This window comes from Oryctolagus cuniculus, chromosome 8 (genome assembly GCF_051225735.1).
Source record: "Oryctolagus cuniculus isolate XC-2025 breed Fujian yellow rabbit chromosome 8, ASM5122573v1, whole genome shotgun sequence".
NCBI lineage: Eukaryota > Metazoa > Chordata > Mammalia > Lagomorpha > Leporidae > Oryctolagus > Oryctolagus cuniculus.
In genome coordinates, this window is record NC_142874.1 from 98257677 (window position 1) to 98329765 (window position 72089).

Consider the following 72089-nt stretch of genomic DNA (forward strand, 5'->3'; position numbering starts at 1 on the left):
TCCCAATGGAGCTCAGACTTAAACCTCTGCCTTAGACTAGTACAACACCAAAGCCAATCATCCAGGGCAGATGAAACCCCACAAATGAGTGGGGATTGGAAATCATCCTGTTGTTTTTGACCTGGCCAGGGACTTGGTACACACAACGTTACAGTATTGTATACTACTACAGAGGCATGATTTCCTTCAGCTCTGAATCTGTGCACTGGTTATCCATGGATTCTGAGGCCCACACTTCAAACCCACGCTACTCAGCTTGAACCCCAGAAAAACTAATACTAGTGCTCTATTTTTCAGCCCAGAATTTATTCTCTATGAATTGCAGTTGGTTGTTTAGGATGTGTCTACACACAGAATATGTCAGTGAGCACCACAAAGAGTACCTGCCTGATTTAATTTTTTCATATGAGACACTCTGCTTTGTTCAATTGGACTCTATTGAAGCCAGTGCTAACACGAATTCCAAGACACTACACCCATTAACACAAAGAATTTTAAGGAAAGTAAGTTAATGACAAATCAGGGAAAGTGTTTAGCAACATGTTTATTCATGAATCATTTATTTCATTTGCTCACTCCATTAAGCAGACATACGTGAAAATGAATGTAAAATATTAATACATATAAAAATAACATCAAATGGAGTTATTGTTTGGTAATATTTATAAAACATAAACATGGGTACAGGCACACATACAACAGTAAGAAAAAAACCTTGATCACTGTAATCTGGAAACTGCATCTTTTTTAGCCACAGCTAACTTGCCTTTAGAAAAACTTCATTGCCCATCATAAAGCCTTCACCATTGTAGGTACTCTGTAAACACTTGCTGGAAGGATAAACGTGTCTATCCATGCCAATGTTATTGGTAAACAGAAATTAGAACAAGAGGTAAAGGAGGACAAAGTCACAATAAATGAAGAACGACTGTTAATTTCTAACAATAAAGTATGTCTGATTGCTTTTGTCTGGCTTAGTTTGAATGTAGTATTTTAATATTTTAGTTAGGATAATGTTTAGTTGACTGAAACATATAATGTATAGTAGAGTTTAGTCAGAGTGTAGTTATTAAGTGTGGAGAATATATAAATTGGCCTGTGAGTGTGTGCATGTGTGTTTTCTGTACATGATGCATGTTTCTGAACCCAGGAAAACAAACTGCTTCCACATTACTTGCCAACTCTACCTTAATGGGGGGTTCCCACAGGGAGCACTGCACTGAAAACGATTATGATGCTGAGTTTGCACTCAGTATCTGCTATAGTGTGAAGCTGGTGAATGAACTGTATCATGTGGGCAATGCAGTCTTTTTTACATCTACTGTTAACTCTCTATTACTTGGGGGAAGGGAGAAATATCAGGTAGACAAATAGATCCATAGATGATAGATAGGTAGATAGATAGATGGATGGAAGATAAACAGACAGACAGACAGGCATGCATACAAGGCAAACATTTATTTAATTCCATTTATTTCATGAGACCAAACAGCCATTTTATGTATTTACCACTGTAGTGTTTTCTTCCAGAAATGCAAATATTTCTCTGTCTGTGCTGTTGGATCATTGCTACCACTCATCATAGTGCATCTTGAGGCTGCTATTGAATGAACAATTTTGTTTCTATTCCCAGTATAACATCTATAGGAAAACAACTAAGGCAGATATATTGAGATATGCAGGCAAACAGTCCTTTTGTTTTTAAAGCCAGAAAACTATCTGAGGCATGATTATGAAGCACCTGCCAAGGTATTGTTGGGTGTTTCTTTCCCTCTTAAGATGTAGTTCTGATGATCCAAATCATATTAAAAAGAAAGAAAGATGGTTGTGATTAGCTAGAGTCTCTGATTGGAAGGCAGATTTCTGGATGAGATTTTGTGTTCACTACATCTTTTTTATGTAAATGAGAAAACTACCAAACATACACAAATCCTGGAAGTAAAAGGACACATTCAGTTTATCAATCTAGATTTCATCTTCCTACCAATAAATTTGCTTCTACAAAATATCCAGTCAATATGCCAGAGGCTTCCACTGTATTCCTGTCTTCATGTTACACCTTTTCCTGTGTAAATTATCCTATTTTCCTATGCTAATTACACGAATATTTTACTTTATCATAACATTGTGGAAGATATTTTCTTCACTAAAAATATACCTGATTACTGAACACAGCTTTGCCATGTCATCTCTTTTATTACCAAATGTTTATTTGAGCACCTCATAGCCTGTAGATTACTTATATTGCATCATAAACATGAGTTGTGATTGCTAATGCTGCCTTTATGTGCTCCATGATCTTATTTTATACCCAATTGTTGTCGTATTTGGACTTCTCTCTCTACTTGTCAACCTTCTCCCATATTTTCAACTGTGCTTGGTTTGGTTTCCTTTTCAGTGTATGGTGTCTCCTCTGGATTGACTATTTTGCGGTCAGTTCTCTAGGTTCATTCTCCTCCTTTCTTCATCCTATCCTGTGTCTCAGTATTTGACATTTCTTTATTGCATCAGTTAGGAACCCTGTCTTTAATAATAATTGGAAAATTCCAATTAGAGATTCACGTGAAGAGGGAACACCCATTGAATTATATCTATACCTCCTTTTCATTAACCTCGGTTGCCAGGGTGGTTCCTTTAATGTCAACCACAGCCAAAATTGGTTAGCACCTTGCAGGAAATGCAAGTCTTGTCATATTCAGTACTAGGTGGGGCAGAGGTTACTAGCTGTTACCAACTCACAAGTTGCTTCATCGTCTGTCTTGGTCCTACATAAAGATGTTTCCACAGTTGTAAAATAAAGTTCATTATTAAATTGTTTCAATTAACTTTTTATTTAGTATGCCATGAACTTCTTCTGGAACTGTACTAGATAACACCGCTCTCTCACTCCAACCAACACTAGCAAAGATTGAGTGAGAAAATGGAAAGTCTCAGTAAAGAAATAAAAAGATACAAATGAAAATTTTAGAAGGGAAAGATATAGTAAATGGGAAAACAAGGTAAATGGTATACAGGATCACTATGTATTCTTTCTAAAAACTACATGTGGATCTGTAACTTGCTCCAAATAAAAAGCATAATTAAAAATCTTTTTTGGAAATACAAAAACATGATTATACTTAAAAAATCAGCATTCAGGTTTAAAAAATTTCAAAAATAGTAAGTTTTTGCATGCCTTTAAAGTGAAACCAATAGTAGTAACACTATTTTTTGTTTATTGAGAGGCAGAGTTTCAGGCAGAGAGAAAGACAGAGAGGTCTTCCATCTGCTGAGTCACTCCCCAGATGGCTGCAACTATCAGAGCTGAGACAATCCGAAGCCAAAAACCAGGAGCTTCTTGCAGGTCTCTCACATGGGTACAGGGGCCCAAGCACTAGGGCCATCTTCTGCTGCTTTCCTAGTCCATTAGCAGAAAGCTAAATCAGAAGTGGAGCAGCCAGGTGTCAAACTGGCTCACATATGGGATGCTAGTGCCACAGGTAGAGGCTTAACCTACTACGCTACAGTGCCAGCCCCAATACCATCTTCAAAAATCCATAACAGTTGGGTATATTTTATAGCCTACAGTCTGTCTCTCATTATTTAGGAAACAGTACTTTGGTAAATATACTTTCTTAGAAAATAAGTGCTTCTTTCTAGCTTTCAGTTATGAAGTGATTAGTAGACATATTTTATGTATCAGGTAACTGTGAACAGAATATTTAGGTCCTTATAGGAGCCTAGAACCCATTTTGAATGTTATAATTGTCTTTGGGTTAAGATTGAGAGTAGGATTAAGTTTGGGTTAGCAATGATCTTTTCCTTCGCTTTGCTATTCTTTGCCATACTATATATTTTGTGAAAATTTCCATTAATGATTTGAGTTTACTTAAATTTCTTATATAGATTTTTATCCAGTTCCAGATTAAATATTCTCATATATTTTTCAATGTTTTTAAAGTTTATGGTTAAAACTATTTCATAAATGGAATTATTTAATTATTGTACTTTGAAAGCTTAGTTTGCACATCTGAAATGTATTCTGTTTTATATACAAAGTGAAAGTTTCTTTTCTTTTCAGGAAAATATTTGGCTCCCAGAACCACTTTTGAACACTCGTGTCTTCTATATGTTTACTAGCTTACCATAATAATTATCATTGTTATTGTTGTTATTTTCACATAATAAGTTTGATGAATTTCTTATCTTTCTATTCTTTCCAGCAAACTCTTAAACTTTAATATACAGTAACATTGAAGGATTAGTTATGAACAAAGTTGCTTGGTACACAAAGTATGGGCAATTTTCTCTGTTTTCTTAATATTTATTTAACAATTTCATACTCTTATTCTTCCGTATGAACTTTAAAATCATTTGCTATTTTACAAATAATATATTTAATTCTTGTTGCAATCAAATCAAATGTAATCATCATTGTTTTAAATTAACATTTTAGGTTAAATGTATACATTTATATGGTCTTGTATTGATTTTTATGATATTGTACCTTTCCTTTATTGTGTCTATTCATAGTGTGTTTTGTGTATCATTTATGAGTGTATGTATGTGAGTGTAATTTTTAAAATAAAATATGTGGTAATAGGATCATGCCTGCACTGTAAAAGAAGGTAGAGAATGTTTTTTATCATGTGCTGTTATGATATTTTCTGAAGTGAATCATTTACCTATCTCTTGAATTTTAAGTTCACAAGGCACCTGGGACTGGTCCCTTTGAAAAACTTGCCTTCTAAAGTTTTGGATTGTGAAATTCTTATTTTTTAAAAAATTAAATTATTATAACATACATTTAGCTAAATAAATTGCCAAAGGTGGTAGGCATTTGAAAGAATTACTACTTGAAATAACTTAAATCTGGGCAGGTGTTTAGCACAACATTTAAGATGCTGTCTGCCTATCATATTGGAGCATCTGGGTTCCAGCCTCATTTCTGTTCTATGTTCCATCTTCCTACCAGTGTGCACCCTGGCAGGCAACTGTAGTGACTCAAGTCACTGAGTACCTGCCACCAACACAGGATATCTGGGATGAGTCTCTACACTGGCCCTGTCCTGGTTGATGAGGGCATTTGGGGAGTGAACAAGCAGGTGGACAATCTGTGTCTCTGTTCTGTTTCTCCACCTTACAAATAGATAAAATAATAATAATTTTAAAAACTGTCATGTCTGTTACTCTATCCACTTTTTGTTTAATCTTGAGGTGGTATATATCCAATTTTTTTCTGCTTTCCTTAATAAGCCTTGACCTTTTAAACAAAGTTTGCCTTTCTTGGAGTTTCATATTAATCTGTTTTCTACTTAAAAATAATCTAAGCTCCTATTATCCATTTAAACTCCTGGTGTTTTAGCTTATTTTGTTGATTTTAGTCTAATACCATGAACAACATATTAATGCATTTTTATTATTTCCAAAGAATGAAATAATTTAAGCAAATAAAATTCATCATTCATAAGAAGTTTGGTAAAATATATTATATTAAAATTCTCTTTAATTTAGAAATTTTTTTCCATTTTATATTTCTGTTTCTTTAATTTTAAGCTTATTTTTGTTGACTTTCTAGATTTATTGCATTAAAATCTGAGAACATGGCTGCTAAAGAACTGTTCTTAATATTTACTGAGGCTGTGTTTGCTTCCCAAGTATGAGATTTATTTCTGTAACGTTTTCATGGTCAGAAGAATGTTTTTCTGTTGGTTGATTTGCATATTGCTTTACCTTGGAGATTGCATTAGTACTTTCTCTCTACTCTTGAAGTGATAGTGATTTTAAGGATAGGGAGGCAACTCCACAAGGAGAGACAAGACAGTCTCCATCAGATGCGTCATGAGGTGATGTGCTGTTGCTGCTGCTCACTGTAGTCTAAAAGCTAGTCAATGATTCATGCTGTAAAATGTGATTTTACCTGCTTCTCCTTCTGTTTGAATTCATGCTTCTTTTTATTGCAGTTAGCTATGATGTTATTCAAATGCAAAACATTATTGTATTTCTTTCTTTTCTATTTCAGTTACAACCTTATTAACAAAACTGATTTCTACGCACTTTATTGTCAGTCCCCATGAGATATAACCAGCAGCTTTCATGCTTTTAGAAATGGGAAGGAAGAACAATTAATTTACCAAGAGCTCACTTCTTAAAGGCATAATGTTAAGAACATCTATAAATCAAAATTCATAGAACACATTAACATTTTTAAGCAAAAAATGTCCCAAAGGCCACTTAAAGGAGAATGAATATGTACTTTCTTTCTAAATGCCTCCAATCATTTCAAATATTTTCCTATTCAATATTTAAGTAGGAGAAAACTATGCATTACATGTCTTCTATAGATCTCTCTTAAATATAAGAGTGGGAATAAGAGAGAGAGGAGCTGTACAATTTGGGACATGCTCAAGCTGACTTGCCCCACATCGTGGAGTTAGAAATGTACCAGGGGATTCCAATTCAAGCCCATCAAGATGGCATGTACCAATGCAATCTCACTAGTCCAAGTGATCAATTTCAGTTCACAATTGATCACACTGATAGGTCTAAGAGTCAAAGGGATCACATAAACAAGACTAGTGTCTGCTAATAATAACTGATAGAATAAAAAAGAGAGAGAACAACCCAATATGGGAAGCGGGATACACAGCAGACTCATAGAATGGCAGATGTCCTAAACAGCACTCTGGCCTCAGAATCAGCCCTTAAGGCATTCAGATCTGGCTGAAGAGCTCATGAGAGTATTTTAGGCATGAAAAGCCAAGACACTCTGGCAAAAAGAGGACCTAAATGAAAGATCTCTGCAAGTGATATCCCAGTAGAAAGAATGGGCCATCAAAGAAGGAGGTACCTTTCTCTGAAGGGAGGAGTGAACCTCCACTTTGACTATGACCTTGTCTAAATATGATCGAAGTCAGCAAACTCAAAAGGCTTCCATAGCCTTGGCAACTCATGAAAAGAGCCTAGGGAGATTACTGACACCATAAACAAGAGTGTCAATTTGTTAAGTCAACAACAGGAGTCACTGTGCACTTATTCCTCATGTAGGATCTCTGTCCTTATTGTGTTGTTCAATGTGAATTAATGCTATAATTAGTACTCAAACAGTACTTTTCACTTTATGTTCTGTGTGGGTGCAAACTGTTGAAAACTTTACTTTATATATACTAAGCTGATCTTCTGTATATAAAGAGAATTGAAAATGAATCTTGATGTGAATGGAATGGGAGAGGTAGCGGGAGTTGGGAGGGTTGCGGGTGGGAGGGAAGTTATGGGGGGGAAGCAATTGTAATCCATAAACTGTACTTTGGAAATTTATATTCATTAAATAATAGTCAATAAAAAAAGAAAAACCATTTTAAACAATTTACATGAAAAAAAAATTTCAACTCACAATCCACCTTAAGTACCATTATAGTAAAACATCTGTCTTCATATAACATATGTGCCCTGTATAAGGTGTTAGGAGAAATGTGCTAATTTCATAAAAGTTTTAGTTGATATAAAAGTATTGATCTTGCAAAATCTAAGGGATAGGAAATGTATTGCAAAGTAGGCATGATTTCTAAAAATTATATGTTGAAAAGTCAAGAATAATATGGTACTTGGAATGCTTTTTCATCTAATTTCATTCATATCAATAAGGAATGATAATCAAGTAACAATGTCCTCAATATCAAGAACACAGATAGATACATACCTACAAACACATACACACACACACATATAATAATATGTACACAAATGTAAACTTGTGCATATAAGTGCATGGACACATACACCTCTTGGGAATAGAGGCTGAGAATTTGCCTTTATAATAACTCTAGTTGTTTCAATGTGAGAGTTTTCCTGAACCATTATGACTTCTCAGAAGCATAAACATTGATGTAATAAGAATCACATCTGAAATATTCCTTGTGCTATTGTTATTCTGCTATTAGACAATTTTTCTGCTTATTCCTCTAAGATTTCACACATTTTAAATGAAGAAATATATAAAACACATTGCTTCATAACCTTACTCCCATGTGTTTTCAAAGAGATTTTGCCTAAATTCTAGATTATCTGAGACTTATTTTTCCTTATCTGTAAAACTGAAATAATAAATGTGTTTCTTTTATTTATAATTACAAGCAGATGAAATGAACTAAAATTATTAATGTTAATTTTGGCTATAAAATTATACAAAAATATTATCTTTTTAAAAGCCATATTAATATATTTGGACAATTCCTTACAATTGATAATCAAAAATTATAAATTTATATTGTGCATCTTGATTCAAATAAGATGAAAATATATTTATCAACACACTAGAAGAAAGTCTTCCTATAAAGCTCTCTGCCATAAAAAGAGACCAGGTTTTGTGGGAAGTGTATTGAACTGGGAGTTAGGGTACAAGTTTCAATTCCTACTTGGAGTTAGATTAAGTAGATATATTACCCTTTGGCTGCTTTGAGTTAAATTTATTTCTATATGAATAGCTACTTCTGTATAACTATATTTATATTCATATACATTATTACACTATGACATAGAAAGATAAAATCTTCTTTTAAAATGATTATCCAGTGATTTAATCACATTGATCACTATCCTACACTAAAAAAATAGCTACTTTTAAAGTTTAATTCAACTCCTCATTGTAAAAGTAATGAATTTTCAGGGTCCATTTTTACAATGATTGCATATGTCATGTAATTATTCCAAAAACCAAATTCATGTTAAACTTTGTTAATAATAACTCTGGTAGGTTACACACTAATTTCTAGTGTCTTCAGTCTTGAGATGGAATCTATTTGCCCTACAGTTGAATCTGGGCAGGGCATATTTTCCTGTTTTAATCAATAGAATGAAATAGAAATGACAATGAGCAACATCCTAGCCTATGTGTTGTGAAAACTTTCTTGACATTACACTACTAAACCCAGAAAAACTTACTGGATAATTAGAGAAGATGGTGAAGTTTTCAGGGACCTCCCCACCTACTACTTTCTGTTACCTATTCAAGAGAGGCAGAGCTGCCCTATGAACTGAAGCTATTCACAGACACAAGTTAAGCACACACTTCCCAGCTGAACCCAATCCAAAGTGCTGAATACAGAACTTTGAGTTAAATAAATGAGTATTAAGCCACAAGATGTTGATGGGGGTAGGCTTATGAAAATAAATAAGTAAATAGCAAATATAAAAACCCATAGTAGGTAATAACAAGTGACAAGATGATTGCATAATTTATATAGAAAGAAAAAGGGCTCTTTCTCTCTTGATCCTTCTCTCTCTTGATGCCTCTTTCTCTCCTTTCTTCACCTTCTCCCTCTAGCCTGTCAGATTTCCCCATCAATAAACCCTTTCCCTTATTCCAGTGTTTGGTGTGTTTTGTGGTGGCCTACACCGGTGCCATGACTTGGATCCAGGCTTTCCTGTCAACATTGCTTTTCTCTCAGGGATTTGAGGGGTGTGCGTCTACTCTGATGGATGTTCTCCTCCATTAAACCTAACATAATGGTGAACAATCTCCAATGGACTTCTCGTCCCTGGCACATTGGACCCCAGCCCACAGTCACCCTTGAGACCTGTCTGGCAGCTGCCTGAACTTTTTGTTTCAGAGGCAGTCCCAAATAGCTGACTGTTGACTAGGGCATCATTGGCCTAAGGTATTTTTTGGGTAAAAATAAAACTAGACTGAAATTCAACTAAAATTTTAAAAGATGTCTTTGGTAAGTAACAATCTCATGCATGAGAATTTGGTTCAACTGTAACTGGACATTAGGCTTAAAGGAATATCTCTTTTGAATCTAGAAAGATCACTGCCCTTAAAAATATTGCTTTGCAACTTACTAAACTTGTTTTGCAATTTATTTTAACAGGTTTCTGATGATATAGCAATAGGTAATCAGTACTCGATGAAATATCAATGGGTAATCAGTACTAGTTATAGCCCCTAAGGTAGATTTTGCAGTCTCTGGTTTAATATCACTGATTTTTAGCTGGAGTTTTATAAAAGGAGTAGAATTCTATCTTAATGCAATTTTGACCTTAATTGAGCTAGAGATGTGGTATAATTCCAACATCTTCACTAATCCAGGTGTAATTGCTAAATGTAAATGGGGTAAAGTCAAATGAGATAAATTTGTCAAAATGTAAACTTTGGTACTCTTACCACCTTATATTTTATGGAAAACTATTTGGGTTTGCTAACATGTTTTCATAAATTGTCCACATGAAAGTAATTCAACACCTCTTGAAGTAACTAAGCTTGAAATTCTATGTGTTATCTTATTTAGAAAATGTCTTAATTTGGAAATTTCTAAAGGGTTTTTCAAGTGTACATCAATGAAATCAGCAGATGAAAAACAAAAATTATTTGTCTATTTGACATAGAACTAGAATCTGTTCACTAAAGCAATGAGTTTTGCAATACATATATGTCAGTAAATATTTTGCAATCATCTTAGAAATCTGTTTAAAAATGTACCTTCTCCTTTTAATAGTTTTTGTTTAATTGGTGACCCTCTGTCAGTTTTCTAGCCTGCTATAGTGAACTATTTTCTATTTCTTAGTTCTGACTCTGTTAAAATTGTTCCAAGTTGTGTGCTAACTAATTTAAGGTTTCACTTGTGATTCTTGGGATGACCAAAGAGACATAGAGTATGTGTCCTGTTGAAGTAATCTATTGTGTTCTCTTAATGTCTCTGTTAAGTTCTGATTGTTTAAAACAGATTAATTTTTTTATTAAGAGTTATGGTTTGTTTGAATATATACTCATTCTAAAGCATCTAAGTAATCACCTTATAACAATGATCAAATCAGGTCTACATTGTGTCATGATGTTAAGGGATCTCATTTCAACTAGATATTGTGAGCTTTCTTGGCTTCCTTGACAGGCATTCAAAAAAATCAAAGTTCCAAATTCTTTAAACATTGATACTTCCAATTGGTCCCCTGGAAATATCAAAGGACATGTTTCTCATCTTGTAGAGACACCAACTAATAAAGCTATTTGGATTATATTAAAGGTACTGTCCGAAGGACTTTTTCAGTGACTTCTATGGTATTCAATATGTTAGGATGGGGCCAGCGCCGCGGCTCACTAGGCTAATCCTCCGCCTAGCGGCGCCGGCACACCGGGTTCTAGTCCCGGTTGGGGCGCCGGATTCTGTCCCGGTTGCCCCTCTTCCAGGCCAGCTCTCTGCTGTGGCCAGGGAGTGCAGTGGAGGATGGCCCAAGTGCTTGGGCCCTGCACCCCATGGGAGACCAGGAAAAGCACCTGGCTCCTGGCTCCTGCCATCGGATCAGCGCGGTGCGCCGGCCGCAATGCGACAGCCGCGGCGGCCATTGGAGGGTGAACCAACGGCAAAGGAAGACCTTGCTCTCTGTCTCTCTCTCTCACTGTCCACTCTGCCTGTCAAAAAAAAAAAAAAAATGTTAGGATGGCTGTGCGAGCAGATCAAGCCAATAATGGAATACAGGTTCTAATTTAGAAAAGTAAATTAATTGAGGTTGTTAAGAGTGGAAAGTAATTCAAATCAACTGATAATATAAAGCTTAAAGATTTTAAGAATCTATTACTGAAACTGCTTTATTCTATATTGAATGTTATGCATATATATACAATATATGTATATATATATATGTCTACATATATATATGTATGTCTACATGGGAAAATTTATTAGGAATTCCCTTTTAATTGACTTGATGATAAAGATCGCTCAAAATCTAAACTGCTAAATTAATCAAAGATACATTTTTGGTTCATGAGACCTGAATCTCTGTATCAGATGTTTTAAATTTGTTGGTAGAAAGAAACTAAAAGTGTTTAAATCATTGCCATATTTGTACTTAATTTTGCTGATCAAACAAATTACACTGTTTTAGATATTTAAGAGATGTTTCCAAATATACGTGTTGTCTTAAAATTTATGGAACGCATAAGAACTTCTGGTAAATGATTTCATAAGTTATTTAACAGTTAAAATTGCTTGCTAAGTTTTAATTTAGTATTGTTATTGTCAGTAAGTGAACTGGAAGTCTGTTCCCTCATTTCTCTATTCTCTTCAAGGTGGGAAGCTAATTCTATTCTGAAGGACTCTCCATGTTGTACAGGATGCCAGGTTGAACTTTAGATCTTATAAAAGGGATGGCTAACATATTTCTGTAGTAATAGTATAGCGAAATGAGAACTTAAATTATAATTTCACAGGCAAAATCTCCCTTTTCAAACCAAACAAAAGGAAAGTTTTACTAATGACTTTAAATTTTGTATATAAGATGGCCATCATGTTTGATGCTGAAGTGAGAACATAACCGTCCTCATGGGCATTGTCTGCCCTACCTCACAGAAAAACTATTATCAGAACATGCCTGTGACTATAGACTTCTAGTTTAGGCCACCAAAGGTTAGAGATGAGACTTAAGCACCCCCTTGACTTGCATCCTCTGAAAGTTTCCTCTGGTCTACTTTAACAAAAACTAAGGGAAAGAGAAAGTTAGGCATCAGAAGCAATGTAAAGATAGGTGGCAGTCCAATATATGCCTGCTTTGCACAATGATCATCATCAAGGAGACCCAATAGGCCAGTCCACTGCAGTGGATTCAATGTGGAAAGCCAGGGCTTCAGCAGAAATTAGCTTACGAAGAGCCCTGACAGTTCTGCCAAGAATTGGATCACTAGAAATGGAACTGCCCTGGAGTCAAAAGATGTCCATGTCAGAGTCACAGATCTTGTTGGCTCTAAGCTGAAAATCCCTTCACCCATCCCAGCTTCCAAAGTAACCACCACTGCTGAGTGGATGGCCATGGAGGGTCCGCAACACTGCAGGCAGAAATGTAAATTTCCTGTTAGAGATGCCACCTGCCTTTACCTGGCCAGCTCTCCTCGCAGGCCAGCTAGGTAATGGAAGTCAACAGGGTGCCTTCCCCAAGGAGGTTCATACCTCCCGTATGATGTACTCAATGTGAAGAGATAGGTCTGGGTCTCATAACCGGCAAGGCCTTAAAGACCATCTGATTATTACCAAGCCCCTTCTGTCAGTTTTTATTTGGCTCTAAATTGGACAACTTATTCATGGCTTGTATAGCAGCTTTCTTAGGTTCTCCAAGAATGACTCTATCCTTTGTTCTAGATCCTGTGTAGTCCACTTGGACCTCATTCCTTTGTAGTCACAGCCTCTACTCTTACACCAGTGGCTCTACTTCTGATCATGTGTATTGATAGTCCTCTTCCCCACTTAACTTTGTATGATTGTTCAGAATTTTTCTACAGACAAGCCCCTCTACTATCAAGAGAAACGGCAACCCTTCTCTCAGTCTTGGTTGGGATCAGCTTTGCAGCCTCCCTCCCCTTATTAGTGATCTCGGGAATAGCTTTGGGTCACAATGTTATCTCAGCCAACTGACTCCAAAACAACTCTGACAGTTACAAGAGGAGGTCACTAGGTCCAGCAAGACATCAGGTGATGCCATCTGAGGTCTTTAAAGCCATATCACCTCACTAATAAGTGTGGTACCACAGAAGAGACTGACCTTAACAGTGTCATTGTGCTAACCAATCAAGCCAGTGTTTACTGGAGGTGATAATGAAACAAACCGAATGTCTTCACCAACTAGGCAGTCAGCCAAATGCTGCTATAGGGATATACTTGGCTCCCCACCCAGGAGATTGTGGCTTAAGACATTGCCCCATGCCAGCAGAGTAACTCATCACTCCATCTCAGCAGGAAGTAGCTCTAAAAGAGATCATTGTTCTTCCACCCCTCCTGGACTTTTGGGACCAATGTAATCCCATACAACTCTTGCTTAATAAAAACAAAAGAGGATTATCAATTCCCAACTTGACTCTCACTGGGATTAAACATGACAATAGGTCTGATCTGATTTCATCATCATTTAAAAAAATCATCTATTATTTTTCACTTTATGTTTCTGTGTGGGAGCAAACTGTTGAAATCCTTACTTAATGTATACTAAGCTGATCTTCTGTATATTAAGATAATCGAAAATGAATCTTGATGTGAATGGAAGGGGAGAGGGAGTGGGAAAGGGGAGGGTTGTGGGTGGGAGGGACGGTATGGGGGGGAAGCCATTGTAATCCATAAGTCGTACTTTGGAAATTTATATTCATTAAATAGAAGTTAAAAAAAAAAGAGGGAAATGTTACTAAAATGGTGCTGCCTTATCTGTGGCTCCATCTTGGGCTCTGGCCCCTGCTGCCAGCATGGCTCACTAGATGCCAGTGATCAAATGGTCCAACCATAAATTTCAGCTCTACCCTACCCTAATGGATTTGCAGCACCACTTCCCTGCCCCCTGCAAGTGTATAACAGGACCTGCTTCCTGCACACATGTTCTCTTTCTCTCTTGGTCTCTCTGTCTCTACCATCCTCTTTTTCTTTGCCCTCTCCCTCCAGCCTGTCAGATTTCCCTGACAATAAACACTTTCCCTTGAAAATAAAAAAGAAATGCAAAAACACTGAGACAAAATACGTCCAAAAAAAAACAAGAAAAAGTTGGAGGAATCACATTATCCCAAGACTTACTGAGAAACTGTAGTCATCAAGACACTGAGTTAATGGCAGAAATAATACACATGTAGGTCAATGGAACAGAACTCAAAAATATAAGAATAGTTACCTGAATATTTTATAAATATGCTAAGGAAATTAAATGGGAAATGAAATTTCATTAATATTTTTAGAATTTTTATTTCCAGTAGATCTATCTATTCTTTCCTTTATATTTATTTATTCAATATGTTATTTATACATCACTAAGGAGTAAAAGATATTATTTTACACATTGAATTAAAATAAATGTTTTTTACATTTTCTACAGTACATTGGAAGCTCATTCTGCTGGTTCTCTTGTCTCTTCGGTATGTCATGGTTCAATGTTTGGTAGTACTTCTTTCTTGTATGTTGCTACAAGATGCCTCAGATTCATTTTGTACTTCCCTGGCCCCAGCCCTAGAATCAGCAATTTCTCCTCTCTTCTGCAAGTAAAATTTATTACCTTTCTTGAATATTAGCTGTACTCTGTGACTTCTTTAAAAAATCAGAATATTGAAATTTGCAAACATTATATATTTGCCAATATGTATTGGCAAACACTATCTAAACTAAGACAGCAAGGTTAAAAATCACCAGACAAAAAGTGGCAAGTTAACAAATACCTCTAATATCATGTGATGAGAAAGATGATCACCCCTGTTTTTCTTCCCTAAAACCCATATCTCTAGTCTAACCATCAAAAGAACTTTTAAAACTTTTTTTTAAGTTGAACAATGTTTTGCAAAATTGTCAGGGTAATGAAAAATGAGAAAATGTCCCAGGTCAGAGTAGACTAAGGAAACATGATTATTATATGTAAGGTGGTTTCCTGGATAGGATCCTGGAACAGAAAAATGAGATTAGTAGAACATTAATTATAATGTACCAATACTATTTTCTTAGATGTCACAAATGACCATGGTAAGAAAACATTAATCATAGAAACTTGGTGAGTGCAACTAGCTTACACAAACCAAACACTGTTCTAATGTTCACTGTATCCATTCATTTTATCTTCACAGTGCTATAAAGTAGACATTTTTGATGGATCTACAGAGGAGGCCCATGGGAGAAAAATGACTTGCCTAACATTACAGAGTCAATAAGTATGATATCAGATTAAAGAACCACTGCTAATAACAAAATGCAATGTTAAGGAGTCTTTTAGTCAAAACTAATGAAAAAATTATCCTTAAGCCCTGTTTTTAATTCTCTGATGCAAACAATTTAAGCAAAAGAAAAAGGGAAGCAGAAGAAAAAATTCTCAAACTGTCATCCCCTAATCTCAAATACTAATAGTTGTGGGGCCGGTGCTGTGGCATAGTGGGTAAAGCCACCTTCTGCACTGCCAGCATCCCATATGGGTGCTGGTTCGATCCCAGCTGCTCCACTTCCTATACAGCTCTCTGCTATGGACTGACCTCCTGCACCCATGTGGGTGACTGGAAGAATTCCTGGCACCTGGCTTTGGATTAGCACAGCTCTGGCTGTTGCAGCCATTTGGGGAGTGAACCAATGAATGAAAGATCTCTCTCTCCCTCTCTCTCTCTCTGCCTCTGCCTCTCTGTAACTCTGCCTTTCAAATACATAAATAAATCTTAAAAAACTACTACTAATTTTTGGACTACTTATTGCTAAAATGATTTTTTATGTAAATATATTACTTAAAATGTAATTATAATCATATCTTAAAGACAACTGTATATACTTCTTTTTAATTTTCCATATTACTGAAATATTTTTCTATAGTCCAATTCAAACTTTAGGGGTTAGCTTTCTGTTCTTTTGGATATAAAGTATGAAGATGTAAGAGTAAAATTCCTGTTAATAAATATTACACCTATTCTGGTTCATCACTGGGCTAGACATAGGTCTTAAATAGGATTCTTCACCCCTGGATGCATTAAACTGTGATGTATCCTTGTTTTATACACTGAAGATTAAAATGGAACATTTAAATTATAGGTTTATGCTGAGCAAATGGAGCCAATTACAAAAGGTTACTTACTTTATGATTCACTCACATAAACCTTGTTTTTAATTTCTTTTGCAAACAATTTTAAGTATGAAAAAGATAAAAAGATAAGAAAAAATTTGCCATATTTTGGAAACGGAGAACAGATTAATGGTTCATATGGTTAGGGATAAGGGTGAGGTGCACAAGTATAACTACAAAAAGGTAACACAAGAGACTCCTGGAGTGATAGTTGATATATAACCTGAGCCTTGATAGTAGATATATAACCTGAATGAGATACAATATAGAACTAAATGTGTACACACACACATACATGTGTACATGTGTATGAATACAAGTATACTTGGGCAATCTGATTAAGATCCATAGAGGATACACATGATAATACCTTTGTTGCACTTGTACTATAGTTCTGCAAACTGTTTACATTGGAGAGGCCGGCGCCGCAGCTCACTAGGCTAATCCTCCGCCTAGCGGCGACGGCACACCGGGTTCTAGTCCCGGTTGGGGCGCCGGATTCTGTCCCGGTTGCCCCTTGTCCAGGCCAGCTCTCTGCTGTGGCCAGGGAGTGCAGTGGAGGATGGCCCAGGTGCTTAGGCCCTGCACCCCATGGGAGACCAGGAAAAGCACCTGGCTCCTGGCTCCTGCCATCGGATCAGCGCGGTGCGCCGGCCTCAGCGCGCCGGCCGCGGCAGCCATTGGAGGGTGAACCAACGGCAAAGGAAGACCTTTCTCTCTGTCTCTCTCTCTCACTGTCCACTCTGCCTGTCAAAAAATAAAAAATAAAATAAAATAAAATAAAATAAAAATACATTGGAGAAACTGAGTAAGGAGTCACCAATTTCTGATAGTCATCTTGTAAGTGCATATGATGCTACAATTATCTCAAAAAATAATAATCTAAAAAAAGAGTGGTCTCTGATTTTCACTTTCAAAATCCTGCATACAAAAAAAATCCTACATACCATGTTAAGAACTGGGAAGGGAGTATGCAGTTAACACAGCCAGAGTGTCTGATGCAACTGAGCTGCATGAAATGGTGGGTTAGCCACCACTCTCTGGTATAAATTAGGTAAATTGTATCACAGATTTTCTACAATGAAAAAATAGTATGGGTAGAACTATGTAGACAAGAAGCAACAAGATAGCATATTACCGGAGGGGGAAGGTGAGTATGGGGAGGAGTTAAAATAAAGATGCAAAGATAATAGGAGTCAGGCCATCAAATGTCTTTTATGTGATACTCCATAGTTTGGAATTTTTAGTTCAGTGATAAGGAGTCAATAGCATGGTTGGATATGATATTTAGAGACCAAAGCTCAAGGAAATTTTTTCCATCCTGACAATGGACAAAAGACCATATATAGTATGCTACCTTTGTGGGAAAATGAGAAAAATGAGCATATTTGCATCAGAGAGAGAAGTAGATAAAGAGAACGAACCAGAAAATCATGAAGTGAGATAAAGCACAACACTGGCAAGAAGTGGGTAGGGAACAGGATTGGAGAGCTATGAGAGGGAGTAACGCTTCCCTAAGATACCTTTTTTCTGTGTAGGGTTTTGGAAGCTTGTTATTGTTTTGTTTATGAGAGGTCTCCTAAAAGTCCATTCAAAATATGTAGTGTGTAAAAACCTATGCAATGGATTTCAATTTTCTTTTGCTCTAAACTTATCTTTAAATTACTCAAAAAAGAAGAAAAAGAAAAAAAAAGATGCAGACTTAAATGTGTTAATTTAAAACCTTAAAAAACAAGAGCTACTTTATTCTTCTTCTTTAGTAGTATCCAAGATATTGTCTGCCACATGGTGGGAGTAACAGGATGTCCAAATGAGCTGGCTCTATCTTGGAATTTTCACAAAATCTCACAGGCCAATTCTTCCTACACAACCATGTCCTAAAGCAAGATTCTAAGCACTTTTTAAAGACATGTGAAAGGTTTGTAATATGATTCTTCCAGCATTAATTCACATGTTCCCTTTGTTGTTATTGTTGCTATAGTGGGGAAAGGATATAGGGTAGGGTGTAACAATTTGGGAGAGTTCTTAGTGGAACTCTTACACTGTGCTACCTTTGTCCATTGCTAGCCTGAGATGGAGAAAGAAGGGAGCTGTCATATAGAGCAGAGCATTTTGGGAGAGGATATACATTTTATTTTATTTTTGTTTTGTTTTGTTTATTTATCAGAGACAGAGACTGAGAGACCTTTACTTCCCAAAGGCCCACAACAGCAGAGCAAGATCCAGGCTGAAATCAAGAGCCAAGGGCTCAATCCAGCTGTCCTACATGGATGGCAGGGACTGAAGTATTCAAGGGATCATCTTTTGTCTCCCAGGGTGTGCAGTGGCAGGAAGCTGGATCAAAAATGAAGCCAGGACTCACATCAGGCACTCTAATATTTGATGCAGGCATCTTAACCTTTGTACCAAACACTTGCCCAGGATATGAGTTTTAAATAACTGCAATTGAGACTTTTTCTTGTTTAAGAAAGGAACCAAAGAAGTGATGGGTCAGGCTTCATTGAGGAAGAATGCATTTAGATAGCAATTTTGATAAGAGAAGGGGAAAAATAGAGTCTGTATGATTGCAGCCTGCATAGTTCAGCTTATCTGACAATGTCAGGAAAGTATCAAATTGTCTAGATAGATAGATAGATAGATAATAGATAAATTTGAGTATATGTACAATTCTAAAACTCTGCTAAAAGTGAGGGAAAATATCATGCTTTTCAACCCACTGTATGTCAGTGTTTGCTAAAGCCCTGAGAAATGCAGGGGTAGTAGAACAATGAAGAAAAAAGAGAAGACTCTGAAGACACTAATATTTAAGTAATAGCTGCAGGAAAATGATCTCTCAATGCAGGTGGAGAAAGGATTGTTATAAATGTCCAGGAATTTCCAAGAGAAAGTGGTAAAATGTATGACATGGCAGAAGAGTCAATAAAAAAAGAAAAGAAATAAAAGAAATACATAATGAGTGGCTTAAATTTTCTCTATATAACCAGTAGTATATATGAAAATGTGAAGTATCTTTCTTCCCTAGAAACTTAGCAGGCCGCCAATGACAGATGGTCCAGTAACTGGGAGTTGGGTTGGAAAGCGAAGGAAAACTTTTAATAAACATGAGATGGAACCACTAGATATAGAAATGCTGAGTATTTAAGGGTAAATTTCTGAGACAGAGTGTGATTCAGAAGGAGAAGTGGAGGTTAATCAGTATGGGAGAAAAATTTCCCCATTGGTTAAACAAATGGTATTTAAGCAAATGTCATGGTGATCCTTTCATAATAGCAATTGACTATTCATTATTCGAGTTAAATATTTAGACAGTAGATGATTCTAGAAATACTTTACTTTCACTAATTTTAATATTCATCTGTGTTATCATAGGAGGTCTAATGTTAAAATGTTAATTTACAATTCCTCAGTATGCCCAAGTAAAGGGAATGTCAAACAATTTCTGCTTTCCTGATAATACAATTCTTACCCCCATTGGAATTTCACTTGTTTTTCCATGGTGACACAAGTTATAATAAAAGAATTAGACAGTGTTCCAATTAACAATCACATGGCAACCCTTTGCTATACAAATTTTTTGCATTTTTGTATCTTAGTGACAATTAGAGTAAGAGACATGACTACTTAGCAGACAACTGGAAAATATGATTTATATAGAAATTTTCAACTTATCCAAAGAATAATTTATTCAATAATTTACTTGCTAATTATTTTAACAAACATTTATTTTGTCAGGTACAGTTAGCTCGACATGGCAAAGACTATGTTTTATATGGACTGCCTTGATAGAAATACAAAAGTCATGAGCGAGAAACAAGTTGTTGATAAAGGAATTATCAACTAGTGAGATGCAGGCTAGGTTGAGGTAACTGACTGTTAGGTAGGTAGGTGCGAAGAGTTGATTGAGGACATGAGAGGGGGTGTCAGCAAGGGGAAGTCAGAAAAGGCAAAAGTACAGGGAGCTGATGTCTGCATTGGATAGTATTAAGCATATTTAGTCATGAGGAGCAGGTATTCCAGGAAGGCAAGTAGGCTCAGAAATCAGATGAGAAAACACATATACATGAATAGGAATAGTAATCTGAATAGAAACAATAGTCTATTTCATTTCAATGACAATAAAGTGAAGTATACAAATCTGAAAAATGATATTTTGAGGTTCATTCAGAAGGTTTTGTGGCTGCAAAAATTATTTGAAAAATCTGGTAGCTATGTACCAGAATGTGAACAATGAATACTAAGAAAAACTTACCCTCCAAAATTCCTCTAAGATTGGATAAATTGTTCAAAGAAGCTGTGGTGCTCCCAGGTCACTACAAAGCATAAAAAGCAAAGTGAGAATGCAATAGGACTCTGATTTATGGCTACATATGGTGAATAGGGGCCTGGACAGTCGTGATGAATTTAACTGACTGCTTAGTGCAAAATTATAGAGAGACTATTAGTCAGGAAGGTGATGATGAGTCCCAAATGATATTTGCCTCCCTTTAGAAAGCAATGTGGATGGTCCATAAGATGGGGTGCTGAAGTCAGTAGCAAAACAACAAACTGTGCCCCTATTGGAAGGTGAGTCTGTGCAGCGGCATCAACTTTTCAATGTAAAAGCCATCGCATAGGCTCACAAATTTTCAGCACTGGTGGGACACAGTTGCATCTAGGTAGCACAATACTGATCTGGCCAATATCAGATAGTAGAGACATGGAAGAATAACAGTTCTTTTCAGTCAAACAAAATATATTTTATTGATTACATAAAGTAAAGAGAAATGATCAAGTATAGAGTACAGTTATTGGAATGACTGCTCCAATGGAGCAAATTAATCATTATGAATATCAAGATATAGAAATTCAGTGTATTATGTTGGATTTTTATATGGATATTTAATCATCTTGGCTGAGATAAGAACTTGGATGAAGAGTAAGACAAGAAATGCTGGGTAACAAAGTTATCAGTGCAAGAGAGGAAAAACAAAACACAATGTTGAGAGTGAGAAGCATGGTAGATGGTTACATTGCCAACTGGAAAAAGCCTCAAAGAACATTGGACTATCCATAAGCAATTAGGAATATCTGTTGGAAAAGGCAGTAGGGAACTAAAACTAGACCACTTCTATTGATAATCAGATGGTAGTGCAGTGCAACAATATCACTGCTTCTTGAAATCAGATGGTAGTGCAGTGCAACAATATCACTGCTTCTTGAATGTTGTGTAGGTAAATCTTCATCCACTAGGCAACAAGTTTAAAGTAAGAATGAGTATGTAATGAAGTTTATTCAAGGAATGATACATTAAGAATTCACAATGGGGATTCTTGGGAGCAAGAATAGGAGTAAAGAAGGCGCTGTGATAGTTCATGGGTAGGAGAACAAGATAGAATTGACTATGGCAGAAGCTTTGATCCTGGGCACTGGTAAAGAGGTGCAAGGATATGAAGAATCACAGAGAAACCTGTGCAAAAGCATGTGTGATTTAACATGAGTGTGTGAAGAGATTGTTGTACAAGTTTGGTTGTAAAGAAAACTATAAAATGTTATTGAAAGGAAGTTGAAAAAACCTCTGTGTGTGTCATCAGAGAACAGAATTCCAAGAGTGCTTTAAGTATTATTTGCTTTTATCAATTTTTGATGCCACAAAACTTATGGAAGAATGTAATTATAACACTTTGAGACACATTTTTTCATGTTAAAATCTTTCTACTGTTTTAAAGTTCTTAAATAGATTATCACTATTATTGCTACGTGGGTAAAGTTTTTTTTTTTTTTTTTATTCCAGTGTCACGGTTTTGACTCACAGTGTAGACATTCTAATTTGAATACCATTAAAATTTTACCTAAAATGATTTTTCCCTAAGGCACTTGAAAATGTGAATATTTAACAAATGCTCTGATTTTGCTGTATGATTATCAATTTTGTACTCTGTCCAACAAATTATTTCATATACTGTAATGTATTCCATTCCTGACTTCCCAGAAAGTATTTCAATAAATATTATTTATAAATGTGATAGTTTCAAAGCAATTTAGTTTCTAAAATCCATGTTGAAAATTATTTTAATGTATATAAAATATGCATTAATATACATTATATATGTATATATAAATATGTATTTATATATTATGTATTATGTATATAAAATATATTTTATCTTTATTGTGTTTAAATTTTCCCAATTACAGAAGGAATTTTCCCAAAATGAGTAGGAAAGGCATAATGCACAACACAGAAATGATTTCTTCCTAAAACATTCTCCCTATATCACTATGGCAACTGCGAAGTAGGTTGGCTGCTCAAGAACATCATCGATGTCAGGTCCTTTTCTCAACAGTCCAGTGTATGACTGCCAGGGCAGTGGTTACATGAATTAACTTATATGCCAGGTTAAACCAGGGCAATGATTTTTGCAGAGTTAGGGTCCATTCAAAGGCAGATATTTTTAGGATAACATGATTCAGCCTGCTACCTCAGTCCATTCTAAACCCAGGAACTTCAAATTTCTAGCTAAATTAGTTGGTTTGTTGAAGGAAGCAGGGAAAATTGGACTGGGCCTTATCTTCATGGAACTGATAATGGAAATGTGAGGTAAATTACTCCAGATTTCATTCCAAAAAATTCAAAACATCATCCCAGTTAAATTATATTGAACAGAGATAGATCAGTTTTAACTGATCATTAGGTAAACATAAGGGATTAAATTAATTCTCAAGCAGAATTTCTTTGGTCATAGAGTACGGATTCAGAATATACTGGCTAGCCTCTTAGTTCCTTTGTTAACTCATCATTATGAGTAGTAAATGTGCCTTTTCATTGTTCCTTTCAATACTTACTCAATATATAAAATTACCAAGCTGCCCTATTATTTGTAACTAAAATAAAATAATTAGCATATTTTGTCATAGCTATGTTGCAATGCAGTGTTTACTTTGGGTCCTTAGAAAAATAGATACTTTCACTTATATTTATGGCAAAACATCTGTTTGTATAAGGATGCTGATAGGTTCTATCTAGACTTAAATCTTCCCAAGAAAGTAGAGAAATAAAAGGGTGATCACAGCAATTGATTCAAAAGACAGATTAATAAAATGGATATTGGTAAAATAGGAAATATATTAAACCCATGAATTCAAAAAATTTTAAAAAAATATTTAATTTTCTATAGTATAGTCATGAAGGGCTATTAGAACAAAGTGTTCTGTTCCTGAGTAAATCTCCTGTAATCAGATGCTTGTGAAAGAAATAGGCTTAGCCTAAGTCATCTATCCTTCTTGTATTTTGGATGCAGAATTCTGTAACTGGTACTTTTGCCAGAGTCACATAGTGCAGGTAAAGCATCTAAAGAAAATCATGTATAGTCAAATAATCAACACAAAGACACAGACTCTTTTTGTTATTTCTTTTGTGTCATTTTATTGATGCACTATACACATACACTCACAAGTATGAACATTACTTTTTCCCATATATATACACTTCCAGAAATGATCTACAAGAGTGACCCACTTAAAATTGCAAACAAACTCACTGACTTGCTAAAGAAAAGTTGTATAATACAATGTCTAGTTAAAGTTTATAATGACCAATGCCATGAAACTTCTTTTCTCCAAATCCACTATCTATCTTTAGAGAGCATTATGGACTACGAAGGCTCATTGTTAAAGCAAAATTATTTCCCAAAACACATGTGGTAGAAATCAAAAGGAAAGACTAAACCTCTTGTTCAATCCTCCAGTCTAAAGCTTTCTAAGAAACTAATTTTCTAGTCCATTAGTCACAACTCATGAATTAGTGTAGATCCTGACCCCAGGCCATCTCTCCTTCAAGCAGAGTAGGAAAGAAAATGTATTGGTTGACGTTTTTGCCTAATCAGAAAAATTTCCTTTTTGTCCCTGGGTATTTGCTATTAATAAGGTTATAATATTCCAATTGCCCTCTTATTGCTGTTGTCTGCATATTTTCAGAACCATCTGTAATTTGGGCAAGAGGTTTTCTATTTCTTAATTGATCCAAGGTACTCCCTTGATTCCAGTTGTTGGCAATGAGGAAATAGCATGCATACTGCACATTCAAGAAAGAGGAATTTGCTATGGGAACATGCTAGTGCCGCTGTGTGTTTATTCTGAGGCTGCCCAGGCTTCCTTTACTTGGGCCAAATATGCCTGATGCTACCAAGTGACCCACATTCCCACTTTACTGCCAGATGAGTGAGATAAGGCTGAGTTCATGTTGCCATCTTACATTGTGGGGTCATCCACTAGACCAAATCACCATCAATTTTTCTAGATGAAATCCTTTAACTTTCTTCTTCTTTTTTAAACATTCACTTATTTATTTGAAAGCAAAGCAGCAGAAAGAGAGAGAGTGGAGGAGAGACAGAAAGAGACAGAGAGATTCTTTATCTGCTGGTTCACTCTGCAAGTGACCTGAACAGCAAAGTCTGTACTAGACAGAAGCCAGAAGCCAGGAGCCAGGAGCTCCATGCTAGTATGCTGTGTGGGTGACAGTGCCCCTAGTATTTGGGCCATCTTCTACTGCCTTCTTGGTGCATTAGCAGAAAGCTGTATCAGAGGAAGAGTAGTTGGGAATTGAACTGCACTCTGACATGGGATTCTAAGTGTAGAGGGCAGTGGCTTAGCCCACTGCACCAGAAAGCCTTCTCCTTTTTAACTTTTTGGATTCTACTTTACAAAATCTAGATTTCTTTATGACTGAATGCATGTTACCTTGTAAAAATATATGAAACATGTGATATGAGCAAAAAGATTAACTTTCTTCCATAGGGAAACTATATTATCTTCAGTCACATAAGGCATGATGTATTTAATTTTGGATGATTTAAGAATGTGAGGTGGGAACAGACACTATGGAATGGTAGGCCAAGGCTCTACCTGTGGCGCCAGCATTTCATATTGGTTCTTTTTTTTAACTTTTATTTAATGAATATAAATTTCCAAAGTACAGCTTATGGATTACAATGGCTTCCCCCCACCAATAACTTCCCTCCCACCCACAACCCTCCCCTTTCCGGCTCCCTCTCCCCTTCCGTTCACATAAAGAATCATTTTCAATTCTCTTTATATACAGAAGATCAGTTTAGCATATATTAAGTAAAGATTTCAACAGTTTGCACCCACATAGAAACACAAAGTGAAAAATACTGTTTGAGTACTAGTTATAGCATTAAATCACAATGTACAGCACCTTAAGGACAGAGATCCTACATGAGGAGTAAGAGCACAGTGACTCCTGCTGTTGACTTAACAAATTGACACTCTTGTTTATGGCATCAGTCATAGGCTCTTGTCATGAGTTGCCAAGGCTATGGAAGCCTTTTGAGTTCACTGACTCTTATCATATTTAGACAAGGTCATAGTCAAAGTGGAAGTTCAGAGAAAGGTACCTCCTTCTTTGATGGCCTCATGCTTTCCAGTGGGATCTCACTCGCAGAGATCTTTCATTTAGTTGGTTGTTGTTGTTGTTGTCTTTTTTTTTTTTTTTTTTTTTTTTGCCAGAGTGTCTTTGCTTTCCATGCCTGAAATACTCTCATGGGCTTTTCAGCCGGATCCGAATGCCTTAAGGGCTGATTCTGGGGCCAGAGTGCTGTTTAGGACATCTGCCATTCTATGAGTCTGCTGTGCATCTCGTATTGGTTCTGGTTTGTTTCCTGACCACTCCTCTTTGGATCCAGCTTTATACTAATAGCCTGGGAAAGTAGTGGATGATGGTCCATGTTCTTAGCCCCCTAAAGCACCTACATGGGTGACCTGGAAGAAGTTCCTAGCTCTTTGCTTTAGATTGTCCCAGTTCTGGCCATTGTAACCATTCAGGGAGTGAACCAGCAAATGGAAGACCTCTCTCTGTCTCTCTCTCTCTCTCTGTCTGTAACTCCGCCACTCAAATAAATAAATATATCTTTAATTTTTTTTAAATTTGTATTTCTCCAAATTCTCTAATCCTCCTAAAAATATGATCATCCTTAACATCTTCATCTAGATGCCAACTGTCAATGAAATCCAGCAACTTCTACAATCAATCTCCTCATAATACTTTCAACAACAAATTGGAAAGCACTAAGATGTTCTTTTGTAATGGCTATATAAAGGTCCTAAGTGATATGAATTTCTAATTTTAGCTTGCTTTTATTTTTATAGTGCTTGGAAAACAATTTTAATATCCCAGTTAAAAGCATTTCTCATCTTTATACCCATATATTTTCATAGTTGTTCAGGTTCCCAAAATACTATCAAAAGGAAAATAATGCTATGTGGTCACAAAGAGTAATATAATTAATTTAGAGATTAACACTGAGACATACAGACTAACTCCATATCATCCAGAGTATAAATAGAGACTTCAGTTCCACTTTGCAAACCTGCACTGATAACTTTGATCACTAAATCCAAACATTATATTCTTTTCAAAAGCTCCTCTCTGATGTCAATTTTTGTATCACTTAGAATGTTTGGTTATCAACAACAAATGCTTTCAAGTAACTTAAAAAAATAATAAAAGAGGATTAAAGGAAAATAAAGGGGATTTATTTTAAGAATTGTGTAGCACAGAAAATCAAAACCATGATTATGAAATAAAGCTGCAAGAATGACAGAAAATAGAGCAGCTTGAACATCTCCCCAGCAGGAACTCTGGGGCCTTCTCTTTAGAGTGCTGCAGCAAACAATTCCATTCCAACTACTTCTATCCCCGTGTGTCTGGAAAGGGGTTCTGTTTGGATCATGGCCTTATTTCCAAAGCTGTAGGCAGAATCTGGATTACCAGGCTTACTCAAACTATCAGTAACTGAGGAAGTCCATATACACAAAAAAAGTTTTCCAGAAATGTTGGCAACTCTTTCTTTGTAGATTTTCTTAAGCTAACTAGAAATTCTTCTTATGTATTTGTCTAGTTAATAATGATCTTCATTATGTCTGTAACAAAGAAATGTTTATTGACAGAAAAAGTAAATTTGGGGAGATAGGAGAGTATTACCAACTTACAAATATTGAAGATGTTTATTATATAAATAAACATTGACTTGGCACTTCATGTGTGTCAGGGAGTGTTTTTTACATAATGTTATTTATCTAAATGAGTTCACTTATTCCTAACAGCTACACGGGCTGGTTGTAGTTATTATTCCCACTAAATAACTTGTTCAAAATTACATAGGTAGTGGTAGAATTAATTAAATGCCCAATTTTGTCTGAATCAAAATGCAACACTCTTAATTGCCAAGCTCGAAGGCTTCAATAGACAAAGTCAATTAAATGAAATTCTTGAATCAAAGACATTTTAAATGGCAAAAGTGTACAAATATATTTTAAGAAATTCTATGTTGCCCTTACCATTTGAGATCCTAAAAGTTATCCTGTTTCACAATAATGGTGATCACTTTTACAATGTGCAAAGCTTCTTGTAGGCATAACTATTCTATATTATCAGAAGCATAGGTCTCTCTACTGTTTTGCAATACTATGTGCAACTTTCAATAGAAGCACACATATGCCAAAGGATGGGCACTTCAAGCACAACATATACCAAAAACAACAGCAACAAAAAACCCTAATTTCTCTTCTTCTTAAAGGCACTTAACTTTCTAGTCCTTTCAGATATGTATAACTTTATTCATCCATATTTCCAAGCCAAAAATATTTTAATAACTCATTCTTTTTCTTGAAGCCTCCTCTTCTAAAAAGACATCAAATTTATTTTAATATGTTAGAAATATTTCCCTAGCCATACTTTTGATACATACTTACTATCATTTTTGATATATATATTCTTAAAGTCACCTTAGTATCTTTCAACTGAAACAGCTTGATAAATGACATACGAATATCATATATACATTATGTCATAATGTTATATATATAGAATGTTCATATATATAATGCTCATATGTATATAATGTTCATATACATATATATGTGTGTGTGTATTCTCACTGTCATTAGATTTAATTTTCTAAGAATACCTAATTGCAATTTTCTGTCATTAAAATATTTCTGTTATTTCATGCTTTCATTATGAAATCAAACAACACTGTATGATGTAGAAGGCATGGAAATGGTCATACAACTTGACCTCAATTTATCTCTTTGATTTTACAATGAGTTTTATTACTGTGTTTTCTCCAAAGATTTTGTTTTGGCAACACAGAAATCCTCAGAGGTCCCTGATGGCATCACACAGTCATATGTCAGTCCATGCTTTGTAAAGGGGTATTTTTCAGTGATAATTTTCCCTTTATACTTTACTTACGAACTCTTGTCTATTATTAAAGATATAACACAAATGCTACTTTCTCTGTAAAACATATCCTGATTATCTCTCTGAGTTTATTCTGATAATTCATACTAACCCAAACAACCTCTGAAAATTCTGGAAAAATAATCCACTATTGGTATGGATTTATTATCATTATTATCTTGAGCTTCATAAGAGAAAGGACGTGAGTGAAGAAGTTCAGTTGCCAATTAGATATCCAACACTGGAATGCTTGGGTTCCAGTCTTGGCTCTGTTCCCTATTCCAGCTACATATTAATGCACACCCTGGGAAGCAACAAGTGATGGCCAAGTAGTTGGGTCCCTGCTGCCTAAGTTGGAGATCTAGATTGAGTTCTAGGCTCCTGAATTTAGCTTGGCCAAGCCCAAGTTACTGTGGAAATTTCTGAGTGAATAGTAGAAGTGAGCTTTCCTTTTGTCTCTCTGTATCTGTCTCTGTCTCTCTGAAACTAAAATTTTTAAAAACAAACAAAAAAAAAAGACCAAAAACTATACCTAACTTCTCTTGGTGTCCTCATTGCTTACCATTCTGCATGGCTTATGTCTGGTGATCATTAAATTTTTTATCAGCCAGATCAATAACTGGATATCTGAAAACCAAAATATGACACCTATCAACCACAAAAATATTCTGATTTGTACTTATTCTATATTCTAGAAAACATTTTGGTTATGTGCAACTCTATATGCATATAGTTTTTTTTTTTCTTCTCAGAGGAAATGATTTTGCTGATCTTGGAGTTATCTAATCACTGTCTTGATTTATTTCACTTCCATTAAGGAAAACTAAACTTCTGAGACCAATGGAAAAATGTCCTTGGCTAACCCTCAAAAACTTAGAAGTGTGCTGTATTATTTTAAAATAGTCTGCTTGTTTTAAAATCATGTCTTGATCATTAAGATAAAGGTGTGGCATTAACTACTTTTGTGGATAATATCTTGAGCAGATCAAGTAGACTTTGATGTATTGCTAAGCATTCATCTTACCAGAATGAAAGGAAACTTCTAATCAAAAAGGATTTCACTAAGGCCAAGCCTACCGGGAGGTAGGATATGCACCGTGTGAAGAAAAAGCAGAATTCTCAGGTAATGCGCATGCTGACAACCACCCAGACATGTCAGAAATGAAACTCTTCAAATGTAATTTCAAATGCCCCATTTCTTTTTCAAAATGCTTTTCACATGTAGCAAGTTTAAGAGGCATTAACTTCAAAACTCAAAAAACCTAATGGAAACAAAAGGGGAATAAATTTTTGATGTTTTTAAATTTCCTTGAGTATAACATTTCTGAGGTATAAATAAAAGCTAAGCAAAATGCATCTCGGTTTCTTGAAAAGGTTATGTTCTTATCTTTTTGCGAATACAACAGCGTAGATGTTCCTAATGGAACACATTTTAGTGCTGAAGATGAGCAGTTTCGTCAGGGTCACCAGTATCAAGCGAAGCAACTCTGTCCCACAGGGAAGCGAGTTTATATATTCACTCACTCAACAAATATTGACAAACATTTTTCCAGAGTCTAGAGGTATCATAACAGAAATAAAGCCTTTGTTCCTAAAGAATGTACCTGCTTCCGAGAAAGACAAGAACACACAAACAGATGGATTATTATGAGGAGAAGTAATGAAAAGATAGTACACATTTTAGAGTGGTCAGGGAGAGGTTATCTGAGCCACTACCACTTCGTCCTGACAGGGATATACTACAAAGGCAAGCTTTGTGAAGGTCATGGGTAAGGGAGAAGGTAGGACATTTACAAATTTACAAATGTCCTGGAGTAGGAAAAAGCTTAGTATATTTAAGGGAAAAGAAGGTAAGCAAAGCTATTTGGAGGTGGAGCTATGGAGCAATAATTAGGTTTAGATGAGCCTAGAAGGGTGGAGTCTGCATGATAAGATTAACATCTTTATAAAAAGAAAAAGAAGATGCCAGAGCCCTTTCTCTCTGCTATGTTAAGGCACAATGAGAAGGAAGCCATCTACAAGTCAGAAAATGGCTCCTCAAAAGACAGAATCAACCCCCACTTTGATCCTGGAGTTCCAGTTGCCACCTTGATTTTAACTTCCAGTATCACAAACTATCGGAAATAAATGACTGCTGCTTAAGCCACCCAAGCAGCCCAAACTGACTAAGTCAAGGAGCCATCACCCATGCAGAAAGAAAACCAAAAGTGTATGCTATACCGAGAGACAAGCATAGAGTATTTTAAGGATTGGAAGATCAATGGTGTCCAATCCTGCTGAGAGAGAAAGATGGAACCTGACAGAGAATTGACCATAGCATTGGCTAAATGAAAGTCATTGGTAAATATTCTTTCAGATGAGTTAAGGGAAGAATCATTAGCATGTTTTGATGATAGAATGGAACACAAGGACATGGAAATAATAAGTATGGTGAAATTTTGTGAAATTTACATTACTGATCAATGGGACTATAGCTAGAAAAGGTGGGATCAACAGAGGTAGTGCTTTATTTGTCACTTCAGTTTTGTTTTTTTTTTACTTAGAATATTATAAAACGCGTCTGTGACCTGCAGAAAAGCAATTCAGTAGAATATAAAGCTTATGATAAGGAAGAGAGAGAATAATTCCAACAACAAAATCCTTGGGAGGCAAATAGAACTTGATGTGTTGGACAAAATATGATGATAGAAAGGAAGGCAAGTTTTATGGGAACACATACAAGTGGGTTATTAGATTATTTGGTGGGAATATAAGGTAATATTAATCTAATGGCTTCTGGTATCTTGGTTGTTCCTCTAAAAGGAAACTGCAAAATCTTTTCTTGATGTAGTTCCTGGAATACTTGCTTTAAAACTTTACAATGTTTGGAGAAAGTGTATTTTCATTGTAGACTTTACATTGTACTTATCACAATAGTGTGGCTTTTATTCCTTGTTTTTAAACTTATGAGAATTTTTTTCAAAGAACAGTATAAAGGATGAAGATCCAAGTAAATGACAAAATAAACTGAACAAAATCAAAGAATATATTTTTAAACACAAATGAGTGTTAACACTTTGGAGATATCTAAAGTCAATTAATATGCATTCATTAATTAAATAATAATTTTAAAAATATGAAACTAATATCATTCCTCTTTTATCCTTTTAATTTACTTTTCATTTATCTCTACTTTTACATATAATTCTATTTACATACTTTTTTTTTCTTCTATTAATCTCCTTCAAATCCATGGATTTCAGAAGGTTCTATAGCGATAACTCCAAAGATAAACCCAATTACTTATTCTAATATAGGAAATAAAAAGTTACAGTGGGATAGGGTGGGTGTTTGGTGCAGTGCTTAAGACCTGGCTTGGAACACCCATATCCCATATGAAAGTGCCTGTGTTCCACTCATGCTCTACTTTCTGTTCCAGTTTTCCTGCTAATGCACAACCTGAGAAGAAGTAGGTGATGGGTCAATTACATGAGTCTCTGCCACTCACACGGGAGACTGAGATCGAGAACCCAGCTCCTTGCTCTAGCCTGAAAAAGCTTGGGTTGTTACATTAATTTGAGGAATCTGTTTGTCTTTCTCTCTCTATCCATAATTCTGCTTTTCAAATAATACGTAAATTTGAAAATTCAATGTTAAATTCAAATAAATAAAATTCATTAAAAAGGAGAAAGGTATAGTGGGAGATATTTCTTAGCTTCTCCTTTAAGAGATGCCTTGTCTCTTAAATAACTTCAAATATGACATTATGTGCTCCAACTACGATATACTACTACCACAAATTAAACATGTATTATATTAATGGATGGCCACATGATAGAAGTAAACAATAGTAGCTATCATTGTGAGTAGACACAGTTAGTGACAGGATGGGGCATGAGGGGAATCTGGGGTCCTGGTCATGTTCTACTTCTTTGCCAGAGCATTATGCCTGGTTCAATCTCAATGTGGTACAATAGACTCCTCAAGGCAAATCAGCCTTCACCTCCCTGCTTCATCTTTGTGCTACTCTTCATTCCTTACATAGCAAGTGTGTGCACTCTGTCTTGTGTTTGACTTAGAATTTACTCTTGCCCTTCTCTCAAGCTTAGAAATTATTCTAAAATTTTGGAAAAGGAGGCCATCTAAGACATCAGAAGAGAGGCATTGATGACTCAACCACTCTTCTCTCCCTCTCCTGGCACATTTCCTGTGAAACAAATGCAGGTTGAAGATGCTTTCTGTTAGAGTGAAATTTTCCCAGAAAGCTCATGGATACTTCAAGCAAACAGCTCCATGATGGGTACCTAAGGTGGAAAGAGTTGAGGCATACAAGGGATTCCATTTGTGTACACTGCTTTTGTTATTTGAGGCAAGGTCACAGATTGCCCTTTTTTAAAAAAATATTTCTTTTATTTGAATGGCAAAGCTATAAAGAGGTACACAGGAAGAAAGAGAGAGAGAGAGAGAGAGAGAGAGAGAACAGAGAGAAGAGAAAGAGATCTTCCATTTTCTGGTTCACTCTCCAAATGGCCACAACATCCGGGCCAAGCTAAAGCCAGGATCCAGGAACCCCACCTGGAAGTGGAGCAGCCGGGACTCACACTGGTGCTCATATGGCATGCCTGTGTCACAGGCAGTGGCTTAACTCAGCCACAACACTGGGCCTGCATGAATGCCTTTTGTCCATAGGCCAAGACAATATGATTCAGCTTCTTCTGAGAACTATCAATTAAAAATCACAGATGTGAATTCTATGAAAATCCATATGTTGTAAATTTTCTGCCAATTCTCATTTTCTTCCTTTTCTTTTATTTATTTATTTATTTTTTTTATTTATTTATTTATTTTTTTTTATTTTTGACAGGCAGAGTGGACAGTGAGAGAGAGAGACAGAGAGAAAGGTCTTCCTTTGCCGTTGGTTCACCCTCCAATGGCCGCCGCGGCCGGCGCGCTGCGGCCGGCGCACCGCGCTGATCCGATGGCAGGAGCCAGGAGCCAGGTGCTTTTTCCTGGTCTCCCATGGGGTGCAGGGCCCAAGCACCTGGGCCATCCTCCACTGCACTCCCTGGCCACAGCAGAGGGCTGGCCTGGAAGAGGGACAACCGGGACAGAATCCGGCGCCCCGACCGGGACTAGAACCCGGTGTGCCGGCGCCGCTATCTTCCTTTTCTTTAGCAGCAGTTTATAGAATGCTAAACTACAGACGAAAGTTTGTGTGAGATGACTTTATCTAAAGCAACATAAAGGGTAACAGCATAAAAATGAAATCAGTTTATCTAGGGTCATGGCAGGCAGAGAAGATAAAGAAAACATATCCTATTTGAGGATAATCGTATTTTTATCAGTTCAATCAACTTATTATTAGTTTGAAATATATTTCTTGGTAGAAAGGAATGATATTATTTTCTAAATTTTTTAGAAAAAAATATATCCTACCTTTCAGAAACTTAGGGTGACATTGCAACATACACATGATAAATTTCAAACTGGAAATGTTATAAAATATTTATCTAGCTACATTTTACCTGGAGGCTTATCTCCCATTGTAGCAACGATGATGACATTGCACCATTTTAAAAGCATCTATATTGAGATGTTAAAACATGGCAAAATACTGGTTCCACGGAGAGTCTCAGTAATTGCTCTGACCCTGAAGGTAACAGGTTAGGAAAACCAGGAGAGTCACAGAGCAATGACAGTGCCCCTCAGCCGAAGCTCCCCTTTCCAGCGAGATGTTGTCATTTCTTTCTACATCCTTTGCTGTAATCATTTATGGAAATGGTTTAATCTCCCTTTTATAGTTCTAAATAATGTGAATCATCACCAGCCACACTTACCATGAAGACTGTGGAGTACCATTGGTTACTGATGTATTGCTTCACTGAATGTGCAAGGAAGGAGAACAACATGCAGTGTTTGTAATAGATAGGAATAATGTCATGGAGTTATTGGGATTAGGAACTAAACAGTGAAGCCAAAAGCCTTGACCTGAAGTCTCTTGTTGTATTCCACATGACATATTTTTCCATGGCCTAAGTGATTCAAGTTTATTTGGAGCAGATTCATGGATACCTCTTGATAGAAAATGACTGAATGTTTCCAAATTTTGGTAGCAATGGAAAACATACAATTAGTGAACTGAGTGCTTTCCTTGTGGGTGTACACTTTTCTCATGGGACTGTTCACATCTGCATGGCAGATGCACTTTTTTTTTTTTTTTTTTTGACCGGCAGAGTGGACAGTGAGAGAGAGAGACAGAGAGAAAGGTCTTCCTTTGCCGTTGGTTCACCCTCCAATGGCCACCATGGCCGGCGCACTGTGGCCAGCTCACTGCGCTGATCCGATGGCAGGAGCCAAATGCTTATCCTGGTCTCCCATGGGGTGCAGGGCCCAAGTACTTGGGCCATCCTCCACTGCACTCCCTGGCCACAGCAGAGAGCTGGCCTGGAAGAGGGGCAACTGGGACAGAATCCAGTGCCCCGACCGGGACTAGAACCCGGTGTGCCTGCGCTGCAAGGCGGAGGATTAGCCTAATGAGCCGAGGCGCCGGCCAAGTGCTTCGTTCTTTTAAAGAATCAAATTTACCAGCCAAATCTACCAGTTCACCATTGTTATGCAACTAAATGGTCTCTCATTATTGTAACACACATTATGTAGATTTAGCTTTCACAAAGCATACAGTAGTCTACTAATGGTGGATACATTCTAAGGCCCCCAGAGGATGCTGAAACTTAAGATAGTATCTTATATCTACACTGTTATTTTCCCTACACATACACACCTAAGATAAAGTTTATTTTAGAAATTATATCATTATACATTATAATTTATATAATTATACATTTACAACACTGCACAGTGCAAGATGAACAGCAATAACTTACTGTAGGCTCTTGACAACTTCAGCACATCATTTTTTTCCTTTTTTATTATGTTAAGGTTTTTTGCCTTTTTCCTGAAAGGAAGCACTTTATGGATTTTATTTGACATATCCAAATTGCTGGTATCACTGTACCTGTACTTTGGGAACATTGAGTAAAATAAGGATGATTTGAACAAAACCCCTGTGATGTGGTCTCAGTTGATCTGGTAACTGAGTGGACTGCCTCATCACTGCCGAGTGGGTAGTGTACAGAGTGTTGTTGCACAGGGCGAAGGGGTCACTCATGTCCCTAGTGGGAGAAATTTCATCAGGCTACTCACACTAGCATCCAGCTCACAATTTAGGCATTGTTCATCTCTGAAATTTCCCATTTGATATTTTCAGATTGTAACTGACCTTTTATAACTGAGACTATGGAAAATTATTATTATTTTTTTAATTTTTATTTAATGAATATAAATTTCCAAAGTACAGCTTATGGATTACAATGGCTTCCCCTCCATAACGTCCCTCCCACCCGCAACCCTCCCCTTTCCCACTCCCTCTCCCCTTCCATTCACATCATGATTCATTTTCGATTCTCTTCCTGTTGTTGACTTAACAAATTGACACTCTTGTTTACGGCCTCAGTAATCACCCTAGGCTCTTGTCATGAGCTGCCAAGGCTATGGAAGCCCCCTGAGTCCACCAACTCTGATCATATTTAGACAAGTCCATGGTCAAAGTGGAAATTCTCTCCTCCCTTCAGAGAAAGGTACCTCCTTCTTTGATGACCCATTCTTTCCACTGGGATCTCACTCGTGGAGATCTTTCATTTAGGTGTTTGTTTGTTTGTTTGTTTGTTTTGCCAGAGTGTCTTGGCTTTCCATGCCTGAAATACTCTCATGGGCATTTCAGCCGGATCTGCATGCCTTAAGGGCTGATTCTGAGGCTAGAGTGCTGTTTAGGACATCTGCCATTCTATGGGTCTGCTGTGTATCTCACTTCCCATGTTGGATAATTCCCTTTTTTATTCTATCAGCTAGTATTTGCAGACAATTAAGCAACTCTAAAATAATACTTTTGATTTTATACTGGGATACCCTGTTGCTTCTCCTACTCAGACCCACTTATCTCTGTTCTGACTGCTCTGTTTCCTGGTTTCTTTCCATAGTGACTCAATTTTTGAATCATTTACTGGATTCCAGTTTTTGCACTACTTTATTTTTGTTTCTTATCAGGTAGTGCCTTTAACAACACTCCCTCCAACAATATCTACCCCTACACTCGCTCATTCATACACTCTGACCTCAGCTGAAAAGTGACATATGTCACTCACTCACATTTATTGCTCCACATTTGTCAGTTGGTCTCATCTAATGGCAAGGGAGCAAGAGAGTATTGTTTCTATGTATACAGGAAGGTGGAAAATGAAAGGAGTTCCCCATGTCTCCACCATGCCAAAGAAATTTTATTAAAAAAAAGAATGAAAAACACTTATCAACAGCTTTAACTATGACCCATTCACACAGGGACAGAGGTTTCTTGAATATCTAAAAGCACTGAATAGAATTCAAATGCTGCTGGACTTTGTAGTAGATAATTTTCCACCAAGATTCCATGGCAAATCTTTAATATCACCTATATAGTTTAAACATTATAAATTAATCAATACTTCCAAATGCTTTAAAACTTAAAACATTTGAAATAATACATGTTTATTAAACCCAAATTGCCTAGAACAGTGGTGATTTATTAATTCATATACTAATTAAATCTAACATGATTTTGATTTGCAGTGGGCAAAAGAGAGAAAGTATCATGAATTCAGATGAAAGTTTGAATATCAGGCACTAGCTATAATTAACCTGTGTGGTCCACAGTTCCCTTTTTCATAAAATGCAAACTGTTCTAGATTATTGGGGATTAAATGAATCAGTTTATACTTTCCAATTTAGTAATTTGCACTCTCCATATGGGTCAATTCCTTTTCTTATCAACTCTGAAGACTTCCTTCATGGTGCGTCCTTGATTATTAGTCTGACCTTCCAAATACCATGCCTCTGAATTCCTTATTGCTATTCTCTGCTTGTTTATTTCAAGATTGCTGTATCTCTACTCGTGTTGGAGCTTTCCCATGCAAAAGGTTGCCTGGCATTGTATTATGATATCTGACCTGTTTGGTGAGATTTCCTTCTGGAGCCTGCTGTGGTATTTGTGCCCTGGGTGTGACCTACCCCAAGGGTAGATTCCACAATCTGGCCACCCCAGCCTGCCCAGCTGGGCCAAACATACCATACCATCCTTTTTCCTGCTCCCAGAGTGGACAGGAAATATTTGCACCAGTCTTTTTGTACCTATTAGGAAATATCTCTTTAAATATTCAGTGTTGTTAGGATCCTTATGATATGCTACATCCAAAACAAAGAAACATAAATCTATTTATTATTTCCTAATTTCTCCAAAGAGTTTGCATATATAGAAAGCCTAATACTTCAAAGGTACTGTTGGAATTTTGAAAAAAAGCTTTTAATATTTTTATAAGTGGTGAAGATGGTAAAGCCATTTTTGGAAATATATCTCCTAATAATGTAAGTCTACTTTTCTGAAGGAATTTAATGAGCAGATCATGTTGCTCTAATTAAAATTAATTATAACTATACAAACAATATGTATTCCCATTTGAAAAGAACTCTAGGTAGTTGGACTTTCTGGGGTAGGAAGAATAAAAAATATCAGCTGAACAATTTAAGCGTACAGATAAGAACAGTGTTTTAGCAAATAGGAAAACTAACTCAGCGTATACAAATCTATAGTTAATATGTAATTTTTGGAAAGACTCATGTCTCTAGGAAATTTAGCTGAAAGTTTTAGACACTTAGGTTACAATCTGTATGGGGAATAGGTCTGGACTCATGTGGGAAGTATCAACAGGAAATATCAACAATGTCTTAATGTTGTTGAGATAGGTGCATGACAGGTATGTGAGATAATTCCATATCAATCATCTGTCATCCCTGAGGGTCCCTAAAGGATCCTTCAGTATACATGCACAGGAATCAAAATATATGTTATGGTTATTTGGATCTACTCCAATTAACAGCAAGGCAGAGTTTGCTAGGAAGCTGAACTGAAATTTGTGGTTTGGCCTAAGACTTCAGTACAGTTATTTTTGGAATAAAAAATGTTAGCAGATATATAAATATTATATAAATTTATGGGCACAATATGATGCTTCTAGATATGCATATACTGTATATTATCCAATCAGCGAAAACATACCTATCTTACAAAATTAAACATTAATTAGAAGAACATTCAAACTCCTATGTTATAGCTTTTTTTTTTCTTTTTCAAAGATTTTATTTATTCAAAAGTCCAAGTTACAGAAAGACAGGGAGAGAGAGCAGCATTCACTGATTCACTGATTCACTGATTCACTCCCCAGATGACTGCAATGGTTAGGGCAGGGCCAAGTCGAAGCCAGGAGCCAGAGGCTCTTTTCAGAGCTCCTACATGGGTGCCAGAAACCTAAATATTGGGCCATCTTATGCTACTTTTCTCAAGCCATTAGCAGATAGCAGAGTCAGAAGTGAAGCTGATAGGGCACAAACTGGCACCCATATGGGTTGCCAGTATCTCAGGTGCTGGATTTACCTGCTATGCCACAATGCTTGCCCCTAGTTTGTTTGTTTGTTTGTTTTAGAAGAGTATACAATATCTTATCATTCTCTACAAACACCTTATCATGCAACACAACCTCTTTCTTCCCAGGCCTGGTATCCACCATTGTACTCTTCACTCCTGTGATATCACTCCTTATTTTTTTTTAATCCATACATTAGTGAGATAATGTAATACTTGTCTTTCTGTTCTTGCCTCATTTCAATTAACATAATGACTTCAATTTCATCTGTGTTGCTGCAAATGACAAATTTTAATCCTTCTTTATGGCTGATTAGTAACCTGTTGTATATATGTACCATATTTTCTTTATCCGTTTACCAGTGGGTAGACATTGAGATGGTTATCATTTCTTAGTGATTGTGGATAGCACTGCAGTAAACATCAGAATGCAGACGGCGTGTTGACAGAGTCACTTTATTTCATTTGGATAAATACCCAGGAATGGGATGGCTGGATCTTAAGGTAATGCTAGTTTCACTTTGTTGAGGCCATCCCATATTGTTTCCTTTAATGGCTGTACTACTTTACATGACCACCAAAAATGGTGTGCAGAGTTTCATGTATCTCTAGGGTTTTTTTTTTTTTTTTCAGTTTTTTCAGTTTATATGCTTTTCATGTCTATCAAATTCTTCAGTTCCTTATACTCTGGCTATTAAAACTTTGTCAGACAAATGAATTGCAAATATTTTCTCCCACTCTGTGGATTTTCCTTTCACTCAGTTGATGTTCTTTTGCTGAGAAGCCTTTAATTTGATATGATCTCTGTGTCTATTTTATTTTTGCTTTGGGGGTATTATTAACAAATAAAAACCCTTGCCCATTCTGATATTCTGAAACATATCCTCTCTGTTTTATTCTAGTAGTTTCAAAGTTTCATGTCTTATATTTAGGCATTTAATCCATTTGGAGTTGATTTCTGTACATGGTAAGAGATAGGGATGTGATTTCATTCTTCTACATGTGGATATCAAATTTTCACAGCTCCATTTAGGGAAAAGACGGCCTTTTTCCCCATGCATATGCTTTGCACCTTTTTCAAAGATCAGTTGGTTATAGATGCATGGTGTACTTGTACAGCCTCTATTCTATGATTGTCTAACAGTCCTTTCTTGTATCTAAATTTTTGAAGTTGAAATCAAATCTGCCTATGAGGAAAGAGAAGATATGACCTGATCTCAGAGCAGGCTCTGAGTAACTTAGTAGGCCACTGGGAGAGAACTACCTGTACTCTACCCAGGCAGACTGAACCCTGGTGAAAAGCAGAAGTCTAAATGTCTGTATTTACGGAACAGTCGATGGACCTACTGGTAAATCATGGCATAAAAGAGTGGCCCTGAATTCTAACCAGTCAGACAAAATAACAAACAGGTCAGAACGGGGAATGAGAGAGGTCATGTTTCCTCCCAACTGCTATGGTGATAGAGAAGAGAGGAAATTTATCGCTTTACATGATACTCTTCATGTATTCTTCATTCCTGCCAGAGAAATCTAAAGAATCCAGATAGATGTTGGCAGCACAATCATTGCAAAAGTAAGTTTTATGTTATGAAGTTTACCCAAAAGAACCTACCAACATTGTTATATATTGTAGGTCACTTTGGAGGAAGAACAGTTAAGCATTAAGGTGACTTGAAACAAAGTTATTTTAATATAATGTGTATATTACAATCCCAGTTGCATTGTTGGACAATGGAATAGCTTCCATCAAATATTGTATCATCATTTACAATAATCCTTATAGTGGAGTATGTCATTACATTTGTACATGTGTTTCTCTTGGTAAAGAAGATATTCCCTCAAATAACAACATCAAGCACAAAGCTATTTAAAGATTCCAGAAATATCATATGTAATATGATGTTCAAATGTTTCTGACTCCTGTCTAAGAAAGTACTAATTTTAAATTAGTATTTGCTTACCTTGATTTATACCAAAGTTCACTCACAATTGCAAGCACTTCTTGAATTACAGTTTCGCTCAATTGAATGCCTTAATCAAAATATTAATATCATATATGCAGAAGAGAATAATGATAACATAATAGGAACATATGAACCTACCGTGTTAACATTTGCTTCTAAAATTTTCATTAAATAGAGAGCTACAACAACAGCTAAGACCCTAGGCCAATTCCAACATTTTTTTCTTAGATCCAAAAGTGAACTCAAGGTTAACATATGACACTTACATTTATATGTTAGAATTTATACTACATCTTTTTGTATCAATTTATAAGATTTATTGTTTATTTGAAAGGCAGAGTTACATAGAAACACAGGCAGAGAGAAAGAGAGAGAGCGAGCGAGCTTTCATCTGAGAGTTCTGAGAGTTCACTCCTCAAATGGCTGCAACTGCCAGAGCTGTACTGATCTGAAACCAGGAGCCAAGAGCCTTTTTCAAATCTCCCACACGGGTGCAGGGACTCAAGGACTTGGGCCATCTGCCACTGCTTTCCCAGGTGCATTAGCAGGGAACTGGATTGAAGATGGAGGAGCTGGGATGTGAACTGGTATCCATATAGGAACTTGTAACTGTAGGCAGCATCTTTACCTGCTATGCCACAGTGACTGCTCCTTTATGTTTTTTGTTGTTACTATTTTAAGTGAATATTTCAAAACATTGTATAACCTCTTACTGTGTATATTTTGATGTGATCTTTGAATTAAGAATATTTTCATAGTGATACATGTATAGTTCACTTATTTGCAGAATTGCAGTTTTACATTACATGGATAAATCACTTTATTCATCATTTTTCAGAATTAGATAACTTTCATAGTTTCTTATTTAAAATGAAGCTGTAATAATTACTCTTTTTGTCTCCTTGTTCACAGGGAGATTCACAAAGTTGATTTGTTGGGTCAAAGGATATGTACATAATCAACTATTTTTTTCTGTATTGCCAAACTTATTTCCAAAGTATAGCAATTTAACTCTCATCAGCAGAGGTATAAAGTCACATTCCTTTGCACTATCTCCAAATAAACACCAGTTGTTATCAGACATTAATTTTGATCAATATCATGGATATGAAATGATGTCTGATTGTTCTAATTTGAATTCACTCATCCCCAGTGAAAATAACTCTGTTCACATTTTTGCCTCATTTTTCTATTGCTTCATTTCTTATTTCTTCCGGAGTTGCAGGAATTCTTTCTCTAATGTCTTTGATTTGTTCCCTGCCTAAGGAAACTTCTGGTACATTGATGTAGTAGGGTATTCACTTAGGCTTGCATTGAAAAATACTTTCTTTTCATAAAAGAAAGAAAGATTCTCAACAACAATAATAATTAGGGAAATGCAAATCGAAACCACCATGATAGCATTTCTCTCTCATTAGGATGTCTACTATCAAAATGTCAAAAAATGGTAAGAATTGGCAAGGATGTTGAGAAATTGAAATCCTTTTGTGTTGCTGATGGGGCTGTAAGATTGTGCAGCTGTTTGGGAAACAGTATGGTAGCTCTTTAAAAAGTTTAAAACAGTAAATGGGAGGGTGCCTGTATTGTGGCTCAGCAGGTTAAGCTGCAGCTGGTCATACCAGCATCCCATATCAGACTGACTGCTGCTTCAAGTTCCAAGTCCCAGCTGCTCCACTTCTGATCCAGCTCCTTGCTAGTGTTCCTGGGGAAGCAGCAGAAGATGGCCAAAGTACATTGACCCTTTCCATCCACAGAGGCTACACAAATGGCATTGTAGGTTTCTGGCTTTGGCCTGGACCACCCCTGTCCATTGTGGCTATTTGAGGAGTGAACCAATGGACAGAGTATCTTTCTCTCTGTGTGTCACTCTCTCTCCCTCCTTCTCTGTAACTCTGCATTTCAATTAAATAAAATTTTTAGAAAAATAGGAGTTTTTTTACATTTAGATTTTTAATTCATCTGAAGCTTATAACCTGTCATATCCTATTACATAAGGGACTTTATTATATTTCTTTATATATATAAAGAATAAATATATATATTTATATATATAGTCCTTCTGTTCTTCCATAATGGATTTCCACAGGCTCTTTATTTTATATAATGAATCCATGTCCAGATTGGTCTCCTTTTACGCTGTTTTATTCCTCTAGTCTTCCAATGCTTGAAAATGCCAATGTCACATGTTTTAATTATTATAGCTTTCTATATGTCTTTCTAGTTGCTTCCATCACCAGAAGTTAATAAGAATTCCTAATCTGCATTTGGTCTGTATGAGCTCAACCTTTGCTAGCCTCCACCCTCCATTTAGAAGTTGCAAAGCTCGGGCCAGCCAATCTTTACCCAGATAACCTGCTTCTTCTATCATCTGAAGTCCAACAGGACAAGGGCGGTCCTTCTATGCAAGGCAGTTCAGCTGTCTTTCACTTCTACCATTATCTGTCTTGAGACCACCATGAAGAGTTTATGGCTGTTATCACTATTTTCATACCAGGATCAAAATCCAAGTCATCTCAGGTCCTCTTGTTTTTCATATGATTTTGAGCTTGTCTTCTTGCTGATTATAGCTCTCCCCATCCCTAACTCCTGATTTATATACAAACAAAACTGATATGGAAAGAAAAATAAAGATTAATACTGTATTCAATATTGAATTAGACTGAAATTCGTTTATAAAATCTTTCCCCAGAGGTAATTAAAGGCCTTCAACATTTCATGGGTGAATTCTGTGAAACACTTAAAGAAGAAATAATAAGCACAATATTATATTTTTTGCAGAAAATCAAGAAAGATCAAACTCTCATGGACTCAATAACATACCAATAAAACCTGTATATCAAAACCTACTGAGAATAGGAAAAACAATATTATAGGACAAATTATAGAATAAATCCAGGGAAAGAATCTTAAGTCCCTTAAATGGACATAAAACAAACAAACAAAAAAACCTGTATAAAATTACAAATAATGTATAGATTATTTTTCTTCTTTCTCCTTTTGATAAATTTTTATTTATTTTTATTTAATTAAATAGCAGAGATAGAGATACAGAAAGAGATAGAGAAAAAAAAGACAGAGATCTTCTATCAACTAGTTATCTTCCCAAATGCCCACATAAGCAGGACTGACCCGGGATGAAGCCAACAACTTAGAACTTCATCTTGGTCTCCCATGTGTATAGCAGAGCACTTGCATGTAAGCTATGTTTTGCTGCCTCCCATTGTCGCTCCCCGTCTTTGTGGAGGAACGACACAGGATTCTGCGTTGTTCTTTCGTCTGCTCGGCCCTCCCCGGGTTTGCTGCTGGTTCTTCCCGGGTTGGCTACCGTCCCTTCCACCTCCGTGGCAGGGCGGTTCCCCCTGCCACTTTCCCCACTTCCGCGGGGGAGCGGCACACCGCCGGCCTGCTCTCTCGGGGGCTGCACAGGTGTTCCTTCAGATAGATGTTCCTGGTGCATGTTGTCTCTCTCCTCCTTTATAGTCCTCTTCCACCAATCCCAACTCTGCTACCCACACGCCGAGTACGCTGCTCTCCTCCAATCAGGAGCAGGTCCCACAGTTTATTGGTTGAACTGGAGGCAGCTGGGTAGAAGCTGTTTCCTCCTCTCCCAGTGCCATATTGTGGGAGAGCAGATGCATAGAATAAGTCTTAATTCCAGTAACTTAGTCTAGTCCGAGTTGCTCCCAGTTGCTCCCCACACCCATGACTTCAGTAAAGGATGCTCAACCCACAGGTCCACAATGCCAGCTTTCTTTACTCTATTGAATATCTGTCCCACTGTTGCGATTTGTTCTTTGAGGTATTTGTACGATAGTTATTATCCTTTCTGATCTGACACAGGACTCCCTTAAGCATTATTGTAGGATCAGTCTGATGCTAATAAATTCCTTCAGTTTCTGGCTGCCAGAGGAAGTATTCATTTTTCCCTAAGTTCTTAAGATTTTTCCCTTTTTGCTGGGTATAATATTCCTGATTGACACCTTTTTTTCTTTCAGGACTTTGAATATTTCATATTTTCTTTTTAGTATGTAAGGTTTCTTCTCAGATGCCTGCCATTAATCTGATAAAGATTTCTTTATAAGTGACTTAACACTTTAATTTTTTTTTTTGGAATTTCATGTTCATATATTTTTCTCAGTTTGACTATAACTTGTCTCAGAGAATATTTTTTCTGGTCTAATCTATAATGGGGCCTTTGGGTTTTCCAGACTTGGATGTCCATGTATTTCCCAGGGTTTAGAAAATGTGCAGCAATTATTTCATTAACTAAATTTTCTGCTTTTCCCTCCTCTTCCTCTTTTTGAATGTTCACAGTGCACATGTCTGTTCATTTAATATTATTACATAAATCTCAAAGGCTTTCTTCATTCTCTTTCTCTCTCTCTCACTCACTCTCTTTCCTTCTCTTTCTCTCCTACTCCTCTTTCACCTTTTTCTCCTTATCTGTCTTATTCTTTGGTCTGAATGAATTATTTCAAAAGACTGGTCGTTAAGCTCAAAATTTATTTCTTCTCTGCTCAGATCTGCTGTTGAATGTCTCAAGTGCATTTAGCATTTCATTTATTGACCTCTTTTGATTCAAGATTTCTGGTTGATTCTTTTTTTATGATCTCTAGCTCTTGGCTGAATTTCTCAATCATATCATGATTTGTCACTTTCCCAGATACGTTAGCAGGGAACTGTATCATAAGTGAAGCGGCCAGTACTTTAACCAGCTCCCATATGGGATGCCAGCACTGCAGGCTGTGGTTTAACCTGCTGTGCCACAGCACCAGCCTCACTTCTACCAATTTTATAAGGTGGTTTTGATAATAAAATACTTCCTGCTAGCAATATGTCCTAATATAATAATTGGATATGCTATATTGACTTATGTTTCCATGTGGATGCCTTAGTGAAGACTCTTTGTAGCTTATTAACTATAAAGGTAAACTGGTACATGAGTAGCTGTAGTAATTGGTGCCTCTGTAGGGAGAAAAGTGAAGGATCCTTTTCACTGTCATCTTGCTATGCTCCCCACCTCTTCTATTCTTTACTAGATTATTTTACTGTGCTATGCTCCCCACCTCTTCTATTCTTTACTAGATTATTTTACTGGACAATATTTGAAGATTATCTATCAATTTATTTCTCACTCATCGTGTTGTTTTATTTCATTAATTTCCACCGTGAGCTTTTCTTTAATGGGTTTTATCAGTACTTATTCTGTGACTGGTGCAATTCTGCAATTGATTCTGCCAAGCATTTCAGGGCTATCAGTAGTCTAGCACCAACTTTTTGTGACCTTTATTGGGTTTGGAGATTTCGCAACTGTTGCAGATACGGTCACTTAAATGAAATGTTTGTGAAGTATACATCATGGTTATGAATTCTAACAGACTTTCTTTTTGTCATATGGATCCTAAAAGAGACAGAGAGTTTTCCTTTTTCACTTATTTGTGCCATTAACAGATTTTCTTTCTTAATTTAAGCATTGGTTACTTAATAACTTTTTAAATTTCCTCATATTATGTTCAGGCTTCTCAATTTTAACTAAATGCATTTCATAGGTCAAGACCTTACCTCCTGACTCCACATGACCATGGTAAGGAATTGATGTGGTAACATCCTCTAACTACAAGTCTTCCCTTGACCCATGAACACACCAACAACTCTTGCCGAAGGTTGTACAAAGAGTTCTTGCCTTTATTTTCAATACCTTCTGCATTTCCGTCTCCTAATGATTTACTTATTTATTTTATTCCAGCCTCACCTTTGAATGTAGTGTATGTAATTTCTTAAAAATGCTAGTGTTGAGGAAGTCTATAATTTACCCTATTGTTAGAATGTGCAGTCATTTAACTAGTTTCATAGAAGACTATTAGTGTGTCAAAGGACTACTTATTCTGATCAACAAAAAAGTAAAAGTTAAAAAGCACACTCCATTATTTTGGTTACTCAAGCAATGTAACAGTGATATTCCTTCAAGTAGACAGAATCATTTAGGCAAGCTTGATTTCAGTTGCTGACTACAGTATTAAAATTTGCCTCTTGAATCCAAAGTTAATCTTATTTATAAAATTCTCTTCATCAATAGAATAATTTATTTGAATGCTAAGATTATGGAACACTAAATTGATTTTATTTTGAATGACAATAACAGAAAAAATCAACCTTCCCTCTAAGTAGATCGTCTTAGTAACCACAGCCAAAGTCCTACATTTCCTGTGCCTTAGTACCCTCCATTTTAGATTGAGAAAGAACATTGCATGTTCTTCTCAGGTGTGCTATAAAATTGTAGCATTTTAACTAACACTGTTAGGATAGCTTACGACACATAGTAAGTGCAAAGTCAATGAGCCTTTGCTGTTTTTGTTGTTATTATCATTATTATCTATAGCTATCTAAAAAAACAACACTAGATGTTGTTGTTGTGGCACAGTGGGTTAAGTCACCACCTGTGATGCCAGCATCCCATATGGGCACCAGTTTGAGTCCCTGCTGCTGCTGCATTTTCTGATCCAGATCCCTGCTAATGTGCCTGGGAAAGGACCAGAAGATAGCTCAAGTCGTTGGGCACCAACCACCCATATGAGAGACCAAGAAGAAGCTCCTGGCTCCTGGCTTCAATCTGGCCTAGTAGTGGCTGTTGCAACCATCTGGAGAGTGAACCAGTGGATAGAAGATCTCTCTCTCTCTCTCTCTCTCTCTCTCTCTTTCTCTCCCTCTTTCTGCAATTCTGCCTTTCAATGAAATAAATAAATCTCAAAATAAAGAAGAAACAATCTTAGACTTATTTCTATTGAAATAGAAGCATGTCTAATCAATATAGTAGTAATTGAAAAAGACAGCTATTTATTATACATACAGATACTTTTTTGTTTTTGGAAGATTTATTTATTTTTTTTAAATTTTATTTAAGGTACACAAATCTCATGTATTACATGTATACAAATTTGGAAACATAGTGATACTTTCTACCCTCCCTCCTTGCTTCCTGAAAGTCAGAGTTATATAGGTCTTCTATCTGCTGTTTCACCTCCCACATGGCCTCAACAGCCAGTGGTGTGCCAGGCTGAAGCCAGATCTCCCACACTGGCAGCAGGGGTCCAAATGCTTGGGCCATCTTCCACGGCTTTTTCTTGGTCATTAGCAGGGAGCTGGATCAGAAGTTGAGCAGCCAGGACATAAACCAATGCCTGTATGGGATACCCACATTGAAGGTGGCAATGTTACCCACTGAACCATAAAGCTGGCACTCCTGTGATCTTTTTACTGTCTTCCTTCAACAATGTTATCAAAGTTCATTCATTTGTGGCATGTGTCATTTTTGTCCCTTTTTAATCCCAAATGCTACTTTATTCCATGAATATACCACAATTTATCCATTTCCCAGTTGTCAGCATTTTGATCACTACTAATTTTTGACTTTGTGAATTAACAGTCATGCTCAAATTTTTTATTGATATTTTTCAGTTCTCCTGGTTACAGATTAAAGAGAAGAATTGCTAAATATAGTAACTCCTGCTTAACCTTTTGAGGAACTGACATGGTTTTCCAAAGTGGCTATAGACATTTCACATTCTCACCAGCAATGAGTTCCAATTTCTTCACATCTTCACCAATGTTATTGTCCTTTCTAATTACAGCTGTTGTGGTGGAAGTGAAGGGCTAGTTCATTGTGTGTGCATGTATTTATTTAAAAGGTAGCCATAGAGACACACACAGATCCTCCATCCATTGATTCATGCACATGCTAAAAGCTTGGGCTGGACCAGGAAATAGCCAGTTGCCTGGAACTCCATCTGGGTGTCCCATGCGGAGGGTGTGGAAACAAATCTGCTTCCTCCTATGGTTTACATTAGCAGTAAGCTTGATCAGAGACAGATCTAGAACTGTGCACTCCAATATCGGAATAGCATTTAATATTTTACATATTGAACCATAATGCCCACCCCTGCATTGTATATTTTTCTAAAGTCATTTTTTTAATATTATTTATTTGACAGGTAGAGATATAGACAATGAGAGAGAGAGAGAGAGAGAGAGAGAGAGAGAAAGGTCTTTCTTCCATTGGTTCACTCCCCAAATGGCCACTATGGCTGGCGCTGTGCCGATCCGAAACCAGGAACCAGGTGCCTCCTCCTGGTCTCCCATGAGGGTGCAGGGGCCAAAGCACCTGGGCCATCCTCCACTGCCCTCCCGGGCCACAGCAGAGAGCTGGACTGGAATAGGAGAAACTGGGACTAGAACCCAGCACCCATATGGGATGCCAGTGCTGCAGGGGGAGGATTATCCAAATGAGCCTTGGGCGCAGGCCCCTGCATTGTAGTTTTGATATGCATTTTATTGATGGTTGTGTTGACTATCTCTTTCTGTGCTAACAGGCCATTTGCTGCAGTGCTTTTTGCTTTTTAAGAAAACTGCTAATGCATCCAGAAGCATTTTTAAAGTTCATGGTTTGCTCTTCAGTGCTATGGCAACTGTTGTGATAGCTTTATTTTGGGAAAGGGGTCACTCTTGACATACCATGCTTCATCTTCTCATATTTTGCCCAAGGACAGTACATACCAATAGTTCAACTTGGCTTTGAGCTGTCTGTTCTTACACCACAATTCAACAAAACACATGGAGACTAAAAATCTTCAACATAATGCTACAGCTAAGATTTTGCTAAACAAATGCTTTTTTTTTTTTTTTCTAATTCCTTGATCTGCACATTGACTTCAATGATTAGATTGCTTCCTCTTCTGTGGCACTTCTGTTTCTTTTGAATTCTTGCCTTGCCCAGCCCTTCAGGTATTTACAATCAGAATCATTTGGAATTTGCCAAATTGATTGCAAAATCCTTCTATTTTAGCCTTAAAAGTCTCAGGAGCTAAGCAGGGAGCATGTCCCTATATCTATAGTTTCTTGAAGTACTTGTTCCATATAGAACATGGTGGATAGGCGTTGTCTCTTCTGCACTACACCTGAGAGATCACTTGAGAAGACTCAGTATCTGGGAGTGATTTGAAAGGTTAGAGTCTAGAACCATGCATAGGTTCTTTCAATCATGTGGTTGGCATGTGGAAGATTTTCTAACAGTATCATTGATTAACTACCAATTACTATGATTATCTTATTAAGGCAAAGTCTTGTTAAACAGAAAATATCATGTACATTGTAAAATGTACTACATCTATAATAATTATCTTAAATGTGAATTTAGTGGTCACACTTTTAAAAAAGGAAAACAATATCATCATGCAAAAAAGCATTAGTAATTTTACAGTATTTTACTACAATCGAGGATTCCTTTGGAATCAAGAAAATGATTTTAATGTTCCAAAATTATACTTCTATTACAACATCCTTTACAATGAAAAATTTAAAAATATCATGCTAGTAAGTACACATGAATGTGAAAATCATATTGGTAGTTTTTTTAATTTACAAAAGACTGCAAAATGGACACTGAAAATATATCAGTGTATCCACTGAATTAGCTCCTTGAAGACTAATTTATAAGTGAAGTCAAGTGGTTTGTACACAACAATTCCACAAGGATAAGAGTTGAAGTTGCAAAACTCCTTATACGACATTTATATTTAATGACGACAAGGTTACATAATATATGGACACATCTGTAAATTTCTGCCTATCTCAAGGACAGATGGAGAATCTCAGTAAAGACCTTTTATGGGAAATTTCGGGGAACCACTGCCAAAGATAGTCTTGCTGATTCTCCTTTATGATGACAAACATTCTGCCCTAAATCATATATTGAAATCAATTCAACTTTCGTCAATCACAGTCCTTTCCTTGGACAGGCAAGGCTTTTTATCTTCTTAGCCTCAATCATTATGTGCTGATTTAATAATTTGATTCTTGAACTTATGTAAAAGTTACAGCGCATGAAGAAAAATCCTGCTATTCTCTCATAGTTCCATGTGTCAATGTACACCAGACCAGTATAGCAACAATAGATATTTATTTATACTTGTCATGTATTCTTCATCACTTAACACACAAAGTGTTTGTCATCTATATTTCTTTCTCTCACTTTTTTGTTTCACTAAGAAAAAAGTTTTGAAAGTGTTTTTTTCTTTAATATTTTGAAAAATAAAACTTTAACTTCTCCTAGAATGCAATATCTTAAACTTCTCATTGACATTACTTGCTATATCTCATTGATGCTTTTTATTCTTGTCTAGAACTGTGATTATGATAAGGTTAAAATATATTTTTATCAGAATTTTTTTTTTTTGCATTTGAACTCAAATATATTTTGCAGTAGGCAAAGTCTAAGCTTCATAATGACTCCCTAGGACACATAGAACACCTCATCTGGGAGGTAGGTTTCTATTTAACCTGCAATGCAATCTTTGGAAATTTATGTATTTGTTGCTTATTGAGCTTCTAATAGGCCAGGAATCAATCAAGTGAAAAGTACAGATATAAAGGTGACAAGACACACAAGTTTACTTCAACAGTTCATGGGAAAATGAAGTTAAAAGATATTTAAATTCCACCCCACCAAATTTGTAATCCATTCCTCTTTTTATGACACACATTTCCATGAGTATTTTGAAGACTCTTTGTGTGATAAAATACATATGTGATTTATGTAATCAGTATTGAACTGTAAAATACTATTTAATATATTTAACAAACATTGCTTGAACATATTCTTTACTAGTCATCAGGCTATGTAATTATCCTCTTTAATAAGTGTCCCTACTTATGTAAGTAGCATAAGATTTTTTGTTGTTTAATTTTGGAGTTTGATAATTATTGAATACTTACTTTAAATTTTAAAAATTCTGTGTTCTTTTACCTAAACAGACTTTAAGTGAAAAAGAAGGTTTAGCAGCCAAGAAAAGAATTTTAGAAATTGAAGGAAGAAATATCATAAAGAGCACAGACCTGTATCTCAAATATGGGCCTATGCCACAACAATATTCTCAAAAGAATGACTTAAAGCAAAAAAAGTCCTCAATGAGCCTCCACAGTAAAGCTTTCAAATTAACATTGGCATTATTTGAATTGAGCTTGTTAATATTCACAAATTTAATGAAACATTCGATCAATTTTTTTGGAGGTAAACATAAAGGCAGTGATTTAGAGATGAACATTTGACTTGGTGGTTGAAAACTTGGTAAAGATGCTTAATATTGATTCTGTACTCCGGAGTCCCTAAGGAGATTGCGTGTTCCAAATTCTGATCCTGAGGATGCAGCAATGATGACTCGAGTGATCAGACCCCTGTTACCCACATGGGACACCTAAATTCTGTACCCAGCTCCCATCTTTGGCTTTGGCCAAACCCCAGCTATTACAGCCATTTGAGGGGTAAATCACTGGATGGTGGTCTCTGTCTGTGTCCCTCAGCTTCTGTATGTCTCACTGTCTTTCTGCCTCTCAAGTAACTTTAAATACCGACTTTTAAAAATTAGTATAGAAAGTTCACAGTAATACTAGATCTGATTATATGCAAATATATATATTTTACAGAGGGCATGCTACATCATTGAAGCTTTCAATGGCTAATTAGAAAATGGTAAGAAAATAATTTCTATTTGAAAAAGAAGTTAGGCCCCATCACATACATCAATGAATAGAATACAGATGTGTTAAAATTTCACATTCCATTAAATCAAGTCATATGTTATTAAAAGACAATAAGGACTAACATGAAATGAAAAAGTTAATTCAGCTCTTGCTTTTTGAAGTTTGTTATTAGGCAGAAAACCAGATACTGACAGCTGAAGGCCAACCTAGATATGAAAGGAAATGTAAAATAATAAAAGAAACATTATAGATTTATATATGTTATTAAATATCATTTAAGTAACAGTCTCCATAAATAAATTTGTCTCAATAGCACCCTGGGGAAATTTGAAAAATTTATGATAAACAAAATGTTTATAGCTTTTAATATATGCTTTTTGTAGTAACACAATAAAACCTTGAATACCGCAAAATTAAGGCTGTGAATTAGCTAGTTTATATCCACTTAATATCCTGTAATTTTCAGTCATGTAAAGTATTATTATAAATTAAACAAGCCAAGTAATAGATACTTAAAATATATAAAATTGTTAGTAGGTTGATTTATTTATATTTGAGTAGATTCAGTTTCTTAGAAAAGTGAAGTAATATTGCTCATTCCTACAAGATTTTAAGTTTCTTCATTATTAATTAAATTATCATATGCAATGCTAACTAGATTAGTACATTTTAGCTTCTATGAAGAATTTAAGGATGATTTAATTGAGTGGTTTGCAAATTTCTCTTGAGAAACTTAGGAATTCGAGATCAACTCTAGCAAAGGAGAATCAGGACAAAGGTATGAGAAGGACCAAGAAAGGCTGGAGAATATCTTTTCTAGAAAATGAGAAACTCTGCACATTATTCCATGTACATGCTTTCCAAATAAAACTTCATTTAGAGAGAAATTTATAGTACAATGCTACCAATAATAGCAATAATAGTAGTAGCACCAGCAATAGTAGTGAATTATCTTACTGTGATAGACTAAAAAATGACCCTCCTCCCATTGATATTAGTCTCAATCTCCAGAATCTGTAAATGTTAATGTATTTGAAAAAGAATGGTTTTTAACAGGTATGATTAAATAAAGAATTTTGAGATGGGGAAATTATCAGTAAGTATTCAGGTGGATCCTAATTCCCATTACCTTTACTCACACTAAAGGGAGGTAGAGGGAGATATGACTCAGAGAATGTGTGTAAACATTGAGTAGAGAGAGATTTGAGATGCCAAGACTGACTGTTTGGAGTGACGTAGTAAAGAGTATCAGCAACCACAAGAAGCTGGCCGAGGCAAGGAAAGGATTCTTCCCCAGAGGGAGCACCCTCTGACAAGACCTTAATTTGGGCCCAGGTATACCCCTGGAAAAAATCTGCCTTTCAAACTATAAGAGTACACATTTCTGTTCTTTTAAGTATTCTGCTATTGCGAATTTGTTACAGCAGCCTCAAGAAATGAGTACAAAACCAGTGGAGTCCAACCCTATTCAGTTCTCAGTTGGGGAAATTGAAATTCAGAAAATTGGAGAATCAGTCAGGTACACAAGATCAACAAGTTAGCACTAAAACTGAAAGTAAGTCCAGGTCTTGCATCTTTGGAGTTTTTGACTTTTCATACATTATGCTGATTGAATTGTATTTTGGCAGTGATATCAATGAAAATAAACTGAGTTGAAATGATAGAAGAGTCCTTTCCTCCAAAGAAGGAAAATTGTGGCTATTTCATTATAAAAGGAAAGTATTAGTTCTCTCAATGTTTTTGGTTTGTTTTGTTTTCTCTTCTTTTCTTTTTGTTTGTGTGTTTGATTTTTAACATTTTTCTCCCAGAGAAAGGAAGACATCAAGGGTTTCTTTTTGGTTAGCCAATTAAGCTAGTTACAATTTTTTTAGATATACTGTTTCGGCAGCTGTGGGGTAGAGATTAAAATTAACCTGAACACAAGCAGAAGACATAGTCAGATTCTTTTCAATATAACCAAAAAAGAAGCTATGAAGTGAAGAATGCCAACCTAATCTAGCTTGTTAATAGATGACCACTGCAATTGAAAGCATAATTTTTTAGGACAGAAATCATTGTGCTTCTATTGCTGTTTTCAAACATAGTCCTATACACAAATGGAAATGATAGTGTCATTTGTGTCATATTTGAATATCTTTTTTTGACAAAAATACTAATGTTTAAGAATAAGTGTGGTGGAAAGGGCTAACTCAACTTTTCTGAATCTGTCTAAAAGCTGGTCTCCTGATTTCTGGCACTGCAGCATGTCTTTCACCCCTCTCACCAGTACTTGCCTTGCTTCACTGAGCTGAACATACACAGTAAATATTCATCACTTGCATCGCTTTTCTTGGGGATTCAGCTTTGTATTTTTAACCAAAATAAAGCAGAAGCAGAATATAAAATTGTTTAAGAGGTCAAGTATGATGATTAAGGCAAATGCATACATCACTGCTTTAGAGTACAGTAAAGGATCCCCCACCCTTGCACCCAGAATCTCTCCTGGAGCAAATGCTTCTATGTGAGGCCACTGCTTGTTATGCTCATTTACAAAAGAATGATTCTCCTAATTCATTCCTTATTAGCATACCATTTGCAGTGTTCTACCTTTGCAATATAATCAGCATATTTTAAAAAGTAGCAGCCTATTCTGTTTTTGAGGCCTGTAATTTTTATTCAACATACTATGAACTTTAGATTTTTGATGTTCAACATCAATGCAAGAAATTTAAAGCTACTTCTCAGGTAAATTTGAGACCATACGCATAAGTCATCACTGAGCACACTTCATGGACAGGTAGCCTCATAAGAACATATATTGTGAGAAAAAAATAGGGTATGAGGGAAGGCGGTTTGCTTAGTGAATAAGACACTGGTGAAATGCCCACATCCCATATCACAGAACCTGGTTGATACATGGTTGTGGCTCCTAACTCCAGATTCTTGATAATGTGGACACTGGAAAGCAGCAGTGGCAGTTCAAATGAAAGTTGGGTTCCTCTACCCATGTGGGATCATGGTTTTGGGTTTGGTCCTAGCTGGGGACTATTGTGAACATCAGGGGGTGACCCAGTAGATTAAATCTCTCTGTGTCTGTTTTTCTGCCTCTCAAATAAAAAGATAAATATGTGAAGGATGACATCACTAAGAATCAAAGAGAAAATCAGCAGTGTTACATCATCTGTGCAAAGTAAAGTCTGCCTCCAAAGGGAAGGAACATTCAGCACTGTGGACTTTTGATGAAGGAATCAAACAAGTGAGGCATAGAAAATGTTTCCAGTTTTCAATCATGGCCATAAAGAGGAGGGATGTATGGCAAGAATATCAATGACGATAATTTTAAAACATTTTTAAACCTGAAAAAAAGATGAATATGATCATGGAACACTATAAAAAATGTGAAAAGGCAATATCATAGATAATACATAAAATTATCTGGAAAAAATTTTAAATACTTGCAGCCTGGGACAAAGAATGATACAAGATTTTAATTGGAGGAAGTGTTAAAAAGTAAATTTGAAAAAAAATACAGATTTCATATATTTATTTCATGTATGCAGATTTAAGAATGGAGTGATCATTCCTACACTACCCTCTCTCCCACCCACACTCCCACACTCCCGTATTCTCCCCCTTTTCCTATCAAATCTGTATCATAATTTTTACAGTGATCTATTTTCAGTTTACTATACAATCATAAGATTAACCTACACTAAGTAGAAGTTCACTAAAGTAAAAAGTAAAACCTACACTAAGCTCACAAAGTAGTGAGAAAAAAAAAACACAGTTTATGGTTGTAAAAACCAAGCAATCATAGAAGCTCAAAATGTCAATTTCACTCCTAGACCTTATATTTTTAGTACTCTATTAGTTACCATAGCTCAAGAAAAACATATGGTATTTGTCTTTTTGGGACTGGAATATTTCAGTAAGTATAATTGTTCCCAGTTGCATCAATTCTGTTGCAAAAATGGATTTAATCCATTTTATGGCTGAGTAGTATTCTATAGGGCATGTATAAAATAATTTCTTTATCCAGTCATCAATTGAATGACGTCTGTGAGTTGATCCTGTACCTTATCTACTGTGAACTGAGTTGCAAAAATATAGGGGGTGGTGCAGAAAACAATGGTAGATCTATTTTCAGATTTCTGAGGTATCTCCATACTGTCTTCCACAGTGGCTGTACTAGTTTACATTCCCGCCAACAGTGGATTAGGGTACCTTTTCCCCTACATCCTCACCAGCATTTGCTGTTTCTTGATTTCTGTACGACAACCATTCTAACTGGAGTGAGTGAAACCTCATGGTGTTTTTTTATTTGCATTTGCCTGGTGGATAGTGATCCTGAGCACTTTTCATGTGTCTGTTAGCCATTTGAATTTCCTCTTTTGAAAAATACCTGTTCAAGTCCTTTTCCCATTTCTTAACTGGATCATTTGTTTTGTGGTTGTTGTGTTTTTTGAGTTCTTTATAGATTCTGGATATCAATCCTTTATCAGTTTCATAGTTTGCAAATATTTTCTCCCAATCTTTTTAAGTTGCCTCTTCACTTTACTGAGTGTTTCTTTTGTACTGCAGAAGCTTCTCAGCTTGATGTAATCCCATTTGTCAATTTGGGTTTTGATTGCCTTGCTGGTTGGGTCTTTTCCATGAAGCTTTTGCCTATGCCAATGTTTTGCAGAGTTCCCCCAATATTCTCTAATAATTTGATGATATCGGGTCTTAATCCATTTTGAGTGGATTTTTGTGTAAGGTATAAGAAAGGGGTCTCCATTTGTTGAAGAGACTGTCCTTGCTCCAGGGATTGATTTTAGCTCCTTTGTCAAAGATACAATAGTTGTATATGTGTGTGCTGATTACTGGTGTTTCTATTCTGTACCAATGGCATATCTTTTGGCTTTGTTTTTGTTGTGTAAGATTGCTTTAGCTTTACAGGGTCTCTTGGGTTTCTGTATGAATTGTAGCATCATTTTGTCTATATCTGAGGAGAATGTTGCTGTTATTTTGATTCAGATCACATTGAATCTGTAATTGCTTTGGGTAGTATTGGCATTTTGAAGATATAAATATTTCCGGTCCATGAACATGAAGACTTTTACATTTTTTTGTCGTCTTCATTTCTTTCTTTATTGTTTTGTAATTTTCATTGTAGAGATTTTCTTTCTATAATGGTTTGTGATTTTCATAATAGACATGTTTTATCTCCTTGGCTAAATGTATTCCAAGGTATATTTTTGTAGCTATTATGATTAGGATTTATCTTAGAAGTTCTTTCTCAGTCATGGCATTACATGTACAGAGGCTTTGATTTTTGTGTGTTGATTTTATATCCTGCCACTTTACTAAACTGTTTTATGAGTTCCAACATACTCTCAATAGACTCTTTTGGATCCACTATGTATATAATCATGTCATTTGCAAACATGGAGAATTCAATGTCTTCCTTTCTGATTTCTATCCCCTTATTACATTTTCTTGCCTAAGGGTCATGACTAAAACTTCCAGGACTATATTGTATAGCAGTGGAGAGACTGGGCATCCTTGTGTGGTTCTAGATCTTAGTGGGAATGCTTCTGGCTTTTCCCCATTAAATAAGATGCTGGCTGTGGGTTTGTCATAGATTGCCTTGATTGAGGTATGCTCCTTCTTTAACCAGTTCGCTTAAGGTTTTCATCATGAAAAGATGTTGTAATTTATCAAATGTATGTTCTGCATCTACTGAGAGAGTCATATGGTTTTTATATTTCAGTTTGTTAATGTGTTATATCAGATTTATTGATTTGCAAATATTGAACCATCCCCGATTGTAGGGATAAATCCTACTTGGTCTTGGTGAATGAGCTTTCTGTGTTGTTGCATTGGATTAGCTAGTATTTTGTTGACAATTTTGTATCTGTGATAATCAAGGATATTGGTCTAAAGCTCTATTTTTATTGGCCCTTTTTCTGGTAGGAATTAAGGTAATATTGGACTCATAGAAAGAATTTGGGAGGATTCCCTCCCGTTCAATTATTTTGAATAGGTTGATTAGAATTAGAATTAGTTCTTTAAAAGTCTGATAGAATTCAGCAATGAAAGCATCTGCTCCTGGGCTTTTCTTTATTGGGAGGGTCTTTGTTACTGATTCAATCTGCATCTTGGTTATTGGGCTGTTTAGATTTTCAGTTTTCATGACTCAGTTTGGGTAGGTTATATGTGTCCAGGACTCTCTCCATTTTTTTCTGATTTTCTAATTTGTTGGCATATAGCTCTTTGAAATAATCCTCCATGATTCTGTATTTTCTTTGGTATTTTTTACTGTAGCATTTCCTTTTTCAGCTCTGATTTTATCAATTTGGGTCATTTGCCTCTGTTTTTTTTTTTATTGTTGTTGTTGTTTGTTGGGCCAGTGATGTATTAATTTTGTTTATTTTTTTTAAAAAAAGCATTGCATTTTATTGATCTTTTGTATTTTTTCTTTGGTTTTCAATTTTTTTTATTTCTTCTCTAATTTTATTTATTTCTTTTCTAATTTTATTTATTTATGTCCTTCTACTATTTGGGGGCTTGCTTTGCTGTTTTCCTTTTGTCCTTGAGATGAATTGATAGCTCATTTATTTGATGACTTTCCAATTTCTTTATTTAGGCACCAAAGGCTGTAAACTTCTTTTTTTGCTTTATACATATTTCTATCATTTATATTTTTTAAATTATGATATTTTATTATATTTAAGGTACACAAATTTCATATATTTCATATAATCAGATTTAGCTACATAATGATACCTCCCACTTTATCCTCCCTTTTCCCCACACTCCAATTCTTCTTTCTCCTCCCTTTCCCATTCCCACTCTTAATTTTTATACAGATCTACTTTCAGTTTACTTAATGATTGTAAGGTTAACCCTACACTAATTAAAAATATTCATCAAATAGCATGAAGAAAAAAACACTTCTCCTCAACAGAAAAGACAGGGTGAAAGCAAACATTGAATCTCAAAATGTCCTTTTTTAAACTTCCCTCTTAACACTATTGCTGTAATTTTAAAGTTTTTTTTAAAGATTTATTTTATTTATTTAAAATACAGAGTTACAGAGAGAGGTATAGACAGACAGAGGTGTCTTCCATCCACTGATTCACTCCCCAAAAGACTGCAATGGCCAGAGCTGAACCAATTCAAAGCCAGGAGTCAGGAACATCCTCTGGGTCTCCCCCATAGATGCAGGTCCAAGGACTTGGGCTATCCTTCACTACTTTCCCAGGAGCATTAACAGGGAGCTGGATTGGAAGTGGAGCATCCGGGACTCAAACTGCCTCCCATGTGGGCTGCTGGTGATATGAATGGGGGCATTAACCCACTGCCCCACAGTGCTAGCCCACCCCATAAGTTTTGATGTATTGTCATCTTCATTTGATTCCAGAAATTTTTTTTTATTTCTTTCTGATTTATTCTATGACCCACTGTTCATTCAGGAGCATGTTGTTCAGTTTCCATGTGTTTGTATTTGATCTTGAGATTCTTGAGTTGTTCATTTCCAGCTTCATTCCATTGTGATCAGAGGAGATGCCTGGTATGACTTTAATTTTTTGAGTTTGTTGAGATTCATCTTATGGCCTAGCATTGGTCTATCCTAGAGAAAGTTCCACGCACTGATGAAAATAATGTGTGTTTTGCAGCTGTGGAATAAACATTCTGTCAATATCAGTTATATCCATTTGGTCCATATTGTTGATTATATCTGTTGTTTCTTTGTTAATCATTTTTTTCTAGGTGATCTTTCCATTTGTGAAAGTGGGGTGTTGAAGTCCACCATTACTTTTATATTGGAGTCTATGTCTCCCTTTAGATCCACTAACATTTGTGTTAAATAACCAGGTGCCCTGTCATTTGGTGCAAATACATTTATTATAGTCACGTCTTCCTGTTGAATTGATACCTTATTCATTACTTCATGCCTTTCTTTCTCTCTTTTCACAGTTTTTGTGTTAAGGTCTAGTCTGTCTGATATTTGAGATTTTTTTAAGATTTTATTTATTTATTTGAGAGGTAGAGTTACAGACAGTGAACGGGAGAAACAGAGAGAAAGGTCTTCCGTCCATTGATTCACTCCCCAGTAGCTGCAACGGTCAGAGCTGCGCCAATCTGAAGCCAGGAGCCAGTACTTCTTCCCAGTCTCCCGCATGGGTACAGGGGCCCAAGGACTTAGGCCAACTTCTATTGCTTTCCCAGGCCACAGCAGAGAGCTGGATTGGAAGAGGAGTAGCCAGGCCTAGAACTAGCAACCATATGGGTTGCTGGTGTCACAGGCGGAGGATTAACCTACTGCGCCACAGCGCCAGCCCCAGATATTTGAGATTTTTAAGACTAGTGGAAAGATTCTAGGGACTGAGGAAGGGTTTGTGAAATAAGAATAAATAAATAAGGGGTGGATAAAGCCCTGAAGAAATGAAGGTATTGTTACACAGTACTTAGAGAAATTGGCCTGAGAAGGATGAATTTCTCTGTTCTTTTAACAGGAGGGAATAAGGAAAAGTGGTAGCTTTTGAAGGGAATCTCTGTGAGAAGACTTATATTTCCTCAGTAATTTAAGAGTCAGTGACACTTGTATGGCCTAATGTGAGTGAGTTATTGTTAGTTAATGATTGATCCAATCTGATTTGTTTGTAAGTGTACTAAATAATCCTTATCTGCTTGGCTTCATGCTTGGTCAGATTCTCTTCTATTGAGTTCACTCCAGTTCCATTTAAAACTGTGGTTTTAGCCAGGAAAGTGATTGGGAGAGATGGAGTGTTAGGTTAATTTGGACCATTGCTGAGATTGTTCTTGAAATCCTGTTCCTAGGAAATCAATCCATTTGACTGGAATTGAAGAAAAATCTTTGTGTGTTGAGAATTGAAGTGTAATAATGGTGTCAGTGACAAAGTCTCTTTCAACGTGAATGTATCTATAGGGGCAGCATTGAACAAGTGAGGCAAAAAAGAAGCTTGTTATAATCAGACCTTAGGATTATTGAGTTTTTTTTTATAGTTTCATCAATTTGTGGAGAGGAAAATATCCTAGAGGGGGCAGCAAATGTAGGCTTTGTGGAGATGTTAGTGATGAGGAAAGATGTTAATTATAATAATAAATAGTTACACTTATTGATGGCTGATTAAGAATCAGACATAATTTCAGGTGTATTTTGTATGCTAATTATTTCTTTCAATAATCTTAATTGTGTTATAATAATCCTTTTATTTCACGAATGGCACAGTTAAAACAATGCCAGCCTAGTAACATGCATTTTGACATTTTAGAGACATCTGCTTCAGAAAATAGGCAGTCTACACAGTCCAAGGTTTTATCTCTGTAAAATGCCTGTTGTAGGGTAGATATTCTATGTGAAAACTGGAGTCATCAAGTTTGTTTGTTGACCTTCAGGATAGAAGACTATAGTCAAAGTGCTCTCATTGAATGAGTAGTGCAAATCAGTAGGAGAGGAAGAGAGTGGTCAAGTTGCATTGTATGAATTTCAATAATCAAATTTGACTGAAGTAATATTCTGGAAGCTGTTAAAGAGACTTTGTGGATCTAAAAGGGGTACATTCTCAACATATTGTATCATGATGCTGTGAAAAATGGTACATACACAATAAACATTTGGGATTGTTCCAGAAAAACTGGAAAATCACAAAAAAACATGAGGCTGAAGATATACGAGACGTGTTTGTTAAGTAGACATATATTGTAACAGATCTGCAAAGTCTCAGAGGTAAGTGATGGAAAGAGGTTGCACAAAATGCAGACAGTGCAATGTGTTATAAGAGGGTATGATAAGGAAGAATATTAAAGACCAGGGTTGGTTGAGGGGATTCGTGAAGTCTATGGAAAACATAAAGAAATAAAAATGCAATTTCACTTAAAATAAATTCCATCAATTTCAAGACAACTTATAAGAGATGATACTAGTCATTTAGTCCATCCTTAAAGAATTGAGCATCCTGGGAATTTAACCATATCAGTACAGTCTTCCTTACAGTATTAACTGAAGAAAAATGGGTATCTTTTAAAGCTTTTTAGGATTAGGAAACTAGAAGCATCAGAAGAAGCTGAATCAGGACTGCAGTGTGGATATTCAATGACTTATCATTGAAATTCTCAGGAAAGTGCCCTTGTTTGATTTAAAGAGTAAGCCAGAACATTGCTGTGGTGGAGAAAAAACTGTCTGGTGAAGTTATTCCAAACATTTTTCTACTAAAGATTTGGCCTATTTTCTCAAACCTTCTAATTAACAGATATTAATATTCTTTGGCCCTCCAGAAAGTCAACAATCAAAATGCCATTAGTGTTCCAAGAAAACTGCTGTCAAGGCTTTTGCTGTTGACTTATTAGGCTTTTCTTTTGACTGGACTGCTTTGCCCTCATAGAAGCCATTGCTTTGATTTTGCTTTTGTCTTTCTAATTATAGAGGTGAAGCCATGTTTCATCTTATGTTCCAATTATTCAAATAAATGCCATAAGAATCTTGATTTCGCATGTTAAAAACTTTACATTGAAAGTTCAGCTCTTGTTTATAGCAGATCTGGCCATTGTAGCTTTGGTACCCATTGAGCAGCAAGTTTGCTCAAATTTAAATTTTCAGTTAGAATTGTATTTGTTGAATCAATTGAAATGTTTATGGTGCCATCTATCATTTCTGCTGTTACTTATCATTTCAATTAGAACAAAAACAAGATTAATTTTTCCTCAAAAAATGGATGTGTGTGATCTCCCAGTGAGGTCTTCATCCTCAACCTTGTTTCATTTCTTCTGTAAACGAAAGCTGATTTCTTTGGGACATTATCCTCATAATCTTTTCACAAAGCATCTGTGAATTTGCCATTATTCCACCCTAGCTTCACCATAAATTGAATGCTTATTCTCACTTTGATTTTGGCAGAATTTATGCTGTTCCAATAGGAACTGTTAGCAAATTGGTGTTATTTGTTAGTGCATCAAACAGATCCTGTTCAGATATATTATGTCAAGTTGGAATGTATTTATATGGGTCCAAAACATTTTAAAAATATACATGCAGGTTTTCTCATAATACAATTTTCCACAAACTTTTGAAAGACTCCCTGACGAACTTGGAGCCTTCGTTGTGTGTTACCAATCTTAGAAAGTATAATCAGATTATGTCTTTTTTCTTTCTGTCATGATAGAATAATTAAAATAAAAGGAGGACTTGAGAAAAACATAGAGTAACCCCTTCTGTCACAGATTGAGTTTTAATGGGTATTCATTAATTGAGACACAGCTGTTGCATAGGATAGCCTCATACAGGTGCCTGCTTCTTTTTTATTTGCTCATACATTAGTAACACATGATTTCATGTAAGCCCCATTGGAATTCTTACCACAACAAAAAATATCTTACTATGTTAAATACATGAAGCAGACAGAAAAATAATTCTTAATGCAAGCTTTAGCCTTGAGAAATTTAAGTAAAGAAAGACTTCAGAGAATACTGAATGGAAAACAGGTGATGTTTGTAAAGTGTGCTGATGAAATCTTCATCATTGTTATTCTCCAAACAAATTTTATGTACTTCTAATATGTTTATAATTATAAGTAATGTGCTACCCAGTTTGTCTTCTGTAAATCAGTAATGAGAAGTTATGGGAGGGTTTTTTTGGGGGGACAAGATGGCAGAATAGGAAGGGAGCACACTGATAGTCCGGGAAGAGACAGTTTAATAAAAGTGGAGATACTGCAGGTTCAAGGAAGAGTAGGGGAGGAAACAGCAGAAGAAACTCTTCCGGAACGCGTGATTCACAGTGGACCTGCATGGAGAGCGTGGGAGCCCACAGTTCATGACACCAGCGGCAGACTCAACACACCAGCATTGGAACGCGAGGTGAGCCGAACCTCAATAGCCTGAGACACCAGCAGGCAAGCGGAGAGAGGAGACTAGAGGGAATGACCCCGAGGGGAAAAGTTCACCAGGCTAGAAGAGAGAGAAAAAAAAAGTGACCCATACGGACACAAGTTTTTCTCTCTCCCCTCACCTCTCAAAGGAGAGCAAGACAAAGAGCGGGCACCATCTTGGATACATCATAAGCAGGGCGACCTCAGGTCTGCACTGGCCCTGAGCCTAGCAGAAAAATCTAACTCTGGGTGTGTGTGTGTGTGTGTGTGTGTGTGTGAATTAACAGGAGATTAGGACCTAGTGAATGCGTGGTGCTACTGAACTGAGTCTGTGAAAAAAGAGAAGGAGGGGGAGAGAACTCACGGAATTCACGTAAGTACTCTCCAGAGACACTACAATTTGGTAACCCTGGCAACCCAGTGGGAGACCGCAGAAGAATTTGAGCCCACAATGAGGGCAGGACAGATTCCCTGTGTGGTCCTTGGGAAAGAGCTTCTGATCTCTGGCTCCTGTGGGTATATCATTTTCCTGCTAACCACCTCCAATTCCATTCAGCTGAGTGGAATTACTTCCCTTTTGAACCAAAAAAAAAAAAAAAAAAAAAAAAAAAAAAAGAGAGAGAGAGAGAGAGAGAGAAAGAGAGATTTACTAAGCCTAACCTGGAGGTGTCACTTTTGGCACACGCTTAACCCTGAGGAACGAAACAGAGCTCTCAGGCCACACCCATCTCAAGCCTCTAAGACTCCATCAAAAGCAGACAGTCCACTTAATCTAGAGTCACACCACAGTGAAGAAACCAAAGAATATCTCCAATATGCAAAACAACAAACGCAAAAACCGAGGTAATAAGAACAAAGAAGACACTATGACAACCCCAAAAGAAAAAGACACCCCAATTCAAGATTATGAAGATGATGAGATAGAAGAAATGCAAGAAGTGGATCTCAAAAAATTGATAAGAACATTAAGAAGTTCTCAAAAACAAATTCTTCAACTACAGAAATCCCTAATGGACAAGATAGAAAATCTTTCTTGTGAAAATGAAATATTAAGGAGGAATCAAAATGAAATGAAACAACTAGTAGAACATGAAACAGTGATAGTGATGAGAAATCATAATGAAAAGAAGAATTCAATAGGTCAAATGACAAACACATTAGAGAGCCTTAAAAACATAATGGGTGAAGCAGAAGAGAGAATATTGGACTTAGAAGACAGAGAACAGGAAAGGATACAGTCAGACCAAAGAAAAGAAGAGGAAATTAGAAATCTAAAAATATTGTGGGGAATCTACAGGATACTATCAAAAAAACCAACATTCAGGTTCTAGGAGTTCCTAAAGGCATGGAGAGGGAGAAAGGATTAGAAGGCCTTTTTAGTGAGATATTAGCAGAAAATTTCCCAGGTTTGGAGAAGGACAGAGACATCCTAGTACAAGAAGCTCATAGAACCCCTAGTAAGCATGACCAAAAGAGATCCTCACCATGACACTTTGTAATTAAACTCACCACAGTGAAACATAAAGAAAAGATCCTAAAATGTGCAAGAGAGAAACGTCAGATTACTTTCAGAGGATCTCCAATTAGACTCACAGCTGACTTCTCATCAGAAACCCTATGCTAGAAGGGAATGGCGAGATATAGCCCAGGTACTAAGAGAGAAAAACTGCCAGCCCAGAATATTATATCCTGCAAAGCTCTCATTTGTGAGTGAAGGTGAAATAAAGACCTTTCACAGCAGACAGAAATTGAAAGAATTTGTCGCCACTCATCCAGCCCTGCAAAAGATGCTTAAAGACACGTTACACACAGAAACACAGAAACATGTTCATCAATATGAAAGAAAGTAAAGGAAGGAAACCTCACAGCAAAAGATCACAGGGAATTCAAAGCATATATTAGAAAATATCTTTGGCAAATGGCAGGGAAAGTTACCACTTATCAATAGTCACATTGAACGTGAATGGCCTGAACTGTCCAGTTAAAAGACACCGATTGACTGATTGGGTTAAGGAACAAAACCCATCTATTTGCTGCTTACAAGAAACACATCTTTCCAACAAAGATCCATACAGACTGAAAGTGAAAGGCTGGAAAAAGATATACCATGCCAACAGAAATGAAAAAAGAGCGGGCGTAGCCATCTTAATATCAGACAACATAAACTTCACCACAAAAACTGTTAAGAGAGACAAAGAGGGACACTATATAGTGATTAAGGGATCAATTCAACAGGAAGATATAACAATTATCAACATATGTGCACCTAATTACAGGGCACCGGTTTATTTAAAAGATTTGTTGAGGGACTTAAAGGAGACTTAGACTCCAATACAATAGTACTGGGGGACTTCAATACTCCACTCTCAGAAATAGACAGATCAACAGGACAGAAGATCAACAAGGATACAGTAGATTTAAATGACACTATAGCCCAAATGGATCTAACAAATATCTACAGAACATTTCATCCTACATATAAAGCATTTACATTCTTCTCAGAAGTACATAGAACCTTCTCTAGGATTGACCACATACTAGGCCATAAAGCAAGTCTCAGCAAATTTAAAAGAATTAGAATCATACCATGCAGCTTCTCAAACCATAAAGGAATGAAGTTGGAAATTAGCAACGCAGGAATCCCTAGAGCATACGCAAACACATGGAGATTGAACAACATGCTCCTGAATGAACAATGGGTCATAGAAGAAATTAAAAGAGAAATCAAAAATTTTCTGGAAGTAAATGAGGATAACAGCACAACAGACCAAAACCTATGGGACGCAGCAAAAGCAGTGTTAAGAGGAAAGTTTATATCAATAGGTGCCTACATCAAGAAATTGGAAAGGCACCAAACAGATGAACTTTCAATTCATCTCAAGGATCTAGAAAATCTGCAGCAAACCAGACCCAAATCTAGTAGGAGAAGAGAAATAATTAAAATCAGAGAAGAAAGCAACAGAATTGAATCCAAAAAAATTACAAAAAATCAGCCAAACAAGGAGCTGGTTTTTTGAAAAAATAAACAAAATTGACACCCCATTGGCCCAACTAACTAAAAAAAGAAGAGAAAAGACCCAAATCAATAAAATCACAGATGAAAAAGGAAATGTAACAACAGACACCACAGAAATAAAAAGAATCATCAGAATTTACTACAAGGACTTGTATGCCAGCAAACAGGGAAACCTATCAGAAATGGATATATTCCTGGACACAAGCAACCTACCTAAATTGAACCAGGAAGACATAGAAAACCTAAAGAGACCCATAACTGAGACAGAAATTGAAACAGTAATAAAGGCCCTCCCAACAAAGAAAAGCCCAGGACCAGATGGATTCACTGATGAATTCTACCAGACATTTAAAGAAGAACTAACTCCAATTCTTCTCAAACTATTCAGAACAATCGAAGAAGAGGGAATCCTCCCAAATTCTTTCTATGAAGCCAGCATCACCTTAATTCCTATGCCAGAGAAAGATGCAGCATTAAAAGAGAATTACAGACCAATATCCCTGTTGAACATAGATGCAAAAATCCTCAATAAAATTCTGGCCAATAGAATGCAACAACACATCAGAAAGATCATCCACACAGACTAAGTGGGATTTATCGCTGGCATGCAGGGATGGTTCAATGTACGCAAAACAATCGACGTGATGCACCACATTAACAGACTGCAGAAGAAAACCATATGATTATCTCAATAGATGCAGAGAAAGTATTCGATAAAATTCGACACCCTTTCATGATGAAAACTCTAAGCAAACTGGGTATGGAAGGAACATTCCTCAATACAATCAAAGCAATTTATGAAAAGGCCACGGCCAACATCCTATTGAATGGGGAAAAGTTGGAAGCATTTCCAATGAAATCTGGTACCAGACAGGGATGCCCACTCTCACCACTGCTATTCAATATAGTTCTGGAAGTTTTAGCCAGAGCTATTAGGCAAGAAAAAGAGATTAAAGGGATTTGAATTGGGAGGAAGAAGTCAAACTATCCTTCTTTGCAGATGACATGATTCTTTATTTAGAGGATCCAAAGAACTCTACTAAGAGACTATTGGAACTCATAGAAGATTTTGGCAAAGTAGCAGGATATAAAATTAATGCACAAAAATCAACAGCCTTTGTATACACAGGCAATGCCACCGCTGAGCAACAACTTCTAAGATCAATTCCATTCACAATAGCTACAAAAACAATCAAATACCTTGGAATAAACTTACCAAGGATGTTAAGGTCTGTATGATGAAAATTACAAAACCTTAAAGAAAGAAATAGAAGAGGATACCAAGAAATGGAAAAATCTTCCATGCTCATGGATTGGAAGAATCAATATCATCAAAATGTCCATTCTCCCAAAAGCAATTTATAGATTCAATGCAATCCCAATCAAGATACCAAAGACCTTCTTCTCAGATCTGGAAAAAATGATGCTGAGATTCATATGGAGACACAGGAGAACTCTAAATACTAAAGCAATCTTGTACAACAAAAACAAAGCTGGAGGCATCACAATACCAGATTTCAGGACATACTACAGGGCAGTTGTTATCAAAACAGCATGGTACTGGTACAGAAACAGATGGATAGACCAATGGAACAGAAGAGAAACACCAGAAATCAACCCAAACATCTACAGCCAACTTATATTTGATCAAGGATCTAAAAACAATCCCTGGAGTAAGGACAGTCTATTCAATAAATGGTGCTGGGAAAATTGGATTTCCACGTGCAGAATCATGAAGCAAGACCTCTACCATTCACCTAACACAAAAATTCACTCAACATGGATTAAAGACCTAAATCTATGACCTAACACCATCAAATTATTAGAGAGAATTGGAAAAACCCTGAAGATATAGGTACTGGCAAAGACTTCTTGGAAAAGACCCCAGAAGCACAGGCAGTCAAAGCCAAAATTAACATTTGGGATTGCATCAAATTGAGAAGTTTCATTACTTCAAAAGAAACAGTCAGGAAAGTGAAGAGGCAACCAACAGAATGGGAAAAAATACTTGCAAACTATGCAACAGATAAAGGGTTGATAACCAGAATCTACAAAGAAATCAAGAAATTCCACAACATCAAAACAAACAACCCACTTAAGAGATGGGCCAAGGCCCTCAACAGACATTTTTCAAAAGAGGAAATCCAAATGGCCAACAGACACATGAAAAAATGTTCAAGATCACTAGCCATCGGGAAATGCAAATCAAAACCACAATGACATTTGACCTCACCCTGGTGAGAATGGCTCACATTCAGAAATCTACCAACAACAGATGCTGGAGAGGATGTGGGGAAACAGGGACACTAATCCACTGTTGGTGGGAATGAAAACTAGTTAAGCCACTATGGAAGTCAGTCTGGAGATTCCTCAGAAACCTGAATATAACCCTACCATTCAACCTAGCCACCCCACTCCTTGGAATATACCCAAAGGAAATGAAATTGGCAAACAATCAAGCTGTCTGCACCTTAATGTTTATTGCAGCTCAATTCACAATAGCTAAGACTTGGAACCAACCCAAATGCCCACCAACAGTAGACTGGATAATGAAATTATGGGACATGTACTCTATAGAATACTATACAGCAGTCAAAAATAACAAAATCCGGTCATTTGCAACAAGATGGGGGAATTTGGAAAACATTATGCTGAGTGAAATAAGCCAGTCCCAAAGGGACAAATATCATATGTTCTCCCTGATTGGCGACAACTAACTGAGCACCAAGGGGAAACCTGTTGAAGTGAAAGGACACTATGAGAAACAGTGACTTGATCAGCTCTTGTCCTGACTGTTGATGTACAATGTAATACTTTATCCATTTTAGTATTTTCTCTTTGTTTTGTTCTAGTACTATTGGTTGAACTTTGTGATTAACAAACAATTATTCTTAGGTGTTTAAATTTTAACTGAAAAGTGATCCCTGTTAAATATAAGAGTGGAAATAAGAGAGGGAGGAGATGTACAATTTGGGACATGCTCAATCGGACTTGCCCCAAATGGTGGAGTTAGAATCGTGCCAGTGGATCCCAATACAATCCCATCAAGGTGGCATTTACCAATGCCATCTCATTAGTCCAAGTGATCAATTTCAGTTCACAATTAATCACACTGATAGGTCTAAGAGTCAAAGGGATCACACAAACAAGTCTAGTGTCTGCTAATACTAACTGATAGAATCAAAAAGGGAGAGAACGATCCATCATGGGAAGCGGGATACACAGCAGACTCATAGAATGGCAGATGTCCTAAATAGCACTCTGGCCTCAGAATCAGCTCTTAAGGCATTTGGATCTGGCTGAAGAGCCCATGAGAGTATTTTAGGCATGGAAAGCCAAGACACTCTGGGGAAAAAAAAGGAAAACCTAAATGGAAGATCTCTGCAAGTGAGATCCCAGTAGAAAGAATGGGGCCATCAAAGAAGGAGGTACCTTTCTCTGAAGGGAGGAGAGAACTTCCACTTTGACTATGACCCTGTCAGAATAAGATCGAATTCAGCAAACTCAAAAGGCTTCCATAACCTTGGCAACTCATGACTAGAACCTAGGGAGATTACTGATGCCATAAACAAGAGTGTCAAATCGTGAAGTCAACAACAGGAGTCACTGTGTACTTACTTCTCATGTGGGATCTGTCCTTAGTGTGTTGTCCAATGTGAAGTAATGCTATAACTAGTACTGAAACAGTATTTTACACTTTGTGTTACTGTGTGGGTGCAAACTGCTGAAATCTTTACTTTATATATACTGAATCGATTTTCTCTATATAAAGATAATTGAAAATGAATCTTGATGTGAATGGAATGGGAGAGGGAGTGGGAGATGGAAGGAAGGGGTGTGAGTGGGAGGGAAATTAATAGGGGGGGAAGCCATTGTAATCCATTAACTGTACTTTGAAAATTTATATTTACTAAATAAAAAAAAAGAAGTTATGGGAGAACAAGAAACTAATGAAAAATGAGTGGTGTCCTTATCTACCAACATGAATTTATAAACATGATTTTAGCAGATATAAATTTAAGAAGTTTTATAAATTATTTTGATGTTCATAAGGCATTCATACTGCTAAGTTATTGTGGCTAACCAGATTCAGAGAAGGTTCTTCTGCTTGGTTAAATTCAAATAGAACAAACATATATACGAAGTGTAAAGTAACAACTGATCAGAGAGAAATGAATTATACTGGGAAAAGATTGAAGGATGTGTTTATCAATTCTTCTGTTTCTTAGTAAACAATATGATCTTTATTTCTAGAATGCTCAGGATTGCTAAAAACATCTTACGTTTTATCACAAATTCCTGCAATGTCAAAAGAACTTTTAGAGGCTAGAATTAGGTTCATTATCAAAATTTAGGTTGGTAAGTCTTGTAGTACAGTGTATTAAGTTTACTGCTAATGTGCATCCTGGAAGGTGACAGAGGGTACTTCAATTGCATGAGCCCTTGCAAACCATATGGGGGATCAGATGGAATTCTT